Genomic DNA, 61,641 nt, shown 5'->3' with positions numbered 1-61,641 from the left:
AGAGAGAGAGACAGAGAGAGAGAGAGAGACAGAGACAGAGAGAGAGACAGAGACAGAGAAAGAGAGTCTGTGGTCTAGGAGTATATTCTGTCACTTGAACCAAATAAAAACCAGTAGTCTTGGAATCCCTAGAGTAATGTTTTTAGTTCTCTTGTTTTTAGTTAGATGGGGAGCCTATTGTGTTAGACCATCAGTACATCTTGTATAAGCACTGGAGATGAATAATAAGTAGGGTCCAGAATAAAGAGAAGGAAGAAGGTGGACATTTTGGACATTATGTAGAACATTCATCTATTCTAATTTGTTCCTTTCCACAAACTGCCATATTTTTTAAACACCAAAATATTCTTCTACTGTTGCTATAGAGCTATGAATCTTAGGACAACACAATCTTCAAATTGCCCAAAAGGCAATAAAGTGATGAATGGGGTATATTAAGTAGGTGGCATATTAACCAACTATGGCTTGGGTGCAAAAAGTGGCATTGACTTATCTGAGAAATGTACGATCAGGAGAAGAGGTAATAAGAACAGGTGCTGCGCCCCCCCCCCCTTCCCGCCACACACACATATACACACTGTTGGGAAACGGACTTAGAAGAGATCACCATTTTGGTAATCTAGAGGACTTATATGGCCCAGATCCACACAAGGCAAAGCAGTAAAGTTTGCCCCAATGGAAAGAGTACTCATGTCAATAAGATCCCAGATCCACTGAAGGAGTGACTTATGGAATGGGATTGACAAACTGGGGGCAGTTTCCAGGAAGGGAAATGATTTCCTGGAATCTGAAATTTTTTTAAGAGGTAAATGAACTGAACAGTGAAGCATTGGATAGAGGACAGGGAGGGAGGAGAAGGATATAGTTTGAGCAGACAAGGAAATGCTATTTTTTCCTTTTTTTGAATTTTAACATTTTATTTCTCCCAAATTATATGTAAATTATATGCAAATAAAAACATACATTTTTAACCTTTGGTTTTTTTTTTTTCAATATTGAGTTCTGAATTCTCCCCCACCCTCCCTCCCTTTCCTTATCACTGGGAAGGCAACAAATTAGATAAAAATTATACATTTGCAATCATGCAAAACATATTTCAACATTAGTCATGTTGTAAAAGAAAACACATGAAAAAACCCCAAAGAAAAATAAATACAGAAAAAAACCAACAACGCAGCATACTTCAATCTACATTTAGATTCCATCAGTTCTTTCTCTGGAGGTGGGTAACATTTTTCATCATGGGTCCTTTAGAATTGTTATAGATATTTGTATTCCTGGGAATAGCTAGGTCATTTACAGTTGATCATTGTATAATATTGCTGTTATTGTGTACAATGTCTTCCTGGTTCTGCTCATTTCACTTTGTACCAATTCATGTAAGTCTTTTTAGGTTTTTCTGAGAGCATGCTGCTCATCATTTCTAATAGCACAACAGTATTTATCACAATCTTATTCTACAACTTGTTCAGCCATTCCCCAATTGATGGGCATCCCCTCAATTTCCAATTCTGTGCCAACATAGAAAAAGTTGCTGTAAATATTTTTGTACATAGAGGTACTTAGGGAAATTTTAAAATAAACTTTAGGTCCTCCATGATCATAGGTGACAAGGGACAGAAACTTTTGGATCTGCTACAAGAAGCATTTCCTCATCCTCCTTATTTTTAGTGCCTTCCTTCTGAGACTACTCACAGTTTATCATGTGTATAACTTCTTTGCACATAGATGTTCTCACATTGTCTCTCCACATTCAATCAGCTCCTCAAGAACAGGTGCTATTCCCCCTCCCCCCTTTTTTGTAGCCTCAGAGCTTACTACAGGGCCTGTCACATAGTAGGTAGTTAATAAATGTTTGCTGACTTGACTTGTGTGTGAATTTAAATTTCTTTACAATCTTCTGACCCTCACTTATATGTCAATTTCTCACTCCTTCCCCATTAATTGTTTTTTAAACTATGATGTCTAGCAGGTGACAAAATGGATGACTTTGAATTTCAACTCATTTGCTTCCCTTCTTAACTCAGAGAAATACCAAGTAAGGATTATAAAAAGGTGGAGGATCTGGGTAATTCATTTTTGCAGTCTTGCTTTGACATAATAATTTACAAAATGGTCGATTACCCATATTATTGAAACTAAAAAAGGGTATCTAGCTATTTTTTTCTCTCCTTAGGATTCAGGGCTAAAAGGGAAATCATTTGACTTCCATAATAATTATAATAGCTGACTTGTATGTGGTATGTTAGTCTTATCTAAACTAATTCAGTAAAAATGAGCCCATACCATGTGAAAGCCAATCCACTTGGCACTAGAAATTCAAAGAATTTTTAAAAATAGTGATCTCCCCCTTCCAACCAAAAGAGAAAGAAAATAGATTTTATGGTCCTTTAGAAAGCCTATTTTGGCAGCTGTATAAAGGAAGAATTAGAAGAAGGGAGACACTGTAAGTAGGGGGTCCAGTTAGGTGGTTCTTTGCAATAACCCAGATAAGAAGAAATGAAGGCCTGAACTAAGATGGTGCCCATGTGACTGGAGAGAAGGGCGTGAGCTTAAGTGACTTTCACTGATGGTCACCCATCATATAAGAGTCGGAGACAGAATCTGAAACCAAATTTCTCTTAACTCTAAGTCAAGTGCTTTTCCCACATTGCCTCTCCCACTTCAACCTACTCCTCTTTAGGTAAGAAAGTAGGGAGAAGTTTCTTTCTTTTAATTATCTGCCTGAAGATTTGTTTGCTTATCTGTTCTTTGCCTTTGTATCCCCAACATTTAGCTCAGTGTTTGGCAAATATTAATTGTTGGTTGATTAATTCCTGTGAACTGGGGTTGGTGGAAGGGAGGGCATCAGGAAGTTTTCCTGGAGGAGGAGGCATTTGAGCTGAGTTCAGGAGGAAGATAAGGATTCTGAAAAGGAGAGCTGAGGATGGAGTATGCTATAGGCTATGGGAAAGGCTTCTGTGAGTGAATGAAGGTGTGAGATAGAATGCTAAGTATAGAAAACAACTTGTAGCCCTGTTTCGCTGCAACATAGAAAGAAAAAAAGAAGAGAAGAAATTTGAAATAAGAATGTAAAGGTGAGTTAGAGCTAGATTTTGGAGGTTCTTAAAAGCTTTTAAAAGGTTGTATTTTATTTTAGAGATAATCAAAAGTGATAGAAGGATTTTGAGAGGTTTTGGGAAATTTTCTTGGACTGATTCAATCTATGCCTTAGGAAGATTATTTTCGCAGCTAAGTAGAGTGTTTTGGTAATGGGATAGCCTGGATGGTGGGAACTCAATTAGGATGTAATTACAGTAGTTGAAATGAAAGGATGAAGAGAAAGAATTGAATATGAGTATTTTAAAAATTTTATTCTGAACTTAAGAAATAAAATGAACATTTACATGCTATTCAACATAGAATAGAAAAGATGATTGTACATGAAACTGTAAATCTATTATGTACAATTTGCTTTTCCTTTTAAATATATAATAAAGTTATCATGGAACTTTCTCTTTTTTCTTTTCTTCTCCTCCCCCCACCTCAGAGATTATTACCATTAGACACAAATATGTGTATTTATGTATATACATATATACACATATATGTATATTTATGTATACACATATGCATATACACATATATGTAAAATAATTCTATACATACTTCTATTTATCAGTTCTTAATTTGAATGCAGATAGTGTCTTCCTTCACAGGTCCTTTATAGTTAATTTGGACATTTATATTAGTCAAAATGGTTAGGTTGCTCAAAATTGTTCTTAAAACAATATTGCTGTTACCGTATACAGCATTCTCTTGGTTCTGCCCCAATTGAATGTGACTATTTTCTTTCTTTTTTTTTTTTTGGCTTTTTGGAGGGAAATTGAGGTTAAGTAACTTGCCCAAGGTTACATGACTAGTATTTTTGTATGGTGTTAAGTGACTGAGGCCGGTACCAAACTCTGGTCCTCCTGGCTCTGGGGCCCACGCTCTACTCACTGCGCCACCTAGCTGCCCCGAATGTGACTATTTTCAAGGTAGAATCCATAATTCTTGGCAACTTCCTGGATTTGAGGTAGTAAAGAGTAAAAGACGTCATGGACCATTATGAAAATATAAACCTGGATAACTGGAAGGATGACAGTGAAGAAATAAGGACCTTTGGAAGAGGGTTAGGTTTAGGAGGGGAGAAAGATGAATCCCTTTTTGGATATATTGAGTTTGAGTTAATAAACAAGTGAACATACCCAACTGGCAATTGGCTTAAGAGAGAGATTGGACCTGTATATGATGAAGTACAGGCTCTGGGAACCCCCTTGATTTCTCCTTGAATCTTCCCAGAGCCATTTGCCTGAGGCCATAAGCCTTTCATTAAAGCTGGGCCCAAATCTCTGTTACTAGCCTACCCCTCCATTGTCCAGCTAGTCCCCATCCTTGATCCTCTCAAAATGTCTATACCCAAATCCGATCCATTGTCTCTCATCTCCAGGTAGCTTCCAGCTACTTCCCACCCTCAATCTCATTACTGGAGTCTGACCTCATTTGACTCCTCCTGAAGACCTTCCCCAAACTCCTCCTCTAGACCACTCCTAGATTCCTCCCACAACCTTTCTGTATAAGACCCCTTCTTGCCTCCATGTGAAAAAGAAGACTGGAGAATGATCTAGTGCAGACTCTCTCCACGTCAGATTATTCTGGCCCGCTTGTTCAGTACAAGTGTCACAGATACTGAGGCTCCTTGAGAGTCTACCCATTATGGCGAACCTTTAATAAACTTTGCTTTTCTTCTTTGGCTGAGAGAAGGCTTGAGTCGAATTCATTTGGCAGGACCTGGTGTGTTGGTATTTTGGTGTCTTGTGCACCCCTAAACCCTAGACCTCAACATTTTATGGTTCCTAAACCTCTACAGATACATTGATTTGGGAATTATCTGCCCAGAGGTGATAATTAAGTCCAAGGGAGCAAAATTCCTCTTCTCCACACACCAATAATGAGAGTACATAAAAAGACAATATGAGAGCCCAGGACAACACTTAGAGGACAGACACAGACAGACAGGGTTTGGAATAGGGGTGAATTATAATTCAGATGAAAGCCTAAGGAATCATAGGTAACCCTTGAGAGAGAAATTTCAGTAGATCAGATGAATCAGAAGCTTGTTCAAGTTTGGATTCAGTCAAGGGGCTGCACTTGAAAACCTAGAGGGTCACATGTGACCTTGAGGCTTCAGGTTCTCCACCCCTAAGCTAAGGCTTAGCCCTCTTAAAAATAACAACAAAATCTCTCTTTTGCTTGTCATCCCTTCAAGCCATCAACCTCCTTTCACTAGACAAACTCCTAGAAATATATCTTATCTCCACTTCACCACTCCCTCTTGAGGCTTCAGGCAAGGTATGTCTGGGCATGGTTGTGGGTAGATAGGAAAAAACCCTATTAGATAGGAAGGGAGGGAAGATGAGAAAGATTGGAAATTATTAATGAAGTAAGCTTGCAGAAGAAATAATGGGAATTAGGTATCTAGTGCATACATTGAAAGGATAGTGTTGACAAGGAGAAGGACCACTTCATTTTGAGGCAGCAACAAAAGGAAAAGAGGGGATGAATGAATAAGTGAGGATGATGATGTTGTACAGGACTCCATTTTATGGTCTAAATTATATAGTTTTCAAGGTTCATGAATTCTCCATATCTTTCCTTAGACTAGTCAATAGTCAGTGAGTAACCCACAATCTATTATTTCCTTTTTCCACAAAATTTCCATGAAAAAATCTTTTTTTCAAAGGCTACCTTACAGTCAATGAATCCCTTACTATAATTCAAGCTTGGCCATGTTTCTTTCTAACCCCTATTAGTTTTTTTTCATTCCTATTCAATTTCTACCAATAGTTACTAAAATCTTTGTATCAGCTAAGCCAAATATATAAAAATAAGAGCTATTCCCCAATGGTAAAAAGATATGAACAGGTAGTTTTCAGAAGAAGAAATCAAAGCTATCAATAGTCACATGGAAAGATGCTCTAAATCACTATTGCTTAGAAAAATGCAAATTTAAAAACTCACCCCTATCAGTGATTAACATGACAGAAAAGGAAAATGATAAACCCTGGAGGGCATGTGGAAAAACTGGGACATTAATGCACTGTTGGTGGAGTTGTGAACTGATTCAAGCATTCTAGATAACAATTTAGAACTATGTCCAACCTTTGATTCAGCAATACCACTACAGCTCTGTATCCCAAAGAGATCAAAGAAAAGGGAAAATGACCTGTGTGTACAAAAATATTGGTAACAAATCTTTTTGTGATGGTAAAGAATTGGAAATTGAGGGGATGCCTATCAATTGGGGAATGGCTGAACAAGTTGTGATAAATGATTGTGATGAAATACAATTGTGCTATAAGAAATGACAAATTGAATAGTTTCAGAAAAACTTTGGAAGACATTAATTAATGCAAAGTGAAGTGAGCAGAGCCAGGAGAATATTTTCATGGTAACTGATGGGGTGCAGGTAGCCTGTACCCCATCAGTAAGAGCATAATTGTAACAATGATCAACTATCAAAGACTTGGCTACTTGGACCAAAACAATGATCCAGAACAATTCCAAAAAACTCATGGTGAAAAATGCTATCCACCTCTGGAGAGTGATAGCTGATGAATTCTGAGTGCAGATTATAGGACACTTTTTTTTCTTTTTTGCTTTTTGGAGGACAATTGGGGTTAAGTGACTTGCTCAAGGTCACATGGGTAGTTGTGTGTGTGTGTGTGTGTGTGTGTGTGTGTGTGTGTTTTAAATGTCTGAGGCCAGATTTGAACTCAGGTCCTCCTGACTCCAGGGCTGGTGCTCTATTCACTGCGCCACCTAGCAGCCCCAATATAGGATACTTTTTTCACTTTATTTCTCTTGCTTTTTTTTTCTTCAACATGGCTAATATGGAAATATGTTTTGCCTGACTTCACATGTATAACTGTTATATTGCTTGTCTTCTCAATGAGTGCAGGAAGGAGAGAATTTGGGGCTAATTTTTTTTAAATGAATGTTAAAAATAAATTAACAAAAAATGAAAAAAGTCTATGTAGTACAGTACATTGTTAAGTATCAGTAGAACAACAAATCTCAGATAAAACAGAGTACCTACCCTCATAGAGCTTAAAACCTAGACAGTGACAGAGGGGCATCTCTCATATACATACAAATAACCATGTTATAGAATGGTATATGAGAAAGGTATCATTAAAATGCCTTCATAGATCTAAAATCAGTGGGTAAACATCATCACTTCTGGTTTTATCTCTAAATTCTGTCCTTTTCTTAATTAACAGTGATACTGCAATATTAGGGAAAATCCCTGAGTTTTCTTTTTTCTTACCTATTTCCTTTTTTCCCTCCAGCTAAAGTGAAGAAAACATTTTCTTACTTTTCTCTTGGTTTACTTGGAATATTTTTTTGTTCTTACATATCATGACTTCTTGGCATGTTCCCTCCTTCCCTGGAATGTTCTCTTCTTCCCTGGCATGTTCTAATATGTCTAGGACTAAAACTGGGCCTCATGCCCTGACTTTCCCTTTTCTCTTGCATTCCCTCAGTTCTCCTTATATTGTCATTCTTTCATTCATTCCTTTATTTTTAGTATTTGTGTAATTTCAACATTTTAATTTTATGATCTGATTATTTTCCTAAATTGATTTTAATTGTTTTTAGTCTATTATATTCCTTGTCTTTTAAAAGACTAGCATCTTGAAATGATCTCCTACTTGCTCTGAACCCTGCTATTTAAAAAAAAAATTCAATACTTTGATGATAAACTCAAAGTTCTTCACCCAACTCCATTCACCCCTCCCCCCCACCCCAACTCCATTTCCTATGGATTACCCATCGTTCCTGGACTTGGTTGTCATGGGTCTACCTCCAAGCACCAAATCTGGTGGTTTTGCTCTCCAACTACAACCTTCTTAATCATTTGCTGCTTCCCCACACCCACAACCCCATATCCACTGAACCAGTGGAGGTCCAGAGGCAGAAAATGGTCAATAAAGATAGAATAACCAGGGTTTCAAATCCTAAAGGGGGAGAGAAGAGAAAAATTCCATAACTCTGATAGAGGTGTTAGCCATGGAGATATATAAAGGTATATCTTTTCTGACACTGGAGGAAAAGATGAAAAGGTGGGTGTATAGACAGAGATAAATTGAGGACAAGAGACTGGAAAGATGAGGTAAAGACCTTCATATAGAGATCTTCAGTTGATTTAATCGTCTGGCTTTAACAGTTAATGAGTTCCTTTTTGTTAACAGCTGACTCATCCACCCTGTCCCCACCCTTCCTCCAGGCTGGACTCCGTGGTCCCACTGTCTTGTTGTCCTTGCTAACATGACTACCTCCCCCACTTAACTTTCCATTATGCTAAGCCCCAACCTTGGATGGGCCCCACTATTCAGTTTTTCCACTCCTATGCTGAAGACAATGTGGCATTGTGGATAGAGAGCTGTGTTGCCATCAGGAAAACCTGTGTTCAAATCTCTCTTGTCATATCCAGAGCAAGTCACAACTGCCATGTGTCTTATGTAACTTAAGACTTTTTCTGGACCAACTCTTAACTGAACTCCTTTAATACTGATGAAATCAAAGTTAAAGAAAAGTTATAGAACTGTATAAGCCTGGCCAACTGCAAAGATATATCATGACTTAGCTTCAACTGTCTTTGCTACTGCTCATTGGTCCTTTTTTATTCATTTCTTGTTGATTTCTATAACTATTCTCAATGTTCTTTAATTTTGTCAAAGTCCAATTCTTTGCCTACATCCTCTCTCAGCATATGACCTGATTTCCTCCCTCACTGAAAAATTGAATCCTATTAAAATAATTTTTTATTACTTTAAAAATAAAAAAAATTATATTAAAATATTTTAAAAGTTGTTTCTGCTTTTCATTTCAGTCATGTCCAATTCATCATGACCCCATTTGAGCTTTTCTTGGCAAAGATACTGGAATGTTTTGCCATTTCCTTTTCCAGCTCATTTTACAGATAAGGAAACTGAGGCCAAATTTACTTTAAATTAATTTACTTGCCCAGGGTCAGTCATGCAGGTAAGTGTCTGAGGCCAGATTTGAACTCATGGGGGATGAATCTTCCTGATTCCAAGACCAGTGTTCTATCTACTACACCACCTAGCTCCCTTTCCCCACCAAGTACATGACAGAGCAGGGTTCATTAGATAGTGGTTTGTCTGGGAGTTTTAGTGGAGTGAAAATTCAATATGAATCAGCTATGTAATATGGTAGTCAAAGCACTAATGTGATCTTAGGCCACATTATTCTTCTCTGGTCAGACAGCATCTGGGATACTGTGCTCAGTCTGAGTGCCACATTTTAGGAATGACATTAGTAAACTGGAGAGTATCCAGATGGGGGAGACCACATTGGTTTGAAGGGCTTGAAATCAGGAGCAGTTTAAGAAACTAGAGTTATTCAGACTGGAGAAGAGAAGACATAGGCACGATCTGATAGCTGTCTTCAAGTATTTGAAGGGCTGTGAAAGAATTTGGAAAAAGGATTAGATTTGTTTTTGCTTGGTCCCCCAGGGCTGAACCAGGAGTTATGGGTAGAATCTAGAGTGCCAAATTTAAATCTAATTTAAAGAAAGAAAAAAGGAAAAAGTCTCCCAAACTAACCTATAGCGAAATAACTTATTTCTGGTAATAGGATGTTTCCTCTTTCTAGAGGTCTTCAAGAAAAGGCTGGTTGATCCCTGTTGGGTTGTGTTGTAGAGGGCATTATTTTTCAGGGATGGGTTGTATTAGGTGGTCTCTGAGGTTCTTTCTAACTCTGCAGTTCTATAATATTCTGATTATCTAGAAGGATCTTTCTTTAATTAAAGTTTTGGATGCTTCATATACTCATCCTCCTCCCCCCCTCAGATTTAATCCCTACAGTCCTACAAGGGCAGAAAATTCAATCCCATAAAACTCCATATAATATATTTCTTATCTTAAAAATTATATTGTTTTCTGAATTGATGCTCCCTATTTTCAATATCAGACATCTTTCCCTCAGTTAAATCTCCTTCACAGAGATCATTTCAAACTATTTCTTTTCTTGGCTGGCTTGCTTTTCTTTTTCTTTCTTTTTTCTTTACATAATTATAGGGTTTCCTTCAGTATCAGTTCTTCTGTTTTCTGAGGCCCTAGGGAATTGTACACTAATCTCTCTGCCTCTCCATTTGAACTTTTCTTCAACTTTATACTATGTCTTTGTCCTTTTGGGAAACTCAGAATACTTTTGCCTTTTGAAGGAAGGAGGCAGGGACAGATTAGATTATTAGTCTCATTCTACAGATGGGGAAAGTGAGACAGAGAGAGGTTAAGTATTTTGCCCATGATCATAGTCAGAGGCTAACTTCTAAATATTCTTTCAATCAGATGATACTACTTCCCCTGAATTGTCCAGTCTACATTTCAGAGTTTCTTTTTCATAAGAATTGGGTTGCTTAATGTTTGATATCATCATGACCCAATTCAAAACTGGGTAATTTTTTCTAGTAAATTTCTTCTTTTTGGTTTCTCTAGTTTGTGATTCCTTGGCAACTTCTCCTAAATTGCCATATGGTAATTATTGCATTTTATTCCAGAAAAGCTACTTCTTGTAGACAATGTAGAGACAGTGTCCTGTGGCAGAAAGAACCCAAGACTGGAAATCAAAAGATGTGACTTCAAACAGGCTCTGTTAGTTATCATTGTTCAATTGCTTTTCAGTCACATCCAACTCTTGGAGGCCCCATTTGTGGTTTTCTTGGCAAAGATGCTGGAGGGGTTTGCCATTTCCTTATCCAGTTCATTTCACAGATGAGGAAACTGAGGCAAACATAATTAAGTGATTTGCCCAGGATCACACAACTAGTAAGTGACTGAGGCTAGATTTGAACTCAGCAAAATGAGTCTTCCCAACTCCAGGCCCCCCACCCCCACCCCCACTGTGGCACCACCTAACTACCCTATATGAGCCCTATATGAGTTATTACCTATATTATCTTGGGCAAGTTATTTTCTATTTTTTTCTGCCTGTTTCTTTGTCTATAAAATGGAGCTATGACTTGTACTACTGACTCCACAGGAATTTTGTAAGAGCATCTGAGACAATACATTTACAGTGTCTTATAAACCTTAAAATGATATATGAATGCAAGGTATCGTTATGTAATTTCTGCTGTGGAGTCTCAACGTGTACAGCAGTCCTTAAGGGGCTCAGGCCTTTGGAAAATGTCTGGACACTTTGTGCTCTTCTGTCTCCCACCTGTTACTTTAAGTTTGGGGTCTTGGGCCAAACGGTGTCCTCATTTTGCACACAAAGACAAATCAGGCTATAGGGAAATGGTTCAAGGTTGTGCAATTCCAATTTGGAATCTGATTAAAACACTCAACTTAAACTGTCTCCAATTCATAGCAGGCAGGCAGTACGAGGCAGCAGAGATGTTATTGGTAAAGATGGAGAGAAGCAAATGCATATGCAGAACTGAAGCCCTGTGGTGCAAACCTCTTTTCTGAGAATCTCTGTCCTCACCTGTTTACAGAATTAAGTAGTAAAATAGTCCTCCTGGAACTTGGATGAATAGGTAGAAAAACTGGCTACATTTCAGCAGCAAACTCTCTTAGGTCATTAACCCAGGGAGGTGGTTTCTTCCAGTCAGAGGACAAAAATAGAACAGAGTTTGGGGGAGAAAGGACAGCCAGGAAGAAACGATGCAGTATAAATGCTTTATCTAGGAAATGTTAGCTCTCCCGGACCAGTCTTGAAACAAGTTTGGAAAAAAGTCTTTAAACAGGCTACTTTGCAGTTCACAAAATCTTCCCCACTTTGTAGCAAGATAATGTGCTTTATATAAGCTTTATCAGTTTCAGGATTGTCTAACTCATGCTCCCCCAGTATCCCAGAAAGGGAGAGGGCTGGGAACTGGGCCATTACTCTGATGCTTTAGTCTTTTTCTTTTCTTTTAAAGGGGGCAAACAATCCCTGCTTGGTCCAAAGCTTGACTACTGGGCAGGAGACCCAGTCAATAGCAAAAAAGCCCCTCTTAACTTCTTGGACAGATTAACAATTAAAAATTTTACTTCCCTTATTTTTCTTCCCTTTTTTCCCTCTAGAGTCTAGCTGAAAAATGTTGTTATTCTGAATTGACTAAGGATTAATGTAATGTCATAACTTGGTGGCAGTGGTGGTCTCATTCTTTGCTTTTAAGAGCAGGAAAAAAAAACAGCTAATGCCCCCCCCTTTTTTTTTAACTTACCATTACAATCCATGTTAAATATAATTCTTAAGGCATTTTCAAAAGTCAACCAATGTTAAATAATACTAACAGTATTTACTTTTAGAACCTCCTGATCTTCATAGGAATAACAATAACTTCATATAACATATGCATATCACCGCTTTTCAGAAAAATTAGTCTTAAAACCAACAAAAACATAAAACAAAGCAAAATGAAAGCAAAATTCCATCACTGAGGATAATCTGAAGGCCGTGAAATTCAATTTAATTTTTAAAATGAATCCAAATGCCCTTTCAAAAGAAATTCAATTTTTGCTTTCTTTCCCTCCCAATTATTATTTTTCTTTCCATAACAACCTAATAATGCTTAAAAAATAAATTTGTCAGTGGATATTCATGTTTTTAGAAAGAATGTATTTCTGGTAAATACTGGACATCTATCAAATAATACTTACAAAGAGAAGTCTCAGATTGGAAGTAGACTTTGGATTCATGAACAAGTCTTACCATTTGCCATTGTCACTGAAGGAGGAGATGGGATGGCTTTGTAGAGAGCCATTTTTTTTTCCTTAACACTCCATCAGAGGAGATTTCACTATTAGTTATGTTTGTCCAAAAATAAGTATCACAACATATGGAATGAGTTTTTCACTTACTTAATATTTTCTAATTCAAAGAAAATCTAGACCCTTTAATAGGGATACAGCCCACACAATGAATTGTTAAAATAATTTGGTCTTATGTAATAAACAGCTCTCTTTCATAGTTCCTGAGCATAATTCATATTCTTCATCATTTTCTCATGCTCATCCCTACCACATTAAAATTCAAACTGAGGAAACTATAAGCTCTTTGCCTCCTGAGTCAGTCTAAGCCTTTAGCTTCGATCCCTTGTTACAACCCACTTCCCATTACATGTCCCATCTCTTTCTTTTTTTATGTAGCATTTTTTATTGTACTTGATAAGCATTACCAAACATGAGAATTTCCATTTAAACTGAAGAATGGAAGATGAGAATTGTATGTGAAACTATGACATAATTACGTATACCTTACGTTTCTTAAAAAATAATATGATACATTTAACACAGTTTTAAAGCTGTCCTGCTTGTCTGCATTTCCTTCTATGTTGCTTTCTGTTCCATTGGCCATATTTCCTTACAGAACTGTAGTCAAGATGGGTGAGAATATTTGCTCCAGGTGAGATTAATTTAAAGAGTCCAATAATATAGGCTGCTCTAGAAAATGCAATTTCTCTACAACCATCCCTTCTCTAGTGTCTAGGGATGCCTGAGTCATATATATTCCCTTTTTGTCAGCTGTGATGGGTTTAACACCCTTGATGCTTCCTATGGAAACTGAGAAAAGGAGCCTGAGGAAGGGAGTTACAGCCTCTAATCTTGAAATCTCCAAATACACCAGGTCTCTGGGCAGAAGGAGTGAGAAAAACATGCAGTTAACCAGCCTCCAAATGACCACAGTTATTTCTCCTCTTTTTCCTCCCAACCATGGGAATCTAGAAAGTGGATAAAGGTGGGAGAGGGCATCTGTTTGATTTCAGGAATACCATTACCATAAATTCCCAGTCATTCTTAAGGGTCCTGGTCATTTCCCCTTATGGCTATTCTCCCTAATCTTCGTAAAGAGTGGGAAGAAGATATGAATACTTCGGTCACAAGTGATGCTGAGGGACCCCAAATGGAGTCCTATGATTTCTCTTCTACCACCCCTTTTGTAGGCTCCCATTCATCCTAAGTTAGGGGCAGGAGCTCCCACTGAGGGTCTCGGACTTTTGTCATGCCCTCCATGGAGATAGACCTCCTCAACCACTATCAGCAGGAAGAAAAGGAGAGAGGTGTTTGGATTGGGTCTGTGTGGGGACAGAGATGATGGTGATGGAAGGGAGGGGCAGGCAGATAAGTAGTTGTTGTGAATTGGACCACCCTGACTCCAAGATATGTTCTAAATAACACTTATAGCTAAAAATAGTTATTAAAATAGGCAACTATCACCAATATCTCTCCTCTGTTCCATAGCCAAAATACTAGAAAAAGGCAATCTACAATCTGCCTACACTTCCTCTCCTCCCACTCACTTCCTAATCCCTTGTAATCTGATTTCCAACCACAGTTGAAATGAAACTGCTCTCCTCAAGGTTATGAAGGGGTCTCTTAATTGCTAAATTCCATAGCTTTTTCCTCAGTTCTCATTCCTCTTCTCTAGAGCATTGACATTGTCAACCACTCCAACCCTTCCTTTGTTTCTCCCTCAGCTTTTTTGACTCTTCTCTCTCCTGGTTCTTTTTTTGTCTGTTTATGTAACCTCCCACCTCCTTTGCTGGATAATTGCCCATACTTTGCCCCTTTACAGATAGTTTGAATCCTCTTCTTTTTTCTCTTTCCAACATCTATCAATGATGTTATTATAGCTCCCATGGTTTCAGCTATTATCTCTTGTTGCATTTACATCTATGCCCCTAATGATGCTTCTGAGCTTGCTGGACAATTCCACCTGGATATTCTTATTAATATTTTAGAGCATAGTCAAAACTGAATGAATCACTGTTTTTCTCCCTAAACCCTCCTCTCCTCCAAACTTCTTTACTTCTATTGATAACACCATTATTCTTCCAGGTTCCTAGCTCCAATAACATCCCTGACTCTTCCATCACTTTTACCCCCAATTACCCAATTAAGTCTTATTGAATCTATCTCTACAACATCTTTTCCTTCTGTCCTCTTCACTCCCATATCTACTACCCTAGTTCCAGATTCCATTACCTCTTGTCCAAATTATTACAAATGTCTCTTTCTTCTAGTCTGCCCTTTGCATTCTATTCTGCACCTAGCTTCCAAAAATAAAGCACAAAGCTTACTATGCTTATCTCCTGCTTAACTAGCTTCCTTTGGGGAAAAAATATAAATGGGTCTATTGGTTATAGCCCTTCCAAGTCTAGATCCAACCTACCTGCCCAGGTTTGTTTCACATTAATCTCCTTCACACATTTCTTATTCTATTCCAGTTGGGTTACCTGCTGTTTCCCAGACCTGAGTACTTCATCTCACCTTTCCCCCCTCCCCCTATGCCTTTGCATAAGCTGGTCTCCATTCCCGACATGCATCCCTCTCATCTCTGCCTTTTAGCATCCCTAGCTTCCTTTAATATTCAGCACATGTATTCCTTCTTAATGACAAGCCTTTTCTGATACCTCTAGTCATTAATATTTTCTTTCTCCTCAAATTATCCTGCACAGTCTTATCTGTTTACAGTTGCCCAGTAAAATATAAGTTCTTTGAGGGCAAGACTATTTTTCATTTTGTTTTCATATCATGAGTGCCTTTCAAATGCTTCTTGGATTGTAATGGAAGCTATTAGATGATCTGAAGGAGTCTGGTCTTGTGCAGACAGTTTTTTTTCTTTTTCCCCTACCCCTAGCAGAGGGCACCTTTCCTGTCTCTTACCTGAGATGCAAAAAATCTCTAGTTATGGCTTTGGCTCTTCATTTTGACTTACAAAGTACATGATTTACTCTCATCTCTTTTTTCATTCACATTTCCCTACCCCTTATGAGTTTCACAGTTTCTCAGCACTGGAAGGGACCAGAGGGAATCTGGTCCAACTTTTATTTGAATGGTGATGTCTCCCCATACTCCTGACAAGCAGTCAATCAGCTTTTGCCTGAAGACCTCCAATGAGAAGGAATCCACTCTTTTTGGAGGCAGCTCATTCCATGCCTATATTCCTCTAAATATTAAGAAATTTCTTCTTCAAATGGCTTGAAAATTGTCCCATCTGCAGCTTCTACTCATTGATCCTAGTTCTATCCTCTGGAGTCAAGGAGAAAAATCCTAGCCCCCTTTCTATCTAAAACACCTTCAAATGCTTGAAGGCTACAACCTTATTTTCCTTGCCTCCTCTCCTTGAGGCCCTTTGTCCATCAAGTCACCCTTTTAGATGACCTTGTCACCCCCTTTTTAAAAAATCAATCTATTTTCTCTGGCCTTCATCTATTGCTTTTCATAAGCCTGATACTTTAGTTCTTTCCATCCAAAAAGCCCTTGCCCTTTGTCCTTCAAATCCTTTCTGTGAAGCCTTCCATTCCAATCATTTTTTCCCTAAAATTTTATCCCAGGGTGGCATGATACCCCTTATGAATGCATCAGCTTTTCTCACCATGGTGTGTGCCCAACATACTAGTCCTTGTAGATTTCTGTACATCAGAGATGTCAAACTCAATACTCCTGAGTTTAGCCCACTCAGCAAGATTAAAATATAATTGGGAAATATTTAACAGAATAAATAAAAACCCAATGGAACATAGATAATGTTAATATGTGGCCCAAGCACTTAATACAGACCCTAGCAATACTAAGCATGATATAAATATTAGTTGTTAAATATCTGACCTACAGGCATCCTTAAATATGGTTTACTGGCTCCCATTTTTATTTGGTTTTGACACCATCACTGTAAAAGACAATTAAGGAAAGGGATCATTCTTCCCTTTGCACCAAGTCCTGATAAGCAAATAAATGGGGGAAAATAACTTAATAATATTAAATAAATGTGAAATAGCAATCTCTGAATTTTAGATTTTATGTAAAAATAGAGTTTACTGATGCCTCTTTCCCCAAAGGCTTTACTGAACTGGCTGAAAGGCAGCTTTCTGAATTGGGGGGTGGGGGGGAGGCGGGAATCACCTTCCTTCTACTTTGAACACTAGATTCATCATGTTTCTGTGTCACTGAAACAAGTGATGGCCAGTACCTCCCCTCCTATTTCTGCTTTTAACGAGTTTTTCCATCAGCAGGGAAATGAGAACTATGTAAAGAGCTCTGGCTGCACTGGAATGGAACCAGAGCCCTCTCCCTGAGTAAGATACATATGCAGTTGGCTTTTACTTTTGCAACATGAGGGTGACTAAGAGAACCAAAAGAGAGGATGCAACAACCAGTTCCCTAGAATCTGTTCCTCTTGCCATCCTATTCTAGTCTATGGAAGGAAACCATTATGTAGAATGGCCTCGAGTAACCTTAAATGAACGATTCCTTTGATACCCCAAATACCTAAAAACTACTTGATTTTTCTGCCTTGAGGTTTTATTTTTTTCTTCATTATACAGACTTGAAACCAGAACAGGAAAAAAGATGGTAAACTATGGCTGTGCCTGTAACTGTCCCTCACACCTTATGAATCCCATAAGCATGAGAGAGAACTAATGTGTTGTATTTGTGTCTGTGTATATATGAAATATGGAAACTTAGTGAGTTTCTCAGTACTAGAGGTACTATAGGTTGTGGAATGTAAGTTCCTTAAAAGCCAGCATCACTTCTAGCTATATGTTACATACGGACCTCAGCATATGAGGTAAATATTGAATTTATTGAAGGTTATGTTTAAAAAAATTACATAAATAAGCCCCCCCTCCCCATTCAGGTGAGAGTAACTCGTTACTAAAACCCAAGGAAAAACTTGGAAATTCATTTTAGATGGTTCCTTAATTGTTTCTATGTCAGTACAATGCTTCATTTTAACTTCTTAACAGGGTCTTATATGGTCATAGATTTGAAACTAAAAGGGACCTAAGAGTATGACACCTTCATTATAAAGATGCAGATGAGGAACTTTCAGTATGAAGTTCAACTCAGGGTGCACATTCAGAGAAAACGCTATAGGGAGAAGGAAAGGAGAGCCAACAAAGATGAGTCAGTAGGAAAAATAGGAGATAGGAACCTAGATTAACCAGAGAGACTCTTGGATTTTCTCTTAGGTTTTTGGGTGCCCTTCCCATTCAAATTAGAAAAAGAAAGGCCACAGAGGAAGAATGAGACTTGAGAAGCTAAGCAATCAAGTTGAGATGGTTTTGGAAGGTGTTTCATGTGATGATTTGGAGTAGGTCCACAGTGGCTGTCATTCCCACCCCCTCCCATTCTTCTGACTCCCCCAAGTGTCATGTTTTCCACCTCTTCTCATTTGCCCAAATAGTGGCAGTATGTGTAAGGCATTGGCAGTATGTGTAAGCATATGCCTTCTGTTTTATAATGTGGAGGTATCTGAGTTTTAGTGTGAGGCATTTGGTAAGGATAAAGGTAAGGTGGAAGTAAGGTGGAGCTGGGAAGTTTAGAGCTGAGAGATCTTTGATATTGTCTAGGTGTTCTCACTTTATAAATCAGGAAACCAGAGAAGTGAGGCATGTTGTTTTTAAGAAAATGGGCGTTTTCCTTTAAACGAAAGGTTTCCCATATGTTAAACACTATGCATGAAGGTGTAAAGAAAATAGTTGCACAAGCTATATAATTTTAAAATATATAGGTGATAAATCTGATTTGACAGTCATCATGCTTTCTGTGTTAAATCAGTCATCTTTCTGGGATATATGTTTATATGTGAGTGCTTTTGGGTGGGTGGGGGGAGAACAAAACAAAAGCAAAAACAAAGGCAAATACCATGGAAATAGAAACTCAGTATAGTCAGACTATGATTAGAAATTTTTCAAGTGATGGGCATCTCTATATCATGGAAACAGAAATTCAATATAGTCAGACTATGATTAGAAATTTCAAGTGATAGGCATCACTACATATGGATAATTGCATTAACACAGATCTGTAAGTCAATTGTTCTTGATTCATAAGCCAGTTGTTTTTTAATATTCATTCACGGTTGTCTTCTACAGTGTAGTTCCCCTTTTTTCTTCACTCGGTTGAGGCAAGCTAACGGCTGTTACTTGGGTTAAATGAAACATCTCACACTGATGTACCCTCTGGATAAAGTTGCAAATTTTATTACGCAAAAGTTGAGAAATAGCAAAGCTAAAGAGTGCTGAACTGGACACTTTGCTACTGTAGTATCTATATTTGGGGCTCAGGGTGCTATATTTATAGATATCTATAAATATAAATAGAGAGGAAAAGATACAAAGAAAACTACATTTAAAACAATATTATCAAATAGTTTCCAGTGTCTGAGCTTAACTGCGAGAGCAAGAACAGCAACAGTGAATTGTTTCTGTTGGGAAAATGCCCTTCTTTACCTATTCTCGCCTCTCCCCTTCCTTCCCTAAGGGCCTCCCCAGAGAAGAGCAAGAAGCTGGAAGCAGCTATTTCCCAATGTGTCCCAAAGGGGGAGGACAAGCTTGGCGTCTTTTCCTTTGTCCCGCTCATCTTGCCTTACCCTCCCCCGCTGTCCTGTTCCCCTGCATCCCTCCTCACCCCCACCCCCGCCGCCGGCATTCCCTCAAGTGGAGGAGTAGGGGGTGGGAGCTTCTAGCTTGTAAAACAGGTTTGGGTTTAGACAGGGATCTGGCACCCCCTACCCCTTCTTCTCATGAGAGGTGTTTGCTATGCCACTGCAGCCCCAGCGGTCAGCCTGGCAGTGCCTTCCCTCCTCTGTAGGGTTCTCTGCCCGCTGCTGATGGGGGGCTCTGGAATGGGGGGGGGGAGCAACGGATGGAAGGGATGGATGCTGCTTCTTGTTCTCCTTTCTCGTAAGAGAGGGACTGGCCGTGGGCTCATGGAAAGTCGGGATTCATCTGGGTGGAGGGGAGCTGGTGTTTTCGGAGAGGGGGCAGATAAAGCCCTGGCGAGGCCGGGCATGTATTTGTTCCACTCTGATAGAGAGCACCCCGAGACTCGACCAGACCGCTGCCGGAGACAAGGTCCCTGGCCCTGCCCGGAGGTTTATTTATAGCCCAGATAAGGAGCCCCAGATGACACAAACTGCAGGGGAGGTGGTGACTCGGACAGCCGTGTGGGTTGGTTTCATTTTGCTTCATCTCTGGACCTGGGAGCTGGGTCCCGTTGGCCCTTCCGGGGGCAGAGATGAGGCAGGGTAAGAGACAAGACAGATTTGTTCGAATCTGGGAGAAGACACGTCTCCCCACAACCTCCCAAACCGAGGAGGGCAGGCGCTGCAGTTTCCGGGGAGTGCCTATGGCTGGGGGGCGCAAAGAGAAGGGGGAGGGAGGTTGCACCGAAAGTGCCAGGGGGTAAAAGAAAGGAGTGTTTGCCCAAACGCATTCCACAGGCGGCCTTTTGTTATCTAGGGGTGTTTCATCGAGGTTTACTCTTGGGAATTTTAGGTCATCTCTTCCCTGCTTGTGGTCTGCCCGGGTGGGTGGAAGAAGCTTGGCAATGTGTCAGGAGCTGCTGCTGCAGCTGCTGCTGCGGCTGCTGCGACTGCTCCTGCAGCCTGGAGGTGGAGTGACAGCGAACTGCCTTATTGACCCCACCTGGTCCCAAAGGGAGCCATGCTCCCTGAGCTGGATAGATTCTGGACGGTTGTCAAGGAAAGAACACTGGCTTTGAAATCAGTACACCTGGGGTGCTGGGGAAAGAATGCTGACGGTGGAGTCAGGAACACTCAAGTTTCTAGTTCCTCCTCTGACAATTACTGACACTAGCTCGGTGACCACCAGCAAGTGATTTAATCTCTATGAGCCTTGGTTTCCTTAACTATAAAATGGGTATAAATCATACCCATACTACCTATGAAGTAAGATAATGTGGATGAAACACTTGACCACCAGCAAGTCACTTAATCTTTGTTACCCTCAGTATCTTTAACTATAAAATGGGTATAATTAATATCTATAATATCTACCTATAAAATAAGATAATATGTATGAAAAAAGCACTTTATAAACTAAAAAGCATGTAAATGTAAGCTTGTTAAAGAAAAAAATCCAAGTAATGTTAGACAAATCATCTAATTTCTCTGATCTCAGTTTCCATCCTAATTCTAAATCACTGAATCCTATGAGCCTTGGTGGCAAAGTGCCACTGCAATTCAGGAAAAAAAAAAGTCTTAGAGTGCAAAGAGTGTTGAGTCAGGAGGACCTAGATTCTGTCACTCGCCCTGGAAATCTCTGACCTTCATTTATCTCTTTTGTAAAATTAGAGCATTAGACCCAATTATTTTTGAGGTTCTTTCCAGTTCTCATTCTATGATCCTATATGTCAGTACTTAACACCACCTACCTGTAAGCCTTGCCTCTTAGGAAATTCATTTGAAGACTTAAAAACACCATAAAAATTTGAGTACAGAAGAACATTGTGGGATGTCTCCCTCCCTTTGTAATGGGGTTGGAGAGAGTGAGAGAAGAGCTTGAGTGAAAGTGAAGATTTTTCCCAGTTTGTCCAACTAGTCGGGGTAACTGGGGGAAGGGAGAGGAAGTTTTCTGTAGGCTTTGATAGATTTTTCTATGAGGCTATTCCATTTTGTTTGGGAATCAATTTGGCATTTCAAGATCCTCTTTAATTTTGTAGCTCTGCACGAGGCAGTGATGGAATAAGTATCAAGAAGGGTACACTCGAGTATGAGGCTCAGTTAATAGGATTCAATTTCACAGTATGGATGTCTTGGGAAGCTTTTTGTTCTGGGATCTAGTAGGGTAAGTCATTTTTTCTGTCTGATTTGGTGACCAGATCCTCCTTCTCCTCCTCCCCTTCTTGATGAGATGGCCCCAGGATTTAATCTCCTCAGTATTTAAGAGAAAAGGCTCTGATGCAAAACTAATAATACTGCTATTACTTCTTCCTCCTACAGAAATTACTGAAATAAAGCAAGGTCTTTTGTGAAGACTCCCCAAGAATCCAATGACAGCAAAAAGGCTGGTTTATTTCTGGTTCCATTACCTCCAAGGGGAGGGAATAATTTTCTCCTTTGGCTTCTAGTGGTAGAGATTATTTTTTTTTCTAGAGGAGAAATATGAGGGGAAATGGGGTTTTTGAATCCCATTCTAGTGCTTAAAATTGGGAAGTGGTGACCCACACAAGCCACATTGAGGTAAATAAATAAAAGATTAAATTCTTAGAAGGAAGGTCCAATAGTAGAATTTTCATACTGGGCTAGGGGAAGATCCTGGATTTATGATAACCAGTCTGTATTAGAAAGTGCCTGGACCTGATAGCCCATTAATTAGCATGACCCTGGGCAAGTTAATTGGGATCACAGCTTTGTATTAGAAGGGATGTTAGAGATAATTTAGACCCATCCTCTTATTTTACAGATGGGGAGATTAAAGTAGCAGAGTTGGGATCTGAATCCAGGTACCAACTCCAACTGTAGTCATCTTCCCTGTATACCAACCTGCATTTTAAGTTAGTTTCTTCACTGGTAAAAGACTGGTAAAAGGAACAATAATTCCTTAAAGTGTTTAACATTGATTGAATACTTTTCCAAGGATTTTGACTTCTATTACTATATCTACTATATATCACAGGCAATTGTTCAAGATAATAGATGTGAAATTCCTTTGAAAAATTTAAAGTTTTATTCAAATGTGAGGTCTTATCTCATTCCTCTGCCCAGGCGTGGAAAATTCCTGTCTTCTCTTCCAACTTCTCTTCTCCCCTCTCCACCCCAAAAACCTACCCCCCCCCCCCCCATCTACTGGTACCAAAAAAAAAAAAATGAAGAAATCTCTTAGGTGTAATATTCGTAGCCCTGCAATGGTATTTATTTGAGTTTCTTCTGCTCTTCCCAATAGAGATACTTTCAGTCATTCTGAAGCAATCATCACCCTTATGCTTCTCACCCTCACCATATTCCCAAGGAGTGTCTTCCTGATTTGCTGCTATTGAAACGATGTATAGGTTTTAAGAAAATCTTTCCCTTCTTACCACTTTTAAAATCCTTTCCCCCAACATTTCTGAGATCTTAAAAAAAAGATGGGGAGAGGCTGGAGAAATGGGTAGAATGAGGGAATTATATTGATATTGCTGTTAGAAGAATAAGAAAATTATTGCCATTTCCAAAATAATTTTGGCGGGGGCAAAGGGGAGTAATGAAAGAGAGGCTCTCCCTGTTTGCCTAAGTGTTCTAAAAATCAGGAAAGACAAAAAAGGGAAAAAAACCCAACAACAATTAAAAAAAAAAACTTCACATAACAATACAATCCATTTAAACTGTGGCTCATACTTTTCATACCAATCTCATGACTTTTTTTTTAATTCCCAAGTCTGATTCTTGAACTCTGGAGCTGGCAACGTTGTGAAGGGGAAGTAGAATCTGACACTGCACCAGCAGGTTTACCAAAGGTCTCTAATGGGTATTTTCTTTTTCTTAGCCCTGCCCCTGAATTGTCAGACGGCGTCTGCCTCTCTGAAGTTTGCAGTGATTTCCTTTCCAGCCTGGCCTTATCTTGGTCCGCACGTTGCTGCCTCTTGGTGACTAATAACACAATAACATTGTCTCAGGATAGAAAAAAAAAGTCTGAGCTGTTTACTCGCTCTATGGGGGTTCAGTATAAAAAGGAGGCAGAGAGCTGTCCAAGGCAGACTGGCTTCTGCATGAGCACTGAAAGTCACTGAAAAGATCGTCGGGTTTCTAGTGCAGCTCACTGGACGATCGCGGAATTTTCAGACCTTTTGCATTGCCCTCTCTCCCGGCAGAGGCAGAAGCTTTTCTTTTTCTCTAGCTCTGGACATCCAGACTGAAGGAAGAACGTTGAGGGTTTGAATATCAGAAGTAGTTCAGGGTGAAACTGAAGTTGTTTTTGTGTGTTTTAATTTGAGTTTAGTTGGCAGAGAGGTATTTTCAAAATGGATTATTTCCGGATGATTTTCTCCCTGCTGTTTGTGGTTTTCCAAGGAGCTCCAGACACAGGTAGGCATGCTGGCTTGTAAGCTTCTGAGTATTAATGACTTAATTATCCACTTTAGTGCTTTTTTGCTTGCTTCCTTCCCCTTATCCTTTACTATTGTGGCTCATAAATCAGATTTCTGGGAATTATTGTCTATAGCTACCAAATCTTAGAGTGAAAAATAATAAATAATTAAGTTGCATATGTGCATACTATGACATTAGCATATTAGTTGAGTTTAGTTATGCAAAGGAGTTTTGTTGGGCTTTTCTCAAGAATTAAAGAACATTCAAATGCTAGACAAAAATTAAGCATAGTGCACGTGTGTAATGTATGTGCATTAAGGCACAGAAGTATAATATTGCCATTGCATAGTGTTGCTGCTGATACTAGCATGTCAGCATTCATATTAGAGAGAGTGTTTCAACTTGAAGCTATGGCATTTTGTTCAAGTCTGATTCAGTGAGCACATGAGCAGAAACATCACCTAGAATATGGTCTGTTGAATAAACCCCCCCAGGTGGTTTCAGGGTGAGAGCAGATGCTTTCTTCCAGTCTTGTCATTATTGACTTTAGGTTTCCTTCTGGCAGGTTTTTGGCACTCAGCACAACATGAGCTCTATTTACAGTTTTTTTCACTTGTCTTGGGAGAGAGAGAGGATAAATCTAGGTTACATGAAGATTTAAGATTGTGAGTGTGTACTTGTGTGCATGTTTGGTTTGCTGTCTGTGTGACCCAGACCAGAGCGAGTGGATGACAAGGAATTAAAACCTTGTCATGCATGTGTCTGATCATTGGAAATCTGCTGGGCAAGTCAGTTTCTGTAGCCAAAAGCCATCTAAAGAGCTAGGTGGAGAATGCTGCAGGAGTAAGTAGAAAGGTCTGAAAGTACTCCTCACAAGTTGTTCTTTTTATTTCAACCTCAGGAACTGGTATTGAAAATCTTTTTAAGGCACAACAGTTTGGGAACCCTGGCTCTTAGAGCAGGTTCCCAAAACTTCTCTTGAGTTTAGCCTAAGATCAGCAGCCTCCTAAGGCTTTTTAGACATTTTCTGAAATCTATGCTGTGAAGCTCATGTCTCCTTTCTCCCCAAATACTTCTCCCTTCTCCAAGTAGAGAAGAAAGCAGATTTGGGGTAAGGTGGGATATAACAATGATTACTCTATAAAAGTTCATGTTAGTAGTTCTCTAAAAGCTGTAAAAACAAAATAAATTGAATTACTTGCTGTATATAGAAAGTAGAATATGAAGGGAGACTGGTACATGGGAATACCAGGTACCCTTTCTTAAAAATCAGGGGCAATTTGAAGGTCATTGGCCAAACCCAAACCTAATTTATAACATGAAAAATTTATCCAAGCATTAAGGGGCTTCAAAAAGTAGTTCCTTAAGGTGTTTATTTCCCCATATTTCTGCCAATAGAGTGGGTAAAGGCAAAGCAAATCATTTAGATTGAGGGAAGAAAAAAATAATTCATTTCATGTATTTTTTTCCCTCAAAGTTTAAGCAGTTTGCTTCACCCACATCAGCTAGGTATGAGTCAAATGCTAAAATTACATGTATTTCTTTGGTTCTAAGGTGGAGTCAGGTGGCTCATCCAACTTTCTCCTTATCTCTCTCTTAGCCTTTGGTGCTGAGCTCAGCACAGAAGCCCAAGCTGGTGGGGACAACCACCCTCCCAGTGCACCCTGGCGGTCTCGGCGGTCTAAACGCTGCTCCTGCTCGTCCTTGTTGGATAAAGAGTGCGTGTACTTCTGCCACCTGGACATCATTTGGATCAACACTCCCGAGTGAGTCTCTAGAGGGCATTGTAACTCTAGTCATTCATTCTAGCCCTAGTTGAAGCTAGAGATTCTTTCCTGGGAAGCTCCCTGTTAGGTTTCTAGAGGTTAACACATCTGAAGAAATTGGATGCCTTTCTGGGACCTTATTCTTCCATTTAAAAACAAAAACAAAACAACAGCACGGGGCAGTCTAGCAAGAGAGTGGAAAGGATTCTCTAGGTCACTGGTTCCACCTACTTGTTAGTTGGATAGATAGTTGTTGATAGATGGCAAAATCTAAAGACAAGCAACTTTACGTTGGTGCCTCAGAAAGAAACTCTCCAAGATGTTACACCAGCTGAGGTTTGGGGAGTGAGTTCTCAGTACTGGATCTGGTGGATTCAATGTGTTTTCCTTATGGCATGATTAATAATTAGTGAGAATACTTAATGATCATTAAGAATCATAAAATAATTCTTTTTAATTATTAAATTGTAGCATTTTACTAGCAGAGAGATCCAGCACTACCATGTAGCTATGGGATCATCCATCCAGAACTGGAAAGGGCCTCAGAAACTTTTTAGTGCAATTCCCTCATTTTACAGCTGATAAAACTGAGACCCAAGATCACACTAGTAGTAAGCCTCAGAAGTGGGATTTGAACCCAGCCTCTCTGCCTCCAAAATCAGAGTTCTTTCCACTGTACTACTGAACCCAAGAGATTCAAAGATAATTTACTTATAACCTTAAAATGAGTTATGGGTCAGCTAGGTAGCATAGTGGATAGAACACTGGACTGGGAGGCAGGAAGACCTGAGTGCAAATCCCAAGTTTAGACAATTCTAGGTGTGTGACCCGGGTAAATCACTTAAACTGCAACACAATGAGTTAGAGTTACTGTGTTGAATAAGAATTGGAATCCAGGTCTCCTGACTCTCAGTTCTGAACTCTTTCCATTTAGAAAGAACTATTTTAGAAGAATATGCATCCTCCTTGCCCATTTGCTTTTCTCCAAATAATTGTGAGCAAAACCTCATATAGTATCCACAGTGTCTTAAAATCTCTAATAAGCATTACCTGTGTAAAGAGTAAGGGTAGGGTTTCATCTCAAGTGAGAATCAAAATGGATACATTGGAAGCTATTAGATATTTTGCTGACCAGGATTATCTCATAGAAACATTTGATACCAAAATCCTTGTTAAGAACTTCTTACACAGGGATGTAAGCTAGACAGAGTTATAGAATCTCCTCTTCTGGAAGGAGATGGGGCTTACTTCTGCTAGGAGTTTGCTATGTACAATCTGAAGCCTGATGTTGATGGGGTTCAATAATGCCATGTGTTGTGGTGCTTCACTGAAATCCAAGGGGGTAGTGGGCAAGATCTGTGTAGAACATTAGCAGAGTAAGAAAATATGAAACAGACACAAGAGTCACTTATGTGCTGACTTTTAATAATTTTGGACTGAAAAAAAAATACCACTTATGGAAAGAGGAATTTGAACCTCCTTAAGAGCTGAATTATATTGGGAGCATTAAGATAATTGGCATTTCCCTGAAGGTTCTACCTTTTGTATTGGTAACTTTATGCTGCCAAAACATTGGGTCTGATGAGCTCTTTGTATTACTTAAAGGGATAAATATACCCTGTTATTATATGTTCATGTTATTTTGAGGGCAATCAGTTATGCTAATATCTACTTTCTTCTCTTCTTTTAAACCTAGGCACATAGTTCCATATGGACTTGGAAGCCCTTCTCGAACAAAACGATCCATAGAAGATTCACTTCTTACCAAGACAGCAGACTCCAGAAAGAGATGCCAATGTGCCAGCCAAAAAGACAAGAAATGCTGGATCTTTTGCCAAGCAGGAAAGGAACTCTGGTGGGTAAAGATACCTTTCACTTTTAGTCAGCTTTGTAGACACCCAAACCTCCCCACAATATGATATTACAATTCTGTCCTTAGAAAAAGGTATTTATTGTGTTGAAACATAGCCCCAGAGGGGAAGAGTTCACAATTCAGTTGCTTTAACTTTTTTTTTCTCTTTCTGTCAGGGCCCAAAACACTCTGAAGAAAGCCCAGAATGAACCTAAGAAAGGAAAAGACTGTTTTGGTCATGGACCGAAGTGTGTGCACCAGCAGCTTGTGAACAGCAAGAAAATGAGAAGGTGAGAGGGTTTTCAGTGACACAGAAAAGGTGCTTTCATTAGAAGCAATAATGTCACTTAAGTAACCGTCTATTTCAAGGAGATTCACAGAGTGGGGACCCCATCAGCTGAAGAGCTCTGTGCTCCGTAGCTAATATAGGATATCTTGATATTTAATTTTAGGCTTGAATATAAATGCAGGCTGCTGCCCACCCCATGCATTTTTGTAGTTGTGGGGAACTCCTGCTGTCACATCCCAATCTTACTATGAGCTACCTGTGCGGAAACTTGTTGCTTTCCCTGAGGGGGAAACAGCAATCTCTTTTCAAAAGAGAACCTATTTTCATACATGTGTCACATGGGATCTAGGTTTTTCAAAGGGAGGCAGTTTTTCATATGGCCATCAAGGAGGAAAATAAAGTCATTAGGCAGGGTTGGTAAGATTTGGAACATACTGTTTTGTGTTTGTGGGGTGGGGAGTTAGCAAGGAGGAGGGAGTTGTTTTTGTTTTCAGCTAAAGGACTATTTTGCAGCTAAACAGTCAATCCAGACTAGGTCAGCTTGCTTACTGGCTCCTACTCCTTTCTTTAGTCATGACATAGAGTGGAGGGAAGATTTAAATCAGCCAGCACCATTAAAATCACACTGGAGAGCTGTTAACATGATGAAACCTACAAATCCTAACATTTGGGTTTCATGTGTCCAGGGAAGAAACCTGCCTTTGGATCTGTCCCATGTTCTACATTTCCCTATTAGGGTCAAAGGGAATTTTTCTCGGAAATTCAGCGTCAAGAAGTTCTGTGGTTTGATGCCTGCATCAAGATGGGCACAGACTGAACTGAAGAGTGTGGAATGTTTAGATGCGAGCCAGGCAGGTTCTGTCATAGCAACTCCCATTTATTGATCAGAGAGCAGGGTTTATATAGTGAGTCTAAAAAAATTATCTCTTAGGTTCTCATGAGAAAATGTTTAATGTCCTTGTTCATTTATGCACATCTATATGTTTTAACATCCTTGTTCACTTACATAAATCCATATGTTTTAATGTCCTTGTTCCCTTGTATGCATCTATGTCTGGGTCACTGTTCCATTATCACATCCTAAATTCCTGCAAGTCAGGAAGAGAGGGTGAGCCAATCTTAAGACATAATTTAGCCTTTATGGAGAGCTGGCTTGGAAGAAATCCTGGACCATATTCTTTCCATGTTTGGATCAGGTCCTCGATATCTCCCCCTTTCTGTACAAATAACTTAAGGGTGTGAACCTCAGTTCCCAAAGCCAGGAAAGATGGACTGAACATTTGAATCCCCAGAGGTGCAACAAGGTGCAATATCATCATCAAGCATGCAACTGGAACAAAGTGAACCAATAGAGAGTTAAGATTATTAAATGGATTAATCTGATTTATCCAATGAAATATCTGATTGGCTTAATATCTTTATTCCATTTGTCAAGATTGTAAGGGTTTTGGGGCAGCTAGGTGGCTCAGTGAGTAAAGCACCGACTCCAGAGTCAGGAGGACCTGGGTTCCGATCCAGCCTCAGAAGACTTAACACACACACAAGAAGAAAACCTAGCTGTGTAACCTTGGGCAAGTTACTTAACCCCAATTGCCCTCCAAAAGGCAAAAAAAAATATCATAAGGGTTTTTCCTGTAATTAATATCATTTGAAAAGGAGCACAGAAGGAGTGGCTAGGTAGCACACTGAATAGAGCACTGGCCCTGAAGTCAGGAGGACCTGAGTTCAAATCTGGCCTCAGACGCTCAACACAAAACCTAGTGTTGTGACCTTGGGCAAGTCACTTAACTCCAATTGCCCTCCAAAAGGCAAAAAAAAAAAAAAAGGGAGCACAGAAAGAGTGCAATAATTTGCTAGTGTAGGTGGGGAGCATTATCAGTTTTTAATTGTTTTGGAATGCCTATTGATGCAAAAGACTGTAACATATGGTTAATTACATTTTTTACTGCTTCCCCTGTGTAAAAGGAAGCCGGAGGAGTAATATATGACACATTGAGGGCAGTTTTTAATAATCTGTCTAGCTTATTCCTTAGTAACCTGGAATTGTTTACATAGAGTATGTGTATTTTAATGAAAATAGGAGTGAGATAACATAGCTCTGTATATTTTGGAAAAAAAAAGAGTTGGAAAAACTTGAACTTTTTGATTAATAGTTGCATTATTTTAATAAAGAAGTCCAGGAAGTGAAGAATGAGCTGTAATGTGGGTTAAATAGGTTGTGACCTCTATCTTATGAGAGTTTGTAATCTTAGAAAAAAGTTTAAAGGATCTGTATACTGTGTGTTTAAGCTTAGCAATATCAATATGACATCTTAGTTAAGAGTATATATTGATATCAATATGTACACTGAATATTTATTATCTGATATAATATTAAGGGGAAAAGAAAAAATCATTTTACAATAATATCATAGCAGAAAGCTGTGTCTAGTGGGCAGAAGTAAAGTGAATATTAATAACTTAATCATTATTAGAATCAATGTAGTAGCTTGCATTTCCAGGATTCTGATAGACAAAAGAAGTTCCTGACTAGAACTTTACAATTGAATAGTAGACCTATGTCCTTGTTTCACAAAGCTTGTTTATCCTCTGATTATATTCATTTTGAAAGAGATACTTCAGAAATTGAATCTTTTACCTATAATAAGTTCAGACACTACTTAACTCTTGCTTAGGCCACAGAATAACTATACATTGAAATCAAAACAGCAAAATCTATTCTATTTTACTTGAACTTAGCTATAAATTGTCTTTGAAATGAAAGTTTTAGTAGGCCTCCTAAAAAGCATACTAGGAATTGAAAAGAAATTTTAAAAGTATATCCTCTTCATTCAAAAGAGTTTTAAAATTCGTAAATGATCACTAAACTTTTTGTGAAGAAAATTAGTTGAAAAGTTTTAAAATGATAGCTTTTTTATCTTAAAGCAAAAACAAAACTTTTAGGGTTGAGATTCATTTAAACCAAATTGGTGTAAAATATAAAATATTCTTAAGTAACATAAATTTTCAAGGTATTAACAAATTATTGCAGAGTTCTTAGATATCACAAAATAGTCAAAAAAGGTATAGTAATTGAATATATTGGCAACAATTAAGAAGCTGATCACAGTACTTATAAAAGCTATTAGTATTAGAATCCATCTAAACAATGGGAATATTATAAAGTGAGCCTAGTTTATAGATTTCTGTGTATGTTCTAATTCTAGATGAATCTAATTCTAGATTGATTTTCTCTCCATGATGATTTGATATATTTTCTTGATCCTGATATGCTCATGAGTTTTGTTAACAAAATTTGCTCTTGTCTTGTTTTAACAGGTTGGAGGCCATCAGTAATAGCATCAAAACATCTTTTCACATCGCCAAGCAGAGGGCTGAGCTCCACAAAGCAAAGGAAGTAACCCATAACCGTGCCCATCAAACACAAAGCATTTGGGACCGTCTGAAGACAACATCTTAGTTACAAGACAACATCTCTGTGGTTCATCCTCATGTACTCTGGCTGGCAAAACATGGCAGCATCTTCTCTGCTTTGGCCATTCGTTGTTCCAGATTGGCAAAAGACTGGGGGACCCTTGTTCCAAACATTCCAAGAAAGGTAGAGGAGTTCCTAAAATCTGTCTTCATTTGCTTCTGTGAGCAATTGAAAGCTTTGCTCCTCCTCATCCAGGAATGTAAATGGATGGCTGACTGGGGGCCAATCTGGGAGAAAACAAAGACTAAGTAATATATTAATTAGTGATACATCTGTCAGGAGGAGGAGAGGAGACAACACATTTGGATGGAGCTTCTGAAGAGAGGGTCCGAAAGGGAGTGTGTGTCTGACTCAAATGTCTGGCAGATTTCAGGGAGAAACTCCAAAGCTCCATGAGAAGATTTTGCAAAGAATGCACAAATTGGAAACACATGCCATGGAAAGACACCCAAGTTAGAAATCAAAGATACTGTTTTTCAATTCATAAAAATGCAGAGCTGAAAGAAACTGTACTACTGTATATCAGGATGTGTTTCATGAATACGAGTCTACCTCACCTGTATTGCCCTCCTGAAGAAGTATTTCACCACCTTGTTTTGCCTTTACTCATTGCTTCCTGCTTCCCCTTCAGTTTCCCCCTCCCCAATAAAACCCATCCCCTGGCCTCAAAGAAGCCCAGTTTGAGCAATAGTAGACATCACATTTTGGTGATGATCTACTCCATTTGATACATATGAGAAAAGGTCACTGAACCAGGTAGCTGATATCCTTAGTTTCCTCTTTGTTGTAAAAGTGCTGATAAAGAGTTCATGAAAAATGTTAAAAGGGGGAAATTGAATATTCTTTAGAGCAGCAAAACCACTTACCTTATTGGAACTGGCTAATGGAAGTTGAATTAAATTTAGTGATGTACTTATTTTTTTATAGATATTTATATTCAGACAATTTATTCCTTATATTTACCATGTTAAATATATGTTGGGGCAGGCCATATTGGTCTATGCGTGGTTTATGTATTTCTGAATGAAATTGAAATTGAGAAATGCTTTTTGCCTGTCAAGGTAACTGACCTTAGAAATAAATATTTTTCCCTACTCTACTGGTTTGGTGTTAGTTACTGTTTTATAATTCCCCAAAGTAGGTAAAACTTATAAAAGTCATAAAGAGGATATAAGTTGAAGAACCTTTTGTTCCTAGGGTGACTTGATCCTGTAACTTTTCTAGGGAAGTAATAATTAGATTAATATTTTAGATTCTTTCTGCCCCTTCTATGAGTCTTAGTCTGTCTAGCAAAGGAAGACTGTGAAGAGATCTTATAGAAGCATAGGCAAGAGCTTCAACAGCTCTTGGTTGTCATCTCAAAGCCCCGTCCCCCCACAATGGATTGTGTTGAAAGGGCTGAAGAGTAGTTCAGCCCTTTCCATTCATCTTTAATTTTGATCAGCTATGGATACTATGCATAATCTTTGTTCAACCCATATTTGTTAATGGTGATTGCCAATTTTATAGGGATGAGGCAGTTGGTGAAAGTTACTGATCAAAGTACAGAACTAGTGTTGAAGGGAACATCTTCAATCCTCAATAATTAATTAATTAATGAACAGGTATAGCCTAGATGCTGTAGATTAGATACAAATGCAAAAGTGAGACGTTCCCTGGTCTCAAAAAACTTACATTTTATTAGGGGGACACAGTATGTTCACAGCTAAATAAAGACTGTGTGTGTGTTTGTATGTATGTGTGTGTACATACATACAGAGGGAATTGGTGGAGGAATTCTGCTAATTGGGAGAGAGAGCATCAAAAATGACCTCTTAAAGAAGGTGACACTTGAGCCTTGAAGGGAGCTAGGGGTTTCAATAGGAGGGGCTGTGGAAGGAGAGAAGTACAGGTCAGTCCATACAAAGGAAAGGAAATAGAATGAAGTATATGGGGAATGTAAGGTAATGCTATCATCATAGAACCAGATTGTGAAGCGATTTAGATGCTCAAAAGAGAAATTATTGTATAGTGTGGAGTATCATTGTCATACCTGCTTTAGAACTATTAGGTTAGCATCTGTGTGGAGGATGCTTTGGAGAGGAGAAAGATTAGAGTAAGAAAGACCAATTAGAAGACCATTGAAGTAGTTTAGGTGAATGAGAAATGATGAGGGCCTGGACTAGGATACCTGTTGAGTGAGGAGAGATATTGATGAAGTTGAATTAACACTTAATGATGGATTGAATATGGGGTATGAATGAGAATGAAGAGATGAGGATGCCTCCTAGGTTGGGAACTTGGGTGGCTAAAAGAATGGTGGTATCCTTGACAGAAACAGTGAAATTAGGAAGAAGCATGAATTCAAAGGGAGAGAAAGTGAATTTTCTTAGATGTGTTGTTTGAGATTCCTATGGCATACCCAAAGATAGGTGTCCATCAGGCAGTGGAACTGAAACTCAGGAGGAAGATTAGGGCTAGATATGTAGCTTTAGGAGACATCTGCAGAGATGAGAGTTGAATCTTAGGGGCTGTTGCCATTTTTTCTTTCCTTCAATTTCAATTCTGTAGGCTTAGTTTTCTGTTCTGGGAAATGTATCAAGAAAATACAACTCTACACATGTGGGATTGCTTATTATTATAACAAACATACTGTACCCAATGTTTAACCAATTCTGTGACAAGAAAATATCATTAAAGGTATAGTTTAGGGATGAATTGTTGCATACAACATAGGGCATGAGTGGATCCTATCTAACTTGTGGTGATACCTGTTTTGCCTGGTGCACTTCCCATGTAGCTAAGACTGTATGGTAACCATTTTTAGCTAATCCCACATGTGCTCTGACTTTCTGCTGATGGTCATGCATATCTAACACTTAAAACTGCTGCCAGGCCCAGATTCCTGAAGCACTTCACCATTTCCCTCTTCACTAAGGGGCTTCTCCCATCCCCAGAATCATGCACCCAAATTGGGTTCAATCCTAGAGAAGTATGATGACCTGAAAGAAGAGTCAGGCTTCTTTTTCATAACTTTGGCTCATTACCTTCTTACCCTTTGCCCCAGGGAAAAATTACTTAGAGCTTTGGTTTTGGCTCATGTCTAGGGTGTCCCTGAAGAAGGAAGTAGAATGGTATTCGGTCTACAATGTAAATCAGGTATGGGACAGGTATTAATTTCTTACAAACAAAAGTTTGACCTGAAAACCCCTCGCAAGTAAATATTGACAGAAAAGCTAGTTGAAAAATACCAATAAACTACTGTTATTCTCTGTTTAGAGACTGACATTTAAAACTGTGAAAACAAATATTCATCAGGGACTAGTGAATAAACATTGTACATTTCACCTCTACTCTGCACTGACCTCCTCAACACAGATGTCTTCTGGCAAGGAATCTGCCCAGGGAATGAGCTACTTTTCCAAATGGCAATTGTTTTCTCAAAAAGTGCCGTAGTTGCTGCCAGGAATGACTTCTCAAATGCAGTCATCACTCATTCAGATTCTCTTAGTTCTCCAAACTCACAAGATTGCTTCTAAACTTGGACATCCCCCTTCACTCCCTCCCCAATTTTTTAACATTTTTATTTACAGTTTTAAGTTCTAAATTCTATCCCTCCCCCCTCCCTGAGACATTATGAAAACAGATATAGGTTAAACATGTGCAATCATGTTAAACATTTCCATGTTAGTCGTTTTATGTGAGAAGACTGAAATAAAAGAAAAGAAAGAAAGAAAGAAAGAAAAAAATAGCATGCTTCAGTCTGTATTTAGCGAATATCAGTTCTTTATCTGGAGGCAGATAGTATGCTTCATCATTAATCCTTTGGGATTGTCTTGGATCATTGTATTTCTGAAAATAACTAAGTTGTTCACAGTTTTTCATCAAACAATATTGCTGTTACTGTGTACAAAGTTCTCCTGGTTCTGTTTGCTTCACTATGCATTAGTTCTTGTAAGACTTTACAGGTTTTTCTGAAATCATCCTGCTTGTAGGACATTTCCTTTTTAAAGGTCCACTGAATCTTCAGCTCTTCATTCTTCATGACTAGTAAGGAGATTGCTTTTTCATCTCCAAAGCCTCTGAATCTTTAATCACTCAGTACCCCTGACTGGACAGGGAGTTCATTGTCCCCACAGTGATCAAATGTTATCCTAGCACACAAATTCAATTGTAATCAAAGGGGAAACTGTGCATGCACTAATGAGAAGCTCCTGCTCTGCCATTTGGTCCCTGTGACTGGGGTGGGAGGTGCTGTGTCAAAGACAATAGACCATTGAATCACCCTTTCTCTCACCTTTTACTTGTCTTCCCAAGATGTTCGAGTCTTTCAGCTCACCCTAAGACTTTCACCAGTGGGGGAATTTGCTTGTTGTGATGGAGAGAAATCTCCTTCTTCATTGTTGGTAGTTATGCTGGCTTCCATGTTATGGCCTTAGGTGAAATCCAGACTTAATCTCAGAGACCTAGGTGCCTTTATGGTTTTGTGTTTCTCTCCCTGAATCGCAATACTCAGGTGGATACTCTGAGCTTGAGTGGTAACTTTATGCATTTGAGAGGTTGGGGACTCTAGGTGCTAGTTTCCCAGCAAGAGGTCCTTTCTGAATAAACTTCTTGGAGGTGACCACCACCAGGTTAATACTACAAATGAAAAAACTAATTAAAAGCTTTGATTTTTGAGTGACTGGTAATGAATATTTAAGATGAAAGTGAATGTCTTTTCAGTGGTCCTTCAAGTCACCTGGGAGTCTTTACATTCTGGCAGAGTATAATGGAAGTTATGCTATACTGTTTTGTATTTTAAATGTTTGTCAGTGTGGGCTTAGGTCTTTTGTGTTTTAAGTACTTCTTTGTGGTGGAGGAAGTAAATAGCTGTCTATCTAATCTACTTTGTACATGGAGTACCTTTCTAAAATGGACCATATTAATTCCTTTTGGGATTTAAGAAGTTGTTCTTAAAATTGTTGCCTCTATATTTACACCTTCCACTTACTTCTGAATTCACTGCAAGAGAAGTGATGAGGGCCTGGACTGGAGTGGTTGTAATGTGAGTAGAGAAAAATGAGCAGATATAAAAATGTTGAGAAGATGGAATCAACAAGACTTAGTAATTGACTGGATATGGGGAATGAATTAAAGGGAAGAGATAAGGGCAATTATTAGGTGAGGAATCTAAGTTGTGATTGCCTCAATGGAAATACAGAAGTTAGAGAGAGGTGTAAGATTAGAGGGAAAGAAAATTAGCTCTGTTTTGACAATGAGATAATGGTCTCATCACTTCTCTTCTGGACTATTGTAATAGCTGCCAATTGCTCTTCCTATTTCCAGTCTCTCCTCTCTTAAGGCCCCCCTTCACACAGGTACCAAGTTTATATTCCCAAAGTACAAATCTTTTTCTCTGATCAAGAAGCTTCCCTTCTTGGATCCCTATTGATTTTAAGGTGAAATACAAAACCCTAAATTTTGTCATTTAAAGTCCTCCATAATCTAATTCCAGCTCATCTTTCCAGACTGATTATTCTTTTCTCTTTTTCACACTCTCAATGCTTCAGTCAAACTGGTCTACCAAAGTTCTTCACACATAACATAGCACCACCATCCATGGTATCATCCTCCTTTCTCATTCCTACCTTTTAGAATGTGTACCCATTTCAAGGAGGAGCTCAGATGCCACTAACTTTGGTTTATGTTTTGTCTGGTTCCTCTATTATTAGGGAAGTTCTGGAGTGGGGGTAGACAGCAGGATCCAGAGGCAAATGGTATAATGAGAAAAATAAGATTGCAATGCAGGGGAGCAGGTCAGAGGAGTTCTAGGTAATGTCTATAGGGAAGGGCAGAGTTTCCTTTGGCATCTATCAAGAATGAAGAGCATGAACATGGCCTTGGAGTCAGATAAGAGCTCTTGATTGCAGGTAGAGTGCAGGGTTGTTTTTTAAAGGCTTTGCTATGAGTGAGGGTCAAGTGCTATCAGTGACTAGTTTCGGGGTTGGTAGGGCCAGATATTTCCCAAGAGGACCCACAGGCAGGGGTACTCTTCTGCAATTGCTCTTCTGACCATTTATAAGGTGGGTGGGGTACCTTGGCCTCGTTGGCCACCAGGGAGGCTTATTGTTATTTGTACTTTGTTTTTGAAGAGGACCAATGACATCATGGGGTGATGTCTTGACTTGTGGGTGAATTGGATTTGAGTTGCACAAAGTCATCAGCCAACCTCACCGTCCCAGAGTCATTGAAGTCCAGTAGTAAGATAAAAAGTCAAGACAACTGGCAATAGCCCAACATACAGTGCATGACGCTGTCTCTAAACTCTAAGTACTCCACAGCACCATCTTCAGGTACCTTCATGACCATTGGAACAAATTGTCTTTATCTTCCTAGGGGAAGTCTTCACATGGTTGGCGTAGACATCCCCCTAACTCACTGATGGGTTTGAGAGGCCTGCTGGTTACCATCATACTGGTTTAGCCTGTCTGCCAGACAGTTCTATTAGGGTGTGTCCCTTGAGTATGCTACAGCTTCTTGGAGTCAAAGGTGAGAGTTGAGTGCTGCGTGGACACCAAATGTGGATGAGAAACTCTGAAAAAAGTCCCAGCAAGCCGTCACACTATTGGTGCTAATGGGACATTTATTACAGCCTCCAACAAGAGCATAGTGAGCAGGAGAGTACTCCATCAGCTACAGAACAGGCCAGCCATGGGCTGGGAAAGAGGAGAAGCATAAGAGTGGGGAGGTTAGGTGGGTCTTTGGAGGGTACACGCCATTCACAGGGCACAAATGTCAAGTATCACATAAGCATTGTATATACTATATCCTTTTAGAGGCCCTTCTTGATTCTCCCAGTTGTTAGTGTTTATTTACTAAACCACTGTATATTTATTTGGCAAATATTCTTTACTACATGTATGTGACCTTGCATAAGTTCCTTGAGGGTAGGAACTGTCTTATTTCTGTATATTTCAGAGATATTGTTGATTTGGTTCCAGACAATGACAATAAAGTGAATATCGAAATAAAGCAAGTCACATGAATTTTTCCATTTCCCAAGTACATATAAAAGTTCGGTTTATACTATAGTCTGTTAAATATACAATAATATTATATCTTAAAATGTATATGCCTTAATTAAAAATACTTTATTGCTAAAGAAAATGCTAACTATCATCTGAACATTCAGCGAGTCATAATCTTTTTTGTTGGTGGATGGTCTTGCCTCAGTGTTGATAGCTGTTGACTGATTAGGGTGGTGGCTGCTGAAGGTTGGGGTAGCTGTGGCAATTTCTTAGAATAAGAGAGCAGTGAAGTTTATCACACAGATTGACTCTTCCTTCCACTTGAACACTTAGAGGCCATTGTGGGATTATTAATTAGCCTAATTCCAGTATTGTTGTGTCTTAGGGAACAGAGAGACCTGAGGAAAAGAAGAGAGATGGAGAATGGCAGATTGATGGAGAAGCTGGAACATATACAACATTAGTCAATTAAATTTGCATCTTGAATGGGTGTAGTTTGTGGCACCCCAAAACAATTAGAATAGTAACATCAATGATCACTGATCCCAGATCACCATAACAGATATAATGCTAATGAAAAAGGTTGAAATATTGTGAGAATTACCAAAGTATGACAAAGAGAAATGATGTGAGCATGTGCTGTTGGAAAAAAAAAATGGCGCCCACAGAGTTACTCAATGCAGGGTTGCCACAGACCCTTGTAAGAAACACAGTATCTGTAAAGTACAATAAAACAAGGTATGCCTGCATTTGCATCCCCAGCACTTAGAACAAGTACCTGGCACACAGTACGTGATTAATAAGCATCCGTTGACTAACAAAATCAGAGAGATTCAGTGCAGCATTGGAATAAGGGTGATGAGAATGTGTTTTATTGGCCTGATGATAAGCTCTCAGCAACCTCATTCTTCCTTCTTCAGTTTGTAGTGAACAGAGATCAAGAGCACACAGAAGGTAATGACTTTTGCTTTTATAAGACTTTTCAGTTACCAAAGTACCTAAAATACATAGTTTTATTTTATTTTTAACTTTCTCTAAGAACTAGGTAGAGTATTCAGTCTTTCCATTGTATGAACACAGATTTGCAAGCTCAGACATTAAAATGCCCCAATCAGCCAGGGCAGGAACAACACTGGTATTTTGACTTAATGCCAGATCTCTTTCTACTACATACACCAAGGTGCTTTTCACGTAGTATGAAGAGTAATAGAATAATCTTGTTGGTCCTTGAGATATGAGGCTGGGGGGAGGAGAACACCACTGCAATCATAGTGGGCTCAGTACTATTTAAGCCTTGGTTTATGGCCCATGCCCAAATACTGAGAATGCTGGCCCATCTTGGCATAGTTTCTGCAACTTGTTTTCAGCACAGACTTCTTTTTTTCCCCCCAACTAGTCTCTATGAAGCAAAGCTTTGATCTCAGTGTTCCAAATGGAGCAGCCCCAGAGGGACCACTGTTGCTTCGCTAACTACTAGGGGATTTGGTGACCTTTGTCAGGTGGATGAGGACCCCCAGTAATTAAAGGCCCTCTGTTTCTCCAGGGATTGGCCTCCATTGTAGGGGGAAAAAAAACAAAAAAACAAAAAAAAAACCCCAAACCAGTTGGCAGTCGTCTTTAACCCTCTTTATGGCTTAACTGAAACACAAGCCCAGGCTGTTGTGCTTAGCTAGAATTCCCACAAGAGCTCTCTCTTGGTAATAATAGGAAGTCACACGTAAAATGCCCAAAGAGTCATTCATTTGGAAGTTCAAACCTCCCTCCCACACCATTGAGATGAGATAAGGAAGCCACCAGGTCAAGCCACTGATTCACCAAATCAGAGCCTTAGAGTCTCAAGAGATGTTAGGGGTCATCTAATCCAATTCTCTTACATTACAAATGAGGGAACTGAGGCCCAGCCAGAGAAGTTGGAACTTTTTGAAGGCTACAAAGCTAGTTAGGGACAGGGTTGGGGCTAGAATATAGGACAGCAATTTCATCCTGGGACATCTGTCAATCAGGGTGAGAATGAAGAAGATCAAGTATTTTTTAAATGCAAGTTTTTGATGGGGACAAATGGAAAAATCTCTCTTTGTTGAAACTTCACCTATTTTTCTTTATTACACTGCTATTAAAGTTATGCAAATTCCGGTTTAACTGCCTTCAGTAAACCAAATCCAAGACCTTTCAGTGACTAGTGTGCCTGTTATTGGAAGAAGAGTGGAGAGGGTCAGACATTCCACAGCCCTGGATAAGTGGATTTCTGTAGACTGACAGAAAGAAAATAGGACTTTTTTTTTTTCCAGAGAATCTAATTACAAAATCACGTTGAGATCATGAGAGAGTAGAGGGTGGTTTTTGTTTATTTGTTTGTTTTATTTTGTTTTCGTGGGAACTTCTGTGCTTCTCTGTAAAATGAGGAGGTTGGCCTGAGTGTATCTTACCTTTAAAAATCCTTCTGATAATGAATCCATAATCCTATGATTTTGTAATGCAGAAACAAGGTTGTATAACTTCCATATTTACAAAAATAAGCCCATCGTGTGCCCAAGGTCTCAAAAGAATCAGGTCACACCAGTTAATGGAATTGAGAAGGAGGTCTGGTACAAATTTCATAAATTATGCCTCTCTCTTTTAGGTTCAATTTACTGTGTCTAGAGTTCAAGTATTCCTACTTCAGGCAGACATTTCCATTCTCTTAGCCTAGTGATATTTATACGTCCCAAAGCATTGCCATATTGATTATCGCTTTGATCCTTCCCCAAAACCTGTGAGGTAGGTTAGACGGATACTATTATTTCCATTTGGGAGTTAAGGTTGGGCTGCAGACACACTTGCTAATAGGTTGATGTTCCATGCCCCTAGTTGTTAGCATTTTGAACAAGACAGAGGTCCTCTGTCTAGTTACCTGGCCCTTTTAGGAATGAAGGCCTAGGTGCTGGCAATATCATGGTGATTTTGGTGGTTTCATATATATCTATTTAAGATGCATTTTTTTTCCCTTTTGGAGGGGGGAAGGCAAGGCAATTGGGGTTAAGTGACTTGCCCACAGCTAGTACACGTGTCGAGTGTCTGAGGTCGGATTTGAACTCAGATCCTCCTGAGTCTAGGGACAGTGCTCTATTCAGTTCGCCACCTAGCTGCCCCTAAGACGCATGTGTTGCCCATGAGGTTATATGTATGTTCACCTGGGTTTTCTAAATGTGGTTTATGGAATCTTGTTGATAGCTTTTCAAAGGGAGACTTTTCTCTTTGCCTGAAGGGGAGCCAGAGAAGAGCTTATGAGATAGGCCACTCTGGTCATCTCTCAGAAAGAAGGACACTGGACTAGAATCATATTTTTCTGGCCCCCAAAATACTGCTGGCCTAAGGGTATGATTTTTTTAGGTTCAATCTGATTTCCTGGTCATTGTTCCCTAAAGGGGACAAGGTAAACCCAAGTTTACACATGAAGACTCTTTCCCACTAAATGTTAGTTATACAAACAGTAAATAGTGGGTAAATTTTTCTAAGCAGAGAGCAAACAGAAATCAGTGAAACTATACAAATCAGAATATACCAGAAAATGCATACACTGAATTAGTTCTCTCACTGGGAATTAGCTATCTCAGCTCAGCCAAGAGAGAGGTCCCGATCTCATCCAAGGGGAAATTACTCAAAGTCTGGAGGGAGACAAGCTGCAATCAGGGACATGTTGAAGTGTTGACTCCCTGACATGTCTGCCAATTACCAAAATTTATTTTTTTTCTCCACAGGTCTCTCTCCTCAATGGGACCATGTGAGTCTCTCTTGAAGAAAAAATGAAGATGAATGTTTTTCATCTTCAAAACTCTCATGCCAACTCCACCCCTCATGCAGGCCTACAATGAGTAATTGTGATCTCCACCAGCTTGTAATCATTTTAAAGCAGCATTGTGCAGAACATCCCAGATTATACCTATCTACGTATACATTGTCTTCCTTGGCCAGACCATGTGCTTTTTGAAGGAAGGAGCTGTTTGAATTTTCCTTTATATCACTGATACCTAGTACAATGCCTGGCATATAGCAGACAATTAATAAATGCTCAGTGTCAAATTGATCGATCTTGTTTTCTGTCTAACACCAGGGTTTTGGGGAAGAATGTCAATTTTTCTCTAGTTTTTTTTTTTTTTTTTAAGCAATTGGGGTTAAGTAACTTGCTCAAGGTTACATGGCCAGGTGTTTCTGGGTGGGTGCTAAGTGTCTGAGCCCGGATTCGATCCCCAGGTCATCCCAACACTGGGGCCGGTGCTCTTACTCGCTGTGCTACCTGGCCGCCCCTTTTCTCTAGTTTTTTTTTTTAAGAGATACTACTGCTACTTCCCAGTTTTGCCTTTTAGTGGGTGGTAGCTGCCCACCTTATTCAATGAAGGAGGTGTGGTCAGTATGGGTTTATCCAGTCAGAATTTTACCTTGAACCCTGACCCCTGGGGAAAGTCTGTCCTCTTAACTTCACTATTTCAATTCCACTTAATGTGCCCCATAACGCAGACAACTAAACAAGCTTGATAAATGTATACAGACTTTTTTTTGTTCATAACCTAGAAAATAAAAGGAAAAGAAAACAATTATGTGTCAGCACAACTATTATAGAGTAAATGCACTTGTACATTTTCTTAGACAATATTTAACTAGTCTATAGGCACACCCCCAAGCCGGCAATTTCCAAATACAGTTTGGGTCCTTAGGCTTGACCTCCCTGTCAGCCACCACCATAGAAAGCCAGCAGTTATGCCCCAATGCTGTTCCTCTAATGGCTTCAGGAGAATCAGTATTCAGGTAATTGAAGGAACTTGGAATTTTGGGTGACTCAGCTGCCTCATGCTCCTTATCGGTGGCAGCTACCAGCAATTTAGGCATTCATTCCTCCTTAGACTGCATTTTGGCTAGCCATGCCTTCTAGATTTTGCTAGCTCCTAAAGCTACCACTTTTTATTTTTAGCTCATAATTTTCCTATAAACCAGTAAGTAGAAGGATGCAGGTCTTCATGAGAAAGAAAAAGTTTAGGTCTGTGAACCTGTTCAGTAGCTAAGAGGAAATATGTACAAGCACCACAAGACCACTAGCCAACATCCTCTCTCCATATTCTCCATTAACATCATGGTTATGTCATTTTATCTGTCTCTTTGGCTCCCAAAGACTGACCATTCTCTTCTCCTTCTCTGACATCTTTGTCACAGCAGGAGAAAGTGGGAGACATAATATGTCTACTTTCTCACCTATGAAATTATCCATGATCATGATCAATATAGATTCACAATCGATGGGAAAACCCCAAATAAATTTATAATACCACTTCAAATTTAGTACTGTGTAATATGTTTCTAATTTGATATAGGCAATAATAACACAGATAGTGTCAGTGCTGTTGGAGAAATATAGGGAAACGGTAATGGGTATTATAAAAAAGGAGGAAATTTATTCCAAACATTGGGTCACCAAGAAGTCTCTGTGACTCTCCTGCCAAAGTTAGTACATCTGGGCTCTAATGCTTTTTTCATTGCTTTGTTTCTTACTGTGAATGGTTATTCAGTGTCGTAACAGTGCCTTCCACCCTTGACCACAATTGAAACACCAGGAGTATTTTGCTCTCAATGAACCTGCCACTCCTTTGCTAGAGCAAATCTGAACTGGTCTTTTTGGCTCTCAATGCCTCAAGCAATTGTCTCTGCTGTCTCATCCTTAACAGGGGCACTGGAAGTCCTGGAATTAGTGACTAATACATGAATATAGTTTAAGTACTTAGATTCAGTTTCCTTATCATTTCCTGTGTCTCCATCTCTATTTTTCCCCTTGTATTTTTTATTGAATTAAAAATCTCACAGGACTATTGCAACATATAACTTTCTATTATTATATTATGACCATATATGTATATATACATGTATATATAAACATATATGCACACACAAGTATGTGCAAGGACATACGTGCATACATGTATGCTTGTGTATATCTATATATACACACATAAGTGTTTTTTCATTCCATGTTGACTCTATGGAAAATACAAGGATTGTATGTGTCTTGACTTTGTTATTTTTCCTTCACTGGACTTAGAACAATGCTTTGCACATACTCAACAAATACTATTGGCTGATAAAAATGGAAAAAAAAAATCTCCTGGAATATTTCTCTCTGACTTGAAAGTCATCTTAGTGTAACCACCTGCAGAAATTTGACTTTGAATTGGGTATCTATGTGAATCTCATGGACCTCCTAGAGCAAATTTCTTGGAGCAAATTTCAGTTCTTCAGAATCTAGATTTAATAAACATTGAACTTACCTGAAATCTGCTCAAAGATGAGTCTAAGTGGCCCTTGACCCTTAAGTAGAACCACAAGTCTCTCTTTCTTCCAATTCATCACACATACAACTTCCAGATTAAATTCCATCTAGTCCAACCCTTTCTCCTGAATGAGCCCAATAGGATCAACCCAAGGGTTATCCAACCTTTCCTTGAAGATATCTAAGTGAGGAGAAGGAACTCATTACCTCCTGAGGCAGCCCATTGCACTTTGGACACTTCTCATTCTTGGATTGTTGTTCTCCCTTCATTCTCAAAGAGGACCAATGACATCAGAAAGGTGATGCAAGTGAATTGGATTCAAGTGAGGCAGAGCTATGCAGTCATCAGCCTCACTCTCTCCTCCAGAGTCACTGGAATCCAGTGGCAAGACTTAATTCAAGATGACTGGAGATGGCCTCCACTGCACTAAGTTCTGCTTTCTGGAGTTGTGCAGAAGAAATCTAAATCTCTTTTAGGTAATGACACTTTAAATATTTGGAAATAGCAATCATGTCTTTTATAATTCTTTCCTTCAGATTAAAAATCTTCAGTTCCTTTAACAGATTCCCATAGATATCATTTCACTATCTCTGTGACCACCCTGACTAAAAACTCTCCTGTCTGGACATTTCTTCCCAATCTGGATTATCTCCATTCAGAATGTACGTTCTTTGGGGGTAAGAGCTATCCTGTTTGTGCATTTGTCTTAGCACAAAGCTTGGCATACAGTAAGTGACTAATCAACATGTTTTCTTTCATTCACTCATTTGTATTGTATAATACTGGTGCCTTTTAATTCTCTTTTTTTTAAGGACTACCAGAAAAAAATATGGTTTTGTCCTATCTTTCTATTAGACAACAGAGTCCTTGAGAGCCCTGCCTTGCTTGTCTTTAGGCCCTGCATTAGTTAGCAAATAGGTGCTTAATGATGTTTGTTAAATTTGACATTGGACCCAAGTCAACTCTTACAGGAAGCTAGAACACAATGACAGATCTGGAAGGGACCACTGAAATCATAGGCTCACAGATTTAGAGTGGGAAGGACATTATAAGCTACCTGTTTTACAAGTATGGAGAGTGAGGCCAAGAAGAGAGAAGTAACTAACCCAGGGTCACGCAGGTAGTTAGATTTTTAAAGTGGTTCATAGGATGCTCCTGGAGCTACTTTGTTTGTAACTGTTTTCTACTGTACCATAGTTACATCCTGCTGTGTACATATCTAGTTTCTCTAACTAAAGGGTAAACTCCTGTAAAACAAGAATTATTACTTTTCCTTCTATTCCCCCCTCCTTTGCCCTCTCCCTGCAGGGCTAGCATGGAACCCTATACATAGGAGGCACATATTAAATATTTCTGAAATGAGTGATTGCTTCTTGATCAACAATAGATTCTTCCTGGGGTCTCATATGGACAAGATAGGTAGGTAGGTATGTGTGCAGATAGATAGATTTCCTTAGATTATAAATGCTATTAGAATGCAAGAAGGAACAATGGTCCAGACAAGCCCTGGAAGTGTAATTCACCAAATAATGCCTCTGTAAGACTCTATGCTTTACAAAAGTCAAACAAATGGCCAGCCAAGCGGGTGTCATATGATATAAAAGATTTCCTATCACACACAATGAGTTCTCATTGGGGTCAGTATTTAGAACTTGTTGTAGCAACTTGTCAATTTAGGTATTTTCTTAGGGATTGATTAGTTTGTTGATCATATTTTTTGTTGCCAGATAATTCTTGTAACATTAGTTAGATTATTGTGTGAATGAGCTAAGATCATAGGTTCTTTTCTCATTGGGGTCAATTTGTTTAGCTTTATTTTGTGGTAACACATAGTACCTCAAACTCTGACCAGTCATCTCATGAGAACATGATTCTCTTCACCAGAAGGATTAGGGCAAAGATGGCAAATGAATCAATACAAATCTATGATCATCATTGAAAAGCAACCAGGGTGTTTGCCGTCAAGAAATCAGTTATATTATCATGTTTCCTCGGTATGTTCCTTATTTGAAAAGTTTATCTTTTCTATTCTGAACACATTAAACACCAAATACAATGAGCATTTCACATACACAGAATAGAAAAAAAGAGGATTGTCCATGAAACTACAAATCTCTTCTATGTACAACTTACTTTTGTTTTAAGATATATAACAAATTCAACACAAAACTTTCAAAGCTATCCCACCTATCAGTGTTTCTTTCTAGTCTTACTTCTGATTCTTCTGTGTATTAAAAAATGCTTCAATCTTTTTTTCTTCTCCTTTCTTCCTCCTTTTTAATTTTTTTTTGCTATTTCATTCTTATTTCTTCCATCCCCCAGACCTCCATTGGAAAAAAAGAAAAAGAGAGAAAAAAAAACCCAAAAACCTTGTAACAAACATCTATAATCAAGCAAAACAAATTCCAATGCTGGTTATGTCAGAAAACATATATCTTATTCTATATCTTGAGTCTATCACTTCTCTATCAGGAGGTGAGTAGCATGGTTCCTCAGGAATAATGGTTAGTCATATTGATTAGAGTTCTTAAGTCTTTCAAAGTTGTTTTCCTTTATGATTATATGTTTATTTTATAAATTGTTCTCCTGGTTCTGCTCACTTTACACCTGACTTTACACTTTTCAGGTTTCTCTGAAACTTTTGCTTTCATCATTTCTTATAGTATAATGCTATTCCATTATTTACTCAGACATTTTGTAATTGATGGGTACACATTCATTTACAGTTCTTTACTGTAGAAAAAGAACTAATACAAACAGTTTGTACAAATGGGTCCTTCCCTCTTCCTTTGATTTCTTTGGGGTATATTCTTAGTTGTGGCATATGAAGGTTTTAGTGACTTTGGGTACACAGTTCCAAACTGTTTTCAAGAATGTATGAGAAAATTCATAGCTTCACCAACCATGTATTAATGTGTTTGTTTTCCTTGTTGTCCTTCCAACAATTGCATTTTTTTGTTGTGTTTACTAAACTAGATGCTTGTGAGCTAAAATCTCAGAGCTGCTTTAGTTTGCATTCCTCTAAATATTGATGATTTGAAGCATTATTTATTTTTCATTTAGTTGTTTCCTACCTAAACTTTGTGCCTTTTCATTGACTGGCACAAGACTCTATATTTAATAGGGGGTCGGTAAATGTATGATGATTTGAATTGAATGGAATTCAAGTGAACTAAATTAAATGTGTGAAACATTTCCAGAAAATGTATTCAAAATGAATATTGGAATATCAAACTTTCCTAAAATTCAAAAGAGGGCTTCGTTAAAAAAAAAACCCAGCGCGAGTTATTTGGGGATATAAACAATCACCCCCAAATATTTTTTTGTCAAGCTTTTTCAAAAGCAGGCACACTGCATGATAACATCCTTCCAGTGTACCTCCCATTTTCTTTGTTCTACTTGTCAAAAGTACAATTAACTCAGAGATAAATCAATTTCTAGGAATTTTGTTACTTGGTTGATATATACATACTATATGTTAGACACTTTTCTAGGTGCTGGAGGATAGAAATAGAAAGAATATAACAACTCCTTTTTTTTAAGGAGCTTAAAATCTAATAAGGAAAACAATAAGTACATATATAAATAGAAAATAAATATAAAGACAAATAAATACAAAGCAATTACAATAAGGCAATTATGAAGGATAAAAACAGGGTTGTGGAGTTAGGAAAAGCTTCATGTAGAAAGTAATTATTTGAGCTACAACCTGAAAGAAAGACAGGGATTCTGAGATGATGAAGATACCAACAATGGGTGTAAAGAATGGGATGTCAGATACTGGACATACATTTTTCAATGGACTGTTTTTGCTTGGGCAATCTGAAACTCAGGAAATCACTTTCCCTTCATCTGAAGCTCTTGGGTGAGGCCTTTGCTGGCATTTTTCTCCAATGTATTGCCCACCTCCGCTGGTGACAGGATGGCTCCTCGTTTGTGGCTGTCTTGCCTCAGACTTCTTCCCTCATACCTGTTCTCCAGCTTTGCCAGGCGTTGCCTCAATGCCATCATGCAGGTGGTAAAATGAGCCAAGTGACCTCATCCCTGATGGCACACCTTGAGGATGTCTTTTGGGAGCAATCCAAGTGACTCCATCTCTCTTCTCTCAGACCTGGAGAGACAGTTTTTCCCACGAGTTGTCTTCCCACCCCTTCCCCCAAAGAACTTCCTGTTCATGAGGAGACACGTAGGGCAGGGAGCATTGAAACTGATGGCAAATGTATTTGACAAAGAGAACTGAGGGGAAGCTCACCCCCACTTCTACCTACCCCCACCCTACATCATTGTGTTAGCCCTCATTTCTCACCAATGCTTAGGTTTCACCATCATTCCTCACACCCAGCGGTGCATGTTGGTGTCCAGGAAGAGAAGCAGGGAAGAAAGATGGCTTTATGTATGAAAACTTTTTTGAAGTTGACTTTTTTTTCTTTCCTGAAGCAACTTAGAGAAAGGGGCTCTTAGAAGGCTTGTGAGAAATAGTCTTACTATTGAGTGTCCAAATCCCAGGTGAAATAAATAAGATAAAAACAGTAGTAATCACACCACCATATATTAATCAATCGAGATGCATTTATTCAGCATCTATTATGTACCAGATAGTGTTTTAGACATTAAGGGTGTATATGTATATATGACTTATATAATACTATGGATACTTATAATATATACAATATATAATTATATAATATAACATTTTATTATGTTATTTATGATATTATTTAATAATTGTGTATAATATAAATACATAATGTTTAGAATGTTATATATGTATGTATGTATCTATCCATATTTTGCTGGACCTCTTTTTTTTTTCTTTTTGATGTAAAGACTTGGTGGTGAAGAACTTGAAACAACTTGAGTTATAATTACATAAAGTCCTGGATTTGGAGTCAGGAAGACCTGAATTCGAATCTTGTATCAAATCCTTATGATCTGTGATATTTTAGGTATGTCACTTAACATTAGCTTTGTGCCTCAGTTTCCTAATCTATAGAAAGAAGAGGGTGGGCTTGTGTGGCAGCAAGCACCCCAAGCGTCCTCAGGGTTTGTCGCCACCACAGGTTCTTGGATCTGCTTTGTTAAAGGAAAGCAACTCAAAATGGGTTAACAAGCTTACTTTAATCAGTCAGACATATATTGTTTACCTTGTTCAGGGGAAAAAGGTCAGCACCCCGAACTTCAAAGTATACAGGCAGAATTATCAAGACAGAAACAGATCAAGTAGACAGATTTCCAAACTGTCCAACCATTACATCCATACCAAATCAGCATCTGGGTTTTTCAAAGCCGGGGGAGCCCTGGACAACGGCTTCCCAGAATACAGATCAAATCACAGAACACTTCTCAAAGTGAGCCCCCAAAACAAAGCCTCACATCAGGGCTTATATAGCCTTCTCCTGGCTCAGAGAATGTAACAACCTTATTGACCCACTGGCCAATCAAAAAGTATCTACTGAAAAACAAGCCTCCCACCCCAGGCTCCAGGTGCACATTAGCCTAGGGGCAGGGAAGATCTTTAAATTTGCATTTCCATTACAGCTTGATGGCTTCTAAGGTTCTTTGCAGTTCTAACCCTATGATCTACAACTTTTTCCATCATTAATGATCAGCACCTTTTATGTAATTTATCATCTTAGAGAGTTATCTAGGGCACTATGAAGTTAAGTAATTTGACCAGGGTCACAATGAGAGGCATCATTGCATTACTGAGAGAGTGCTGGTCTTGGAGACAGGAAGACTTAGGTTCCAATCTGGGCTCTGACATATACAGGCTATGAAACTCCCAACAAGTCACTTAATTTCTTGGTCCTTTAGGAACTTTCTTTTTTTTTTTTTCCCAAACGCTTTATTAACTTCTGGTTTACATCATTTATTTCCTCCAGATTTGAGTTACAAATTTTCTCCCCATTTTTCCTCTGCCCACCACCCCAAAATAGTGGTCCTACAGGATATCCTCTCCTCTAATCTGCTCTCTCCCATATCTTCTCCCATACCCCTTTGACTTTTCCAGTAGGGCATGATGGATTTCTATGCCCCAGTGCCTGTATATATTATTTTCCAATTACATATAAAATAGTATTAATAACAGTATATATATATATATGTGTATATATATATTCTTAAACATTTGATTTTAAAACTTTGAATTCCAGATTCATTCCCTAACTCCCTTGTCACCCACCCTTACTGGGAAGATAAGCAATTCAGTATAGGTTGTACATGTGTAGCTATGCAAAACACTACCATAGTAGATATATTGTAAAAGACTGACTGTATTTCCCTCCCTCCTATCTACCTCCCACTTATTCTATTCTCTACTTTGATCCTGTTCCTTTTCAAAAGTGGGTGCTTCCAGCTTCCCTCCCCCCCCAGCCTACCCACCCTTCCATCATCCCCCCTCTCATCCCCTTCCCCCATACTCTCCTGGAGGGTGAGATACCCCATTTAGTGTGTATGTAATTACCTCCCTGAGCCAAATTCATTGAGAATAAGGTTGAACCATTCCCTTTTGCCTTCCTGTTCTTCCCCTCTATTGTAACCATTTTCCCTTGCCTCTTCTACATGAGATAGTTTACTCCATTCTGTTTCTCCCGATCTCCTCTCATTATATTCCTCTCTCACCTCTTAATTTCACCTTTTAAGTATCATCCCTTCCTATTAAATTGGTCCTGTGCCTTCTGTCTATGTATACCTGTAAACATATATACACACATTCACATATGTATTCATATGCCTATATGCCCTCCTATATAGACATATATATTTCTATTCCCTTCAACTATTCTCATACTGAGAAAAGATTCATCAGTTCAATTATCGTTTTTCCATGTAGGAATGTAAATAGTTCAACTTTGATAGATTCCTTATGATTTCTTTTCCCTGTTTATCTTCTCATCCTTCTCTTGCTTCTTGTATCTGGATGTCAAATTTTCTATTCAACTCTAGTTTTTTCATCAAGAATTCTTGAAAGTCCTCTATTCCACTGAATGACCATATTTTCCCCTGAAACATGGTACTCAGTTTTGCTGGGTAGGTGATTGTTGGTTTTAATCCCAGCTCCTTTGACCTCTGGAACCAAGCCTTTTGATCCCTCAGTGTAGAAGCTGCCAGATCCTGGGTAATCTTGATTGTGTTTCCACAATATTCAAATTGTTTCTTTCTGGCTGCTTGTAATATTCTCTCCTTGATCTGGGAATTTCAGAACCTGGCTATAAAATTCCTAGGGGTTTTATTTTGGTCGATTGATGGATTCTTTCAACTTCTATTTTGTCCCCTGGTTCTAAAACATCAGAGCAGTTTTCCTTGGGAATATCTTGGGGGATAATTTCTAGGTTCTTTCTTTGATCATGTTTTCAGGTAGTCCAATAATTTTTAAATTATCTTTCCTGGATCTATTTCCAGCTCAGTGGTTTTTCCATGAGATATTTCACATTGCCTTCTATTCTTTCATTTGTTTGGATCTGTTTAACAGCATATTGATTTTTCATAAAGTCACTAGCTTTAATTTGCTCCAGTCTAATTCCGAAGGAATTATTCTCTTCAGTGAGCTTTTGGGATTCTTTTTCCATCTGACAAATTCAGCTTTTTAAGGCATTCTTCTCCTCATTGGCTTTTTGGGCCTGTTTTGCCATTTGAGTTAATCTATTTTAAGGTGATATTTTCTTCAGTCAGGCTGTTGACTCGCTTTTCATGATTTTCTTGCATCATTCTCATTTCTCGTCCCATTGTTTCCTCCACTTCTTTTACTTGATTTTCAAAGTCCTTCTTGAGCTCCTTCATGGCCTATAAACAATTCATATTTTTCTTGGAAGCTTTTGGTGCAGGAGTTCTGACTTCACTGTCTTCCTCCTTGATCCTTTTGGTCCCCCAAAAGGAATCTAAAGTTGGATTTCTGTGCTTGCTTTGCTTCCTTTGCCTGCTCTTGTTGCCACTCAATTGCTTGACTTTTGACCTCTTTGCCACAGTAGAACTCTGCTTCCAGAGAGGAGAGCTTTGTCCCAAGTAGCTGGGGTTTTTGCAGCTGCCTGACCTATTAGTTGGATGCCCTCTCTGCTGCCCCCACAAGCTCTGGCTTACTAGTCACACACCTCAGGACCACCACTCAAGACCTAGATCTGGATGCAGGCAGATTAAAGTAAGAGCAATTAATCTCTGAATGGTCACTTGTTCCACCTACAATATGCAGGCCAGGAGTCCTGAAGCATCCACATGGAGGTGGCTGCACAGCCTAGGGCCACAGTGCTTCTGCTGCTTCTTATTCTGGGGGCAGAGGCCAGACCACATTCCTAGTCCCTCTTGGTTCCAACAGAGTTCCACTGACTTTTTATTTTATCTTTGGCATTTATGGGTTGATATTTATGGAAAGTGACACAGCTGCTGGTGATCCTCTCTCCAGAAGTCCGCTCTAGCTGCTGCTGGTCAGGGCTGCCCTAGGGCTAAAACCTCAGGGCTGGGCTTGGCTCCCAGCATGCTGCAATGGACCCTTTCTGTCCACCTGCTGGGCTTCCTTCAGTAGGAGATTTGTTTCTCTCTGTCACTTTGTGGGTTCTGTAGCTCTAAAATTTATTTAGAGTCATATTTTATAGATATTTGAGGTGGTTATGGGGGGAGCTTGCAGAGTTTTCCTGCTTCTATGCTGCCATCTTGGCTCTGCCCCAGAACTTTCTTAAGAATATAAAGTTGCCAGGGGCGGCTAGGTGGTGCAGTGAATAGAGCACCAGCCCTGGAGTCAGGAGGACCTGAGTTCAAATCTGGCCTCAGACACTTAACACAAAACTAGCCATGTGACCTTGGGCAGGTCACACCCCAATTTCCCTCCAAAAAGCAAAAACACAAAATAAAAATATTTTAGGGGCGGCCAGGTGGCTCAGTGAGTAAGAGTACCAGCCCCAGAGCTGGGATGACCTGGGATCAAATCTGGGCTCTGATACTTAGCACCACACCCAGAAATAACTGGCCGTGTAACCTTGAGCAAGTTACTTAGCCCCAATTGCTTTAAAAAAAAAAGAATATAAATTTGCCAAGAAGATTCCAATTTGTAAAGGCAGAGAGATTTTCCTCCACTAGGAGTACCCCACATCAATGAAATCACAGGGTTAAATGGCCAGCTTATTTTAGGAGTGGGATTTCTACTTAGGTCTTCCTATCTCTGAAGCTGACTAATTTTTAAAAGCAATCAGTCAATAAGTATTTATTTAGTTTCTGTTATATTCCAGACTTCTCTGCTAAGAACCAAGATTACAAAAAGAGATCATTCCCTGTAATCAAGAAACTTATATTCTACCAAAAGAGACAATGTGCACATGTAAAATTATATGCAAAATACATAAAAAGTAATTTGAGGAGAAGAGGAAGGCATTATCACTGGGCGAAGGAGATTAAAAAAAGTCTCAGTTAAAAAAATGTATATTCTAAGGGGTTGAGGTAAGGGGCAGAAGGATGCATTCTAGGCAAAGGTAATGTGGGAGATGGGCTGTCTTATGTGAGGAATACCAAAAAAGGACATTTTGGCTGGATCATTGAGTGCAGGAAGGAGTAATAATGCATAAGGCTGGGAAGGTAGTTTAGAACCAAGTTGGGCAGGACTTGAAATGCCAGTGGAATCTGTGTTTGATTGGAGAAGTAATAGGGAGCCAATGAAATTCATTAAGCATTGGAGTGACATGGCCCATTCTCTTTGGGATATCTCTTCGACAGCTATATGGAAAGTAGATTGGAGAAGAGAGAAACTTGAGACAATTACGAAGTTTGGTGGCTGTTGTAATAGTCTGGGCATGAGATGGTGAGACCTTGAACAAGGATGCTAGCTTTGTGAGAAGAGAGGAGAGGACTGATTAGAGAGATGTAGCGGTGGAATGATAAGACTTGACAATTGATTAAGCACCTATTATGTGTAGGAGGTACTATTCTTTGTAGTTAAGATGCTCTCCCCTTTTAAATATCATGTTATTATTGTTTTAAATGATCATACTTTTCATCAAAGAAGAGATATCAGAATGGAGCTCCCTTTCTTCTCCAAAGAGGCAGGGGCACTTTGGATGTGAACATTGAATATCATGTCAGACTTGGTTAATACATTGATTAGTTTCACTAAACTGCTTCCCCTCTTCTTTTAGTTTATTTATCAGTTATAAGGTTTAGTTGTTGGTTAGGGGAAGAGGAGAAGTATACAAATCATGTTCAAATGCATAAGCTACTTCATGTAATCCCAACAATTCCTTGAGATAAGAAGTATACATATTCTATCATTTTTCACCCCCATTTTACAGATGAGAAAACTGAAGCTCAGACAGTTTAAAGACTGGCTAAAGAGTACATGGCTTGTAAGTAGTGAGCAAACCCAGGTATTTTTCCAAGTTCAGTATTCTTTACATTATACCAATCATGTCAAACTCAGATAGAAATAGGGGTCACTAAACTGTGCATAAAGATGCCTATAGGTTGCATATTGCCTTAGAAAACCACGTTAACATTTATCTATATTGGGGCGGCCAGGTGGCTCAGTGAGTAAGAGCACCGGCCCCAGTGCTGGAATGACCTGGGGATCAAATCTAGGCTCAGATACTTAGCACCACACCCAGAAATAACTGGCCGTGTAACCTTGAGCAAGTTACTTAACCCCGATTGCTTTCTAAAAAACAAAAACATTTATCTATGTTATATTTTTATTTACTTTGTTAAATATTTTCCAATTATATTTTAATCTGATTTAGCTCACAACATTGGGAATGTTGAGGGCCACAGTATGCCCACTGGTCCATATTTGGAACCTTTGCATTATACCATACTGTCTCCTCTGCCTAAACCTTAATACTAATAATGATGATAGCTAACATTTATATAGCACTTATTATGTTTCAGACACTGTGCACATAGTAACTTAATAATACTAAGATGAGATAATAATTTGTAATTATTATTTCATTTGATCCTCATAACAACTCTGGGAGGCAGGTGCTATTATTAGCCCCATTTTTCAGATGAGAAAACTGAGGCAAACAGAGGTTAAGTGACTTCCTCAGGGTCACATAGTTAATAAGTGTTTGAGGCTGGATTTGAACTCAATTCTTCCTGACTCTATACCAGGTGCTCTATCCATTTCACCACCTAGTTTCTTTCTACATTTATAACATGGCAATGGAGATCAATGAACATGGAATGTATTAAGACCAAGCATTTTTTTGTACATAAAAACAATAAGTCTTGTCTCCATTGGGTTAAGTCCACTGTCACTCATTTCTTAGCTTAGTTTAAGCCAAGGTAGCTCAAGTTGTAATTCTGAAAAAATTGGGAGGAGGGAGGACAGGAAACCTTAGGAAATAGGTGGCAAAGTTAATATGGAGCATGGGCTTTTGGTGAATCAGAGAATCATCTGTCTAGAGTCACAAGGGACTTTGGCATTAAACTAGTTCAGCTTCCTCATTTTAGAAATGTTGTTATCTTGATAGGTTACTGAGGTCACCCATTCCCAATCCCTTCTACAATTCTGAGAGACTTTGCATTTGGTTTTTCAAGCAGTTTTGCAAGCAACTTTCAAACACATTATTAGGAAGGATGGGCCCAGGTCTGTGATTTACTTAAGTGCAGGGAGTTTCCAGTATGTTAAATGCCTCCACCAGGCACTGAGATGTTCAATTTCTTGCTCAAGGTCATACAGCTAGTAAGTGCCAGTGGGGTGGTAGAATTTCAAACTAGGGCTTCCTGATTTTAAAGCTGGCTCTCTATCTACTACTCCACAAAGGCTTCTCAAAAACTTCTCAACAGCTAAAATCCCAGACAGCTTGCTAAATTTATATTGGATCCTCCTTACTTTTATAAGTCAAAACTCTCTCCCTGCACCTGGCCTCAAGGTACACATCACACATTACCTTCAACTCTAGCATACCAGCAGACTGAGGGAAAGTAAACATCTGCCTAGAGAAAACCCACTCAGTATCTCTCAGACACAGTGATAGATATCTGACCGATCAAAGACACATAAAAGAGAAAGGAACAGTACTGAGGTCTGGAAGTGCTCCTGATGACGTCTTCCACAGTCAGTCATCCATCTGGCTTAGTTTGAAGGCTTGCAGTAATGGAGATGATAGAAGCCTCCAGCTGCCCCACTCAGATGGCGCAATAATGGGAAGGAGACTGCTAGGTGTTGCTGACTTTTATTCTTCTTGTCCTTGTTCCAGTTATCTGATGAACTTTGTTTTAGCAAATGATTTATTGCTGTGCTTGAGTCCTCAGGCTTTTAGCCTCTGTCTCGGAAAGTCAGGAAGGAAATTGTTTTTAAAGATATTAAAATGATAATCATCAAAATAAGTATATGTGTGTATGGGTAGGTGTGTTCATTTATACCCTGTTTTGTGTGACTGATTTAAGAGGCTTAAAAAAGTGTTACTTCTTATAAAAAACTATGTCCCTTCATATTTAATCCAGGCTGCTTGTACTTATTTGATTGACCTTTGCCTTTCTTTTCTCTGCATTTCTTCTGATGATAAACATCCTAAAGGATGTTGGAGGATTTTATCAAATCTCAGGGTTGGAAGGGACATCTGGTCTAAAGGTCAACTAGTCCAACAAGACCCTTAATGGAAAATCAGTCTCCAACAGTCCTAATAAGTGATATTCACCTTCCACACTTTCCCCTTGAAGACCTCCCAAGACAGCTCATTCTTGTCTTGAACATCTCTAATTGCTGGCATCCCCAGTATTTAGCACATTACCTGAAACATGGTAAGGGCTTAACAAAAGCTTTTTGACCCTTTGATTGACTAACTAGGAAATTTTTCCTTATACCATGCCCAAATCAGCCTCCCTGTGACTAGTGTCTCCCAATAGAGGCCTTTCCAATTTTAGCTAGCAATTATTACAGTTTTTCTTTACATCCAAGAAAAGAAATCTTTCTATAATTTCTTCCATTGCTTTTTGTTCAGCCCTCAAGGGCCAAGAAAAACAAGTTCAATCTTTATTCTGCATGGCAATCTTTCAAAACCTTGGAGATGCTATCATGATCCCGATATTGCATGGTCTCCAATTTTCTCATCATCATGGTGCCCCAGTTCTGGATGTATGCCAATATGTCAATGTCATTCTCAGAAAAGGGAGGCTAGAACTAAACTTGATGCTCCCGGTGCAGTCTGAGCAAGGCAAAATAAGGCAGAACCAGAACCTCAATTGTTTTGCTTTTATTAATGCAGTTAGAGCTTGAATGGACTAATTTTTGAGTACCAAGTCCTGTGATTGAATCATATTCAGCTTTCTATCCTCTGAAACTCCTAAAACTTTTTTTAATTGGGATGTTTGCCTCCCCACATTTCCTTCATTCTGCTGTTCTACAGTTGAATCTTTGAACCCAAGGATGGGTTTATATTTACCTCCATTACATGTCATTTTACTTTTTTTTGAGACTATTGAGATATTTGGTGATTGTAGCTTTGTAGTCCATTTATTATAAGATTTCTAGTTGAAAGGGATGGGGAAGAAACGATATTAATTAAATCCTGTGAAAGATAAACAATTGAGTTAAGGGGACCCTCTTCCTAGGTGAGATCCTAGGCTTTTCTCCATTTGCCTGCAGCTGATTCCTCATTTGTCTCTGTTTAATTACTGCTGCACCAGGACTCTTTGTGGCCATATAAGGCAAAGGGAAACCCCACCTCAAATGAAGAAGTCAGTCAGAAGAGTATTCATGAAGCACCCACTTGACTGAAGGTGGCTAGTTAGTGAAATGCCTGCAGCATAAAAGGCACACGATGCTGATGATTGCAGGCAGGGCTTGTTGGGTTATTTCCATGTGGCCTTTAGACTAGGTGTGTCTTAGGTGTGAATCATATAGGGATAGAACTTGTTGAATTAGTTTAAGGAGGTAACATGCTTTATTTAACATCACTATAATAGCATTCACTCAGAAAAAAGTTTATATTGCCCAACTTGGGGTCTAGGCAAGTGATTTTACATCTGCTACTGCCTCTACTGCCACAATCACCACCACCACCACTACTACTGTTGCTGCTGATGCTACTACTACTACCACCACCACCACTACCCTACTACTACTACTACTATTACTACTACTACCACCACTACTACTACTACTACCACCACCACCACTACCCTACTACTACTATTACTACTACTACCACTACCACTACTACCACCACCACCACTACTACTACTACTGCTACTACTACTACCCCACTACTACTACCACCACCACCACTACTACTACTGCTACTACTACTACTTACTACTGCCCTACTACTACCACCACCACATCACCTCCACTACTCCTCTCCTCCTTTTCCTCCTACAACAACAACAGCTACTACTGCTGCTGTGTTACTACACTTTTCAAGATATAAAGACCCTGCTGGGCTTGGTGGGACATCTTTGTGATGCCTGCTACTGAAGGAGGCTAAGGTTGGTGAATCTCATGATCCACAACCACCACCACTACCACGACTATCCTATTACTACTACCCCCACCACCATCAATACTACTATCATCATCCTCACTACTGCTATCTCCACCACCACTACTACTGCTATGACTACTGATAAGCAGTAGACAGAGGACCAGTCTTAAAGTCGTGAACCCAAGTCCTGCCTCTGACATATACCTTGGTAAGTCACTTAACCTCTAGGTGCCCCAGGCAATTCTCTAAGATTATAAGTTGGAGAGCAATTCTGCAAATTGCTTTGGTGCAGAGAGCTTCTTTCTTAGGAGTTCCCTCTACACACCAATAAAACCACAGTTCTGGTAAAAAAAAAAATTAAAGATAACAGCTCACATTGATATAGCCAGTTAAGTTTACATGACAAGAACTTTCCTCATAAAATGATACACCTGGAGGCAGCTAATAAAAATACTATTATCACAATTTCACAGATGAAGAAACTGAAACTGTAAGAGAAAACTCAGGAACATCAGAGCCAGAAACAGATGTCAAGTCTTCTGGTTTCTAGCTCCTTTCCATTACATCACATTGGGCAAGAGAAAGAATAGAGATTGCCTTCAATCCATCATGACACTTTCTTTGTTCAGCAAAATAGGCCCTAGAGGAAAGGGCTCCCTCTCCCTGTTCTTCCTGCTGCCCCTTAAGACCCTGTTTCAGAAATATAACCAAGCTAGCTCCAATTCCACAGGAGGATTTTCTGTAATTTAGACTGTACTTTCCATTGGGGTTGTCTATACCAAGGCATCTGCTCTGCACTGGTCTACATTAGCCAAAGAATCCAGGAAGAGTCAGGAGAGGGTGTGTGCAGTAGGGGGTGGGGAGGGAGAATATTTGCCCTCTATTCTACACCGTGTATAAATATGTAAATGATAAGGTTGGCAGATATGGGCTGAGTACTTAAGATTATTAAGAGGGCCTCACCTCCTTTTCTTCTTTTCTGGAGAACTTGGAAACTATTGGAATTTCAGTGAGTTATAACCCCTAATGACAGCTCTCCCATGGGCTAGCTCTATGGTGGCTTTTATTTGCCTTGTTGGCTTGTGGCAAGTGCTCCATCCATATGACTGAGGCTTACTTGTCATTTTCTGTGTGGTAAGGAGACTATTTGGCTTATAAAGAGGGATTCACAGCTGGTGTGGGACTTTGACAACATTTTGGAGGAGAACTCATTCATCAACCTTTGCTTTTGGAATCCAGGAATTTAATTGAGGTTTTTCTGTTTTAATTTTAATTTAATTTTTATTTTAAAGAGGTATTTCTTTCCTTAAGGGGCTGGAAGAAGGTGGCAGTATGGGATTGGGGAATGGAATGGTAGGTGGGGGAGGAGACTGAAGGGTTATTCAATCACTAAGCATGTGAAAGGTTATCAGGCACAAGTTTCTGAGTACAGACTAAAATGACATGGTTTAAATTGCCGCAAAATAAAATGATATTAAGTTCCTAACAGGAAATATTATTGGGCCCTTGAAATGGCTACCAATTCTACTCTCTTGATATCTAACAAGAAGAATTCCTTCTCTTGAGGTCTGAAAACATTTTCCTTGTGTTTGTCAGTATGTTTAATTATATCATGTTGGTCTAGAAGAAAGCTGGAATCAGGAGAGATCTGGGCCTGCATCCTGCTTCTGACCTCTATTAGCTAGGTGACTGTGGGCAAGACAATCTTTTTGAGTCTGTTCCTTATCTATAAAATGGTTATGATCATCCCTGTAGGACTTACCACACAGGGAGGTGGTGAGGCTCAAAGTAGCTAATATACAAAATGTGCTTTATAAATGTCAGCTATTATTGTGATTAATCCATTCATTCATTCTTTCAACAAACAGGTATTAAGTACCCACTATATACTATATGTTAAGTTGGGAGACACAAAATTTAGTAAGAGGGGTTCCTTTCATGAAAGAATTTATAAAAGAGATAAAGATGATTCATATAAGAATACACTAAGTTCATGAATAAAGAAATAAATGCTATGAATGGGATAATGAATAAGCTAGATTCACCTGTCTATACTGGCTAGAGAATGTAGGGCTTGCTGGATAGACCTGAAAAATTAAGTGACCTCTTGAGCTATTTCTCTAGCTGTGTGAGTCAATGACACATTTAAAAAAATTTTTTTTAAATTGTCATCTACACTAATATGCTGCAGCTCTGTGCCTGGCATCCTACACAGGGCATACAAATCCTTGGAGACCCTCGATGTTCTGCCACACACTTATTAAAACTTGGCTTTCTGAATTTGATTGTTCTCAAGTGCCATGTGACAGCTCAGCATGTTCACTGTTCTCTTGTCTGAGAGACCCAGCTCTGCAGCTGAAGGGACATTAAAAGAAGAGGGGACAGATGATTCAGAGAGAGAAAAAAGTGCCAATTTGCTCAAATCATCTTGGCAGAAGCCTTTATTGGGTGTCTGTGATGCAGAGCAATGTACCAGGTGTTGTCAGTGGAGGGAGACCCTAATGAGCTCATTCATGCATCCCTCTGTTTAATGAAATAATAGGAGTGGAGAAAGAGTGGATCTTGAATCACCACTAAGAATAATATATACCAGGTGCTGTGCAGAGCACAGGGATCCAAAGATTCACCCTCAATGAGAAGCTCATAGTCTTCACGGAACATTGACGGTTATAAAAAAAAAAAAAAGAAGCTTGGATCTTTCTATGGTCCCCAACCATGGGGT

At 39.1% G+C, this 61,641-nt stretch overlaps 1 protein-coding gene across 1 annotated transcript; it reads left to right on the top strand.

Moving 5' to 3' along the window:
• The first annotated feature begins 23,300 nt into the window (after positions 1-23,300).
• EDN1 (endothelin 1) lies at positions 23,301-32,334 on the top strand. The gene is made up of 5 exons (XM_069101352.1): positions 23,301-23,850; positions 25,454-25,619; positions 27,316-27,474; positions 27,648-27,761; positions 31,079-32,334. The coding sequence occupies exons 1-5, from the start codon at positions 23,787-23,789 to the stop codon at positions 31,218-31,220; spliced, it is 645 nt and encodes a 214-aa protein (XP_068957453.1). The 5' UTR covers positions 23,301-23,786; the 3' UTR covers positions 31,221-32,334.
• The last annotated feature ends 29,307 nt before the right edge of the window (positions 32,335-61,641 follow it).

This window comes from Petaurus breviceps, unplaced genomic scaffold (genome assembly GCF_028583685.1).
Source record: "Petaurus breviceps papuanus isolate PSGF00001 unplaced genomic scaffold, PetGlider_PUasm1.0 458, whole genome shotgun sequence".
NCBI lineage: Eukaryota > Metazoa > Chordata > Mammalia > Diprotodontia > Petauridae > Petaurus > Petaurus breviceps.
This window is presented reverse-complemented; position numbering and strand designations above follow the sequence as displayed.

Excerpts from the sequence above, each read along its gene's own strand:
- EDN1 (XM_069101352.1), top strand. The coding sequence starts at position 23,787 with ATGGATTATTTCCGGATGATTTTCTCCCTGCTGTTTGTGGTTTTCCAA. Across the intron at positions 23,851-25,453 it reads CCAAGGAGCTCCAGACACAG|CCTTTGGTGCTGAGCTCAGC; the intron begins GTAGGCATGCTG and ends TCTCTCTCTTAG. Across the intron at positions 27,762-31,078 it reads AACAGCAAGAAAATGAGAAG|GTTGGAGGCCATCAGTAATA; the intron begins GTGAGAGGGTTT and ends TTGTTTTAACAG.